Source organism: Myotis yumanensis, unplaced genomic scaffold (assembly GCF_028538775.1).
Source record: "Myotis yumanensis isolate MYYU_CA2020_CCGP unplaced genomic scaffold, mMyoYum1.0.hap1 SCAF_1, whole genome shotgun sequence".
Taxonomy (NCBI): Eukaryota; Metazoa; Chordata; class Mammalia; order Chiroptera; family Vespertilionidae; genus Myotis; species Myotis yumanensis.
The window spans coordinates 28,956,275-29,027,699 of NW_027223752.1; the positions used below are offsets into that span (position 1 = coordinate 28,956,275).

Genomic DNA, 71,425 nt, shown 5'->3' on the forward strand with positions numbered 1-71,425 from the left:
ACAGAGCAGGAGGGAGCTAAGGGGATGGCCTTGAATGCCACACCAGGGAAGGCCACCAGGAGCCCTGGCACTGGCATCTTCCCTTGCTATCTGGGTGACCATTATTGGCTCCCAGGTACAGCCTGGAGGGTTCCCCACCCTGACTCTCCATCCCAGTCATGCCCAGGAAACATTTCCAGTGAACGTGGTCCGCTCTCTCAGATCCACGTGGTCACACTCACAGCTCAGATGGTGCTTCTCAGTCATGCTCGAGCCTAGCCAAGCTGGGGGAGCGGGGTGCAGAGGGAGAGGAAAGAAGAGTTCTCCTTTCCTGGCAGTTGGGGACATCTGGACCCTGATGATCAGAGGCAACGTCTCCCGAGAGCTCAGCACACCCAGGCGCCCACCTGCTCCGCGGGCAGGGAGAGTTAGGGCGGAGCGTTTTGCTCATGCCTCTGCTGCAACAGGTATTCCGTCCTGCCTTCTCTGCTGCAGTTGGGAGGCAGCCCAGCCAGGAAAGAAGCCAGTCACGTGGGTCGAAGACCAGGATCTGAGTCCTGCCCCTGTCCCTGCCAAGTCCATCACGGTGGGCGAGCGATGTCAACCCTCTAGGCCTCAGTTTTTTTGCTTGCCAAGTGAAAAAGGATATAATTTACAAATTCTTGGATTGTTGAAAGACTTACATGAGATAAGCAGCACTCAGCACATCCACACTAGGATTATCATGACTCATATCAGTTGCTTTGTTTTCCTATCTCTTCCCCTGGACTGGAAGCTCCTTGGGCGGCCAGAATCATATCAGATCCAGCTTCCTGTGATAAGCAGTGTGCACAGCGGCCGGGCCCATGATACTTTCAGGAGACCATGAAAGTGTTTTAATTTCTTTTAGTATCAGAAGGAAAATATGGATATACCCCAGCTTTGGTTACCGTTGTCTATGCCCATGCGGTTGTAAAAATATGATTTATGTATATATTTTTTTAATGGAGGGAGGGGCGCACTTAGGTAAAGTGCCTTCAGCTCAGGAATGTCACCGTGTGACCTTGAGCGCAAGGGCATGGAGTGGCACAGATCAAGCTTGGATCCAGCTCTTCCACTCAGCTAAGAATGTGGCCTAGAGAAAGGCACTTAATATTTGGGGGCTCCAGTTTCTTCACCGGAAGAAATGGTCATCTGAAAAACCCTACCTGTGGGTTCATTGAATTCCACTCCTTTTTTTTTTTAAATCACTCATTACATCTCTAATTATATATTCAGTGTCCATCTTTCCCACTAAGCTGTAAGCTCCGTGAAGGGAGGATCTGTCTAACTTCATGATTCCAATGCATAATAGCTACAGGGCTCCCATTATGTGCTGTGCTCTGAATGAGTGACAGCAGATATGAAGGGTTTTAGCCCCATTCTACAGAAGAAACTAAGGCTGAGTGTTTAAGTGACTTGGCCAAAATCACCTGCTGGGAAGTGGCAGTGTGTGTGTGTGTGTGTGTGTGTGTGTGTGTGTTGGCACCTGGGACCTGTGCCCTTAGCTACAGCCTCTAGCCGTGAAGCTCAGCCCGGAGCCTGGCAGACCAAAGGGGGAAAGGAGCAGGTACCTGGGCTGCCTGGCCCAGAGAAAGCCACCACTCAACACGGTTCTGATAAACTGAAACAGAGCTTTGTTCCTGAGTAGGTGGCTGTGAAATCGAGAGGGTGGGGAGTCATCAGGGAGAAGTCTTCCTAGCAGACAGGTGTTTTCCATTCACCACGGGGAAGAGTCCAGGTAGAGAGAAAGATCTGACCACATCAAGCGCGATGGCGGTTCTCGCCGCAGGGGATGGAAGGCTCAGTCACCCTGGGAAGCCGGTCACCTGGGCTCTCCCTGAGGTTGGGGAACTAACAAGAGCAGAGGGGGCTCCCCAGAGTTCAAGCGTCATCCAGGCTCAAGCTGAATGAGCAGCACGTGCTGCTCAGCTGGTCCCTCCTTGCCTGCTCACTTTATGCAGCTCTCACACATATGGAGGAATCGGATTTTTTAAAAAAATATATTTTATTGATTTTTTTACAGCGGGAAGGGAGAGGGATAGAGAGTTAGAAACATCGATGAGAGAGAAACATCGATCAGCTGCCTCCTGCACATCTCCTACTGGGGATGTGCCTGCAACCAAGGTACATGCCCTTGACCGGAATCGAACCTGGGACCCTTCAGTCCACAGGCCGACGCTCTATCCACTGAGCTAAGTTCAAATGGCGAGGAATCGGATTTTTGTACTATTTTTGTAATTATTATCTTGATTTTTATAATAATATTTATTTATATAATAATTACCTTTTATCTGGTGACAAAGTAACACACAAATCTTCATCTCAGAAAAATTGGAAAATACAAATAGACAGGCACATAAAATAAGTAAAAGTCATTGAGATCATGTATAATACAGTTTAAACTGTTGACTTTGGGGATAATTTGTTACACAGGTTGGGGCACCCTGCTCTGAGGCAACCAATCGATGTGCCTCTCTCATATCAATGTTTCTCTCTGTCATTCCCTCTCCCTTTTACGCTCTCTAAAAATCAATGGAAAAATATCCTTGGGTGAGGGAAAAAACATGCCACCATAACCTACTACATACTCAAGCTTGACCATAAAAACTCCTGTCCACTCTCTTTCCACGTAGGCTGGCTGAGTGGAGAGAACTCAACCCTAGCGAAGAAGAGGCACAGTGTGGAAGGAGCCTGGCTCCCTGGGAGGGACGGCACTGGGGAGCCCACTCTGCAGCCATTTGAACTTTAGAAGATGGGAGTCAGGGTCTTCTAAGTTGAGCCATTGAGATTGGGAGTTTGTTACCGCACCGAAATCAGGACCTAAAGTAGATTTTTTTATTTCCTAGGCTTACACCTGTGGGTGTATGTCCTATCAGATCACAGTCCTCTTTAAAATAATAGACTTGCTCTAGAGAAATGATCCCTTTCTTTGTGCAGAGTCCTGACTCCAGAGAAGAGGAATCCCATTCCTTCCAGTTTGGAGGAAGAGGGTAAGAGAATCAAGACACAGAAAACGGGAGGCCAGTGGGTACTGCGCTGGTGCAGAGAGCTGGAAGGGAGGCACATTAGGGGAGGTGAGGGGAGAACATCCAGACCCTACCAGAATGTGCGTGTCTGAGCAGAGCAGTGCCTCACAGGGAGTCCCCATCCTCCTAAAACACAGGCAAAGAAGACACAAAAGACAGAGCAAGAAGAGCAAAAGGAGGAGAACTGGCCACATCTTCATTTGAGGGGTGTATGCCACGGAAACAACGTGTGAGAACCTGAAGGCATATATCTGCAGACGCTCGCAGTGGCCAGGTTTATAGCAGCAGGGCGGGGCGGGGGGGGGGGGGGGGTGGCGGGGGGTGGCGGGGCAGGAATAACCTAGTGGTTTAATAGAGATGGCTCTACAGCATGCCATGCTGTGAGGGTTGATTGCAGCGGGCCTGGGAGTGGCACCAGCCGATTTACTGAAATAAATGACACGTGTACAGCCCATAACGTAAGTGAAGTAAACAAGTTGCAGACTAGTATATAAAACATGATTTCTTCTTTTCTTTTTAAGAGAATTTGTTTGACTTTGCTTGAACCAAACTGACAATTGCCAGAAAACAAAATCTCAATAGTTTGAGAAAATGCTTCTCATCTCTATTTTTTTTAAATGTGTGATTGTGGAGAGCAGCTATAGCATTTGGACATGTTCAAGCCTGGGACTGATGAGAGGGCATGATCCTCTCGTAGCAAAGCCACGTGTAAGTCCCAGTACAATTATAGCCAAAGGCTATAGTTGTAAGCTTGATCTTATGGTCCAAACCTGTGGTCCCACATGGCTAAGTGATATAGGCTGCAGGAGGTGCAGCAAGTAAACAAAGTTTGATCAGGTGCATGTAATTGAGTAGATGCGATACCTGCGAGAACATTGTAAACATCTTGACCACACCCTTACTTTACCTCGTGGAATCTGGCTATAAAATAAAGACTTGGCTTGCAGGCTGTGGCACTGTCTCTCCATCAGAAAGGGCAGTGTCCCACCCAGACCCAGCTTTCTTCTCTTGTCTGTCTTTTCTTAAAGGCTCACCAAACCTGGCTGCACTGGTGTGGCCTATATGGCGCCCAATGTGGGGCTGAGTATGGGGAACAGGGGCCTGAGTTTGAGGAAACTGCAGGTTCACCCATGGCCATGCCAGCTCGGCACATGTGATGCCAGAGAGATAGATGATAGATAGATAGATAGATAGATAGATAGATAGATAGATTTGTAGAAACTAAGAAAAAAATCAGGAGACACACACATCAAATTATAAATAATGGCTATCGGGGATGTGTACCGTGGAAAATGAAATGGGCTGGAATGTTTACTTTTCACTTTATGTGATGTAAACAAAAGACAGTATTATAGATCTTTTTAAAAATGAACAGGTTTTATTGTTTAGAGCAATTTTAATCTTACAGAAAAATTTAGTCAGAAGTACAAACTTTCCATAAACTCCATCTTCTACCCCCTACATGCCCTCCTCAACACTTTCCCCCACTATTAATATTTTGCATGAGTGTGGTGCATTTGTTACAATTGATGAACCAATACTGATATTATTAACTAAAGTTCAGTTTACATTAAGGATCACTCTTTATGTTGTATAGTACTATGGGTTTTTTTTTAAAAAAAACAAACACATATTTTTATTGATTTTTAGAGAGGAAGGGAGAGGGAGAGATAGAAACATCAATGTTGAGAGAGAATCATTGATTGGCTGCTTCCTGCATGCCCCCTACTAGGGATCAAGCCCACAACCCAGGCCTGAGCCCTGACCAGGAATCAAACCGTGACCTCCTGGTTCATAGGTCAACACTCAACCACTGAACCACGTTGGCAGCACTATGGATTTTAACAAATGTATAATGTCACATATACACCACTACAGTATCACACAGAATAGTTATACCACCCTAACAATCCCCTGTGCCCCTCATGTATCTCTCCCTCCCACCTCCCTGAATCCTTGGCAGCCACTGATCTTTTTACTGTCTCTATAATTTTGCCTTTTCCATAAAGTCATATAATTGAAACCATATACACACTAGGAAGCCTCTTCACATTGGCTTCTTTCACTTGTTAAGGTTCCCCCATGTCTTTTCATGGGTTGATGGCTCATTTTTATTGCTAAACATGTCATTGTCTCAATGTACCACAGTCTGTTTATCTGTTTACCCGCTGAAGGACGTCTTGGTTATTTCCCATTTTTGGCAATTGTGAATAAAAGTGCTATCAACTTTTGGAGGACATAAGTTTTCAACTCGTTTGGGTAAAAACTAAGGAGTGTGATGGCTAGATTGTATAATATATGTTTAGCTTTGTAAGAAACTGCCAAACTGTTTTCCAAAGAGCTTGTACCATTTTGCATTCCCACCAGCAAAGAATGACCGTTCTTGTTGCTCCATATCCTCACCAGAATTTGATGTGGTCAGTGTTTTAGATTTGGCTGTTCTGATGGGTGTGTGCTATCTCATTATTGTTTCTTTTTTTAAAAAAATATGCTTTTATTGATTTCAGAGAGGAAGGCAGAGAGAGGGAGAGATAGAAACATCAATGATGAGAGAGAATCATTGATCGGCTGCCTCCTGCATGCTTCCTACTGGGGATGGAGCCCACAACCCGGGTACATGCCCTTGACTGGAATCGAACCTGGGACCCTTCAGTCTGCAGGCCGACGCTCTAGCCACTGAGCAAAACCAGCTGGGGCTCATTATTGTTTCAATTTGCCATTCCTTGATGACATATGCTGTTGAGCATTTTTTTTATATGTTTATCTCCCATCAGTATATCTTCCTTGATGAGGTGCCAGTTTAGATCTTTTGTTCATTTTTAATTGGGTTGTTTGTGATCTTATTGTTGAGTTTTTAGAGTTCCTTGTATATTTTGGCTATATGCCCTTTTTCAAATATTTGTTTGGCAAATATTTTCTCCCAATCTGTGGCTTATTCTTTTTGTTTGTTTGTTTGTTTGTTTGTTTGTTAATCCTCACCCAAGAATATTTTTTCCATTGATTTTTAGAGAGAGTGGGAGGGAGGGAGAGGAGAGAGAGAGAGAGAGAGATGAGAAAGACACATTGGTGTTGCCTCCCATACGCACCCCTGACCAGGCTGGGGATGGAACCCACACGTGCCCTTGACCAGAATCGAACCTGAGACCCCCTCAGTGTGAAGCCAGTGCTCCAACCACTGAGCCAAACAAGCCAGGACTTAGCCTCTTCATTATAGACTATTTTAATCACTTTTGTATTTTTCAAGTAAATGTTTATGTAAAGAAGATGAGGGTGAGCGGGAATGACTCAGTTTAGTCCTCCTGGCCGGGCTAGATTACTCCCAGAGAGGAGGAATTGTCAGCAAAGTGACATGCACACCTATGTGTTGTACTGGAAAACAGTTTTTGTATTTATGTAACTGATTTAGTAAATCCTATTGTTTACCTATAGTTTGTGATAAAAGAAGCCCCTTTTTTGCAAGACCGAATTAAAGAGGCACAGTCCAGTATGTGGCAGGAATAGAGACTGTGGACTCCAGGGGACCCCCGAGACTCATCTGCTCCTTGGTGGGGAGCCCGGTCGGGGTGGAGGCCAAGTGCCTGCACCCCCACCTCCCTGAAGCCGAATGGAGTACCGACCAGGCCCCGAAAATCAGTTCCCTGCGAAGCTGAATGCTTCTCATTTCATGAGACAGTTGTGACCTTGGACTCCCCTCTACTCTAATGAAGAAAGGGAAGCCTCGCAGCGGTTCTCAACCTGTAGGTCGCGACCCCTTTGGGGGCCGAACGACCCTTTCACAGGGGTCGCCTAAGACCATCGGAAAACACATATATAATTACATATTGTTATTGTGATTAATCACTATGCTTTAATTATGTTCAATTTGTAACAATGAAATTGGGGGTCACCACAACATGAGGAACTGTATTAAAGGGTCGCGGCATTAGGAAGGTTGAGAACCACTGCCCTAAAGTGTGAGCTGGAAGCTCCTTAGAAATGCAAAGGCTCGGCTACTTGAAGGGAATGCCTCTGAGGGAAGTCTCTTCTGGTTTCCCCTCTGCCTTCAAAGAGGAACAGAGCTTCCCCGAAACGAAACGCTGTACTGCACCCTAGGAAGGCAGGGGGTTCAGAGGCTCAGGTCCCTGGGCCCAGAGGAGGGTTCCTCCCAGGCAGTGTTATGCAAATCTGGCTTCATAGACTCAGCCTTCAATCCAAGCAAAGAAAGGCAGCGACGGAGAATACTAAACCCTTTCACATGTGGGCTGTACACACCACCGTAAGGAGGGCCGGCGAGAAAGCAGTTGGGGGCCTTGGGGAGCTTGCATCGGCAGTGAGGCCTGGGGCCGGTTGTCAGGGTTTCTTCTCACAGGAAGGATGAGACAAGCTGGGATGGAGGGACTGTGACGGGCACCAAGTAGGAAAGGCTCCCCAAGGACGCGGCCACCACCCAGGGAAGCCTCTTGGTCCCCTGAGACGGTCAAGGACAAGATGGCTGAGAAGAAAGCGGTGCATGCCCTGGCGACGGGCCGTCGGGGTGGGGCCACAACATTAGTAACAAAGAAACAGAATTTCCGGAGGATGAGGCCCAGAAATCAGGATTTTTAAAAGATTCCCAGGTGATTCTAATGTGCAGCCAAGGTTGAGAACCACTGCCTTAAAATAAGAGTATCCTGTAGTATCCAGGTGGGCCCAATATAATCACAAGGGTCCTTAAAAGATGCAAGGGGGAAGGCAGAAGGCTCACTGTCAGAGCCACATGAAGTGAGAAAGACACAACCAGCCATTGCTGGCTTGGAAGATGGAAGGAGCCACCAGCCAAGGAATGTGGGCAGCCCCCATAAGCTGGAAAAGGCAAGAAAATGGATTCTCGCCCTGGTTGGTTTGGCTCAGTGGATAGAACGTCAGCCTGCGGGACTGAAGGGGCCCAGGTTTAATTCTGGTCAAGGGCACATGCCTGGGTTGTGGGCTCGATCCTCAGTGGGGGGCGTACAGGAGGCAGCCGATCAATGATTCTCTCATCATTGATGTTTCTATCTCTCTCTTCCTCCCTCTCCCTTCCCCTCTGAAATCAATAATATATATATATATATATATGGAAATGGATTCTCTTTGAGAGCCTGCAAAAGGCACACAGGCTTGCTGACACCTTGATTTTAACCCAGTGACATCCATTTTAGACTCCTGACCTCCAGAACTCTACCCTATTCAAATTTGTGTTGTTTTAAACTGTTATATCTGTGGTAATGTGTTACAGCAGCAAGAGGACATGAATTTACCTGTGAAAACTTGATTCATGTCATTTAAACACTTCCCTTTTGCTTTGCTTTTAGCCTTAAATGTACAGTGGATTGCATTTTACATAGGGGTTGGGTTAAAAAGTCAGCATGTGAACGAAAAAAATGTAGATCGAAATTAGCCTCGAATATGCTTTCAATTGCTCAATATGTCGAGTGCACGGACCAGGATCCACTGAAATGAGCAGGTAACATTCCCCAAGGTGTCCTCATCCCGGGACCAGCTCAACAAGCCACACTCTTTGAATCCTCTCTCCCTCTAGGCATAGAATTAAATTTGCATCAGTTCAAAGACCCTCTGCTGCAACTCCCCCGTAATTTCAGATTTTGCGTTTTTCCCCTGAGCTGGCTAAGGAACGTGTGGAAAACCAAAACCTTCTATTTGTGCTGTGGCTTGTTCTCTTTTATTATGAAAAATACCGAACATTCAGAGAAGTCTGGAGAGACGATAACCCGTGTCTGTGAGCACGTCACCCACCTCTGACAAATTCTAACATTATTCTAATTTGGTTCAGATGAGACATGAATGGAATGAAACGTTGCACACGCAGTTGGACCCCAGTGTCCTCCTTACCTTCGCAGATGCCATCCCCACTTCCCCTTCTCCCACCCGCAGGAGCCTCTCCCATTTTGCTATTTAGAGCATTCCTGGGCAAGCTTTTCTACCTCTAGTACTCAGATCTGTTTGTACCCATCAACAGTAAAATACCAGTTTACATGTTTAGGAAGATTCCATAAATGGTACACTTGCCTCTGTCCCTCTTCAGTTTGCCCCCTTTACTCCAGCTCAGCATTGTTTCTGAGATTTGTCCACATTGATACCCGTAGCCCTGGTTCATTCTTTTTAACTGCTGAGTAATATTCGGTTTTATGAAAACACAATTTGTTTATCTGCTCTTCTGTTTCTAGCTATTTAGGTTGTTTCCAATTTCTCTTTATTACAAACAAAGCGCCAGCGAACATTCTTGTCCATTGCCTTGTGCCCCTATGCTCGAGTTCCTCCAAGGTATGTACTGAGAAGGGGAATTGCTAGGTCAAAGGATGCGCTTCGCTTTAGCATCACTGGTTATTGCCAAATTGCCTGACAGGGTAGTCACACCAGTTTCCCACTGGCACTGCATGTGCGGTCTCTTTAATCTGTATCCTGGCCAATATGTACTAGTGTCTGCCCATCTGATTGCCACTAAGCTTTATCCTTCTCACGTTGCACAGTTGATTTTCATGGCCACTCAGCACAGAGGACACCCGGCGGGAGGGTGTAGGGAGGCTCATGGAAAGAATGATGAGCCCAACAAAGCTAGTTGTGGCCAATCAGGAGTCTTGGATCCCAGGCACTCATCACCGTGGGAACTGGACTCATGGCCAGAACACACACTCTGTCTGCAGCCACCTTTAGAGAATAAAAGGTATTTAGAAAATAAAAGGTATTTGCATAATCTGTATTCTGTGGTAAATATCAAGAACTGTCCACACTAACAGAGGACAAGAAATTACCATCTTACGGGGTTTTGTATTTCACAAGGCAATATCCTATGCGTTTCTCACTTGAGCCTGACAACCCCATAAACAAGGCTTGGGTTACATCCCACCTTTCAGATAAAAGTGAGGCTCATGGCTAGTCAGCAGAATATTGGCTTTGAACCCATTTACCTTTAAAGTATGTCTTCTTATGTCCATTTGGAGATGAGTATCTGAGAGATGGGAATTCTCAATGTTTCCCCCCACAAGTTTCACCATAATGGAGGTCACACCACAAACACGGAGCTTTCCCCAAGGGGTGAGGCCCGGCTCTTGTGTTTGTATACCTGGAGTCAGACTGTAAGAACATCCAGGCTCTGCCACCCAGTAGGACTGTGACCTTGGGCAAGTGACTTCTTTTCTGTGCCTCTGTTGTCTCATCTGTAACATGGAGATGATGGCACCTACCTCCCAGCAAGGTCATATGGACCGGCTGCAGTAACACACCTAAAGGGACAGGCACAGCCCTGGCTGGCATGGCTCAGTTGGTTGGGCGTTGTCCCATGTACTGAAAGGTCACCAGTTCAATTCCCATTCAGGGCACATGCCTGGGTTGCTGACTTGATCCTCAGTAGGGGGCGTGAAGGAGGCAACCCACTGATGTTTGCTCTCTCATTGATGTTTCTCTCTCCCTCTAAAAAGCAATTCTATAAAATAAAAGAGAAACATGTAAATTGACTGTCCCTCCACTACACTCACCAGCCAATCAGGAGTGGGTATGCAAATTAACCCAACAAAGATGGTAGGTTAATTTGCATACACGGGCACCGGGCGGAAAGCAGAGCGGGAGAGCCGACAGAGTGGAGTGGCTTGGGGAACTTGGCTCCCCAAGCCGCCAGATGGAGAGCAGAGAGGGAAAGCTGGCAGCTTGGAGGACTTGGCAGAGTGGGAGGCCATGGAAGAGAGACAGAGCAGGAAGGGAAAACCAAGAGTGCAGGGAGCACCAGGAATGCTGGGAATCATAGTTCTGGTGGCAGACGGATCTCCTAAACCTAGACACTAGAGCAAAGTGAGCCTGGAGCATTTTGTTTTTCTCACAGCTTGAAAAATGTCAAAGGATTTATCATGTTGCAGTGGGGGATGGAGGGATAGCAGAGGTGAGAGACATAAGTAAAATCAGAGTGTCTAGGAAAAATTAAAGGGAAGATATCCTAAAACTTCCAGGAAATCTCCACCAATGAAGCAAAGGGAAAAAAAAGCTTCTATTATTCTGTGAGCAACAAACCAAACTGTGTTGGGGGTCTCAGACAATTTGCTCATATGATTGCAAAGACAGAAACTCCCAGATTGGAGAGGACTCCCCTGAGGGCTCCCAGATTGGAGAGGGTGCAGGTCGGGCTGAGGGACCCACCCCCAGTGCACGAATCTTCGTGCACCGGGCCACTAGTAATAATAATAAAATTTAAGTGCCAGGGACACAGAACACATGCAAACGTTAGCTCTTATGAGGAAGACTGTGATTGTGACTTCTGGCTACCCCCAGGGAGTGGCGGTCCTGGTGAGGTAGAAACACCAAGGGCAGGCCTCGGCCCAGCACAGCACTGATCCTGGCAGGCAGCCCATCTGCAGAGGCTAGGAGGGCCCTATCCTGGAGGTACAGGCTCGCAGCATCCAAGCATAGGACCAGGGGCAGGCGGCAGGAACTTCTACCAGGTCACTCGAGGGACCCTTGTAAGTCTACATTTTGTTTTTCTCACAGCTTGAAAAATGTCAAAGGATTTATCATCCTGAGGATTTACCGTGGCTGCCACAGCTGACAGTGAGCTGACCAGGCCCTGCTTCCAAGGCAGGGCTCAGGGAGCCCACACCTAACAAGTTGGGTGGAGAGAACTTGAGTTGAGTAAGGAACCAGACATATAATGACCTATTCTCATTTCCCATCCATCCCAGAAGGCCTCGCTCATGATTTGGGAAGCAACGCACAGTCATTGCTACTTGGAACCTCATCATCAGTCACTAGTTATCTAGCCCCAGTGATGGAGAAGAGCAAATATACCATAGAAAGGAGGGCAGTAGAGTTCAGCTCCTAGTTCTGCCTCTTTTCAGGTGGGTGACCTTTCATCTTTGTAAGCCTCAGTTTGCACAACTAGACAATGGAGCTAAGAACACCTACCCCACCTACCTCATAGGGCTGTGATTGGAAATGAGATAACACGCATGAAGTGCCTGGTGAACTGTTGTGTGCTGAGTTGAGGGCAATGATTGCCTACCACACCGAGCCATCCTCGCTTTTCGGAGACATGCACTCAGCTGCGGAGGTGAGGACCTGGCTGAGTTATCCACACCCTGTCTCCTGGGTCAGGCACGCGTTTCCCTGGGTCACTGGTTCACTCCGTGAACATGACATAGCCTGAAACTCTATCCAGCCCTTCCGGAAACTAAATCTGTAAAACCGTGGCCTCACAGGCTTCCTGTTCTAATCAGATGAGACATCCAGCCACGGGGAAAACCACACAGTCAGTTGGCGACAGGTGGAGAGTCATGGGATCTTGGAGGCAGAGTTCAGACACCAGCTCTGCCCCTCGCTCGCTGGGTGACCCTGGGTACGTCACTTGCCCTCTCGGTTCAGTCATTTGTAAAATGGGGCAGTGATGCCTATTTCATGCATTGGGAGAAGTAAATGAGACCATATATGTCACACTGTAAGTCAACAAATGGTGGCAGCAACTTCATCTCCCAGGGCCTCTAATTTGTCACCTGCGAATGGCGGCCATTGCTGCTCCCTGGCACGACTGTTGTGAAGATGAACTGAGACCATGTATGGAGCAAGCCCAGGATTTAGCTCAGGACTGGAAGCTCTACCGACGCTGGCCCTAGGTTTGTCTTATTCCCCAGTGACCGCCCTGTGCCTTGCAGGGTGCTTGGCAAACCCGTGGAGGCACTCAGTGAACATTTGTGGAGCGGATAAACGAAGTACTGCAGGTTTCATTAACTTCTCTGAGCCTCGACTTCCTCATCTGTAAAATGGGCACATCAACACTTACCTGGGAGGGCTGCTGTGAAAACCAAGGGGCCTACAGCAGATATTCCAAACATTCCGGTACACCACACGCCGGGAGGCCCACTGAGCATGCCCTGCACCCCATCCCCTAGGCAGACACCACAAGAGGCAGCTGGGTAAGTAAGAGTAATGTTTACTGAGCGATACAGGACTGAGTACTATGAAGGGTTTACCAGGATGGAAATGCACCCCACCCCCACCCCTGCCACCCCCAACACCCAGAGACTACAGTACTTAGGAGTTACACGCAACGGCCATAACTGCTGAATATCTGTTCGTAACAAACAAACCATAGCATATTTATACTGTATCACATCGAGTGATTATAGAAATCCATTTATATATTGCTTGTATAAAATCTTTTTTTTGTAAAAAATATTAAAAAAACAAAACAAAAGAAAGTATAAAAAAACATGTGCAGTTGAAAGCCCTGCCAGGACAGCCAGTCTGTAAACATTCAGTGAGTATGTGCTTTGGAAGGGCGCCCGCGCCTCGTGCCCACAGCAACTCCAGCAGGGCCGGCGAGGGTGCGCCCCGGCTGCCACTCCGGGCAGGACCGAGCTGGACCATGGTGGGTGGGTACAGCAGGGCCTGGCACTGTGCCCTTCTCCAGCCTTGCATCGGGATCAGGGTCAGGGTCAGGGCTGGGGGCAGGCAGATTGCAGTTTCACTCTGAGTTCCATCCTCAGCCGAATTTTGGTTGCAACTCATGGCTTTTCCTGGCTGCTCGGAGGTCCTTTGGGTGGGTGCCCTGGCGGAGAGGCCGGAGAAGTGCCCACAGCTGCCTGGTTGGGCGTCTCTCCGGCCCAGAGCCTCTGTCCTGCCTCCTGCAAGCCTGGCCCCAGGCAGAACAGGCCCCCCTCAGGACTACTTTGGTCTCAGCGCTTGGTCCTGGGTTTCATCAGCCTGGGTTTCTTCCCCTGGTGTGGCTGATCGGAGTTTCACAAAAAAGCCAGGCTGATGCTGGCTGTGCTGAGCCTCATTGAAGAGTTTTTCATGCAGCAAGGACAAGCCCTCTGGGACCTTCCTCCTCCTCCCTTTCCCCATCTCCTCCTCCTCCTCCTCTTCCTCCTCCCAGCCCATGGTCACTTCTTCTCCAGCTGCTCCAGCAGTGGGTTGCCTTCTGAGTCGGGGGTCTTAACACTGTCGGTCCTGACGATGCAGGTGGGGCGATGCCGGTTGAGCATCAGGATGAGCTGCTGCCGCTCCTGCTTCAGCTCCTCGATCTGGGTTTTCAGCTCCGCGTTCATGAGCTCCAGCCGCTCAGATTCCTGTGCGCAAACACAGAGACATGGCAGTCAGCTTTCACAGGCTGGGGACCGGCTCTGGGGACAGGCTCTGCCTTTGAGTAGGAGTAAGGCTAGCATCTCCCTGCTTTCTCTAATCCTCACCCGAGGATATTTTTCCATTGATTTTTAGGGAGAGTGGAAGAGAGAGAGAAAGACAGAGAGAAACATCAATGTGAGAGAAACACATCAATTGGTGGCCTCCTGCACGAGCCCCAACCAGAGCCCAGGCCGGGAAGGAGCCTGCAACCAAAGTTGCCCTTGACCAGAATCGAACCCGGGACCCTTTGGTCCGCAGGCCAACGCTCTATCCACTGAGCCAAACCAGCTAGGGCAACATTTCCCTGCTTTCTGTCCGCCAGGTTCCCACTGGAGGAAGCACAGAACCTGCTCCTGAGCCCCTGGAATAAGTGACTTTCTGCAAGCAGTGTCCGTCACGCTGTGACACTGCCCTGGGTCCCCAGGGAGATGAACCCAGGCAGAGCCAGCCTGGCTCATGTCCCACCTCTCTGCCCTCACTCAGTCCTCTCCAAACACAGTGGCTTCCCTACTGTTATTCAAATATGCCCAACACTCTCCTGCTTCGGGGCTTTTGCACAAGAAACAAAAGGTGGGAGAAGACTGGAGACCGAGTGGGCCTAGAACAGGTGCACAGAGGGTCCACAGAGGTGGCCCCTGGGTGGCAGGGAAACGGCCAAGTGCTTTGAGGGGTGACAGATGCATGCTGCGGAAATTCCGGCCTATGGAAAGAACAAGATGGTCGTGTAATTCCTTCTACAACACGTGCTTCCTGGTTATTAGCCTATAATTGTTTGAACGGCCTCTTCCTACCCTGTTATCTAGAAGCTTTGCCCATTGAGAGGCAATAACAGTCATTCTTCTTGACCCAAAGTGAGGTTCCCACTAGACCTCTGGAGAGATTTCCAATGACCTTCCAGCTCAGTTGGAGCGGCTCCGGGGAAAGGAAAGAATGTTGGTTTGATCTGGGGATTTGTATGTTTATCGTGTGGATAGTGAGGGGCATACCAATTAAAGCCTCGGGGAGCAAAACAATGAAACAGAAAAGCTCCTGAATGATTTTCCTTGGACTGAGTCTAAAAACTTATAACCAGTCTGGGAGCTGGAATTTATTCAACTTTGGCCGGCAAAGTTTTAGGCCAGCAGTTCTCAACCAGGAGCAATTTTGCCTCCCAGGAGACAACTGACAATGTTTTCGGTTGTCACAGCTGGCGAGGGGGCTGCTCCTGGCACCTCGTGCTGGGAGCCAAGAGCGCTCCTGAACGCCTGCCCTGCAGTGCCCAGGGTGGCCCCACAGAAAGAACTGTCTTGTCCCAAGTGTCAACAGTGCTGAGGTTGAGCAACCTGTATTAGACAGAGAACAAACTGCGGTTGCAACTGTGTGTGTGACAACAGGCCGTGTGGCCCTGGCTCGGGCCCATGACTGCCCTCCACCTGGGGGGAGGGGGGGGGCGCACACACCCCGGGCGCTGTCTTCCCCACACCAGCCGGTCTGACTAAGCTGTGCCTTGTGCTCGTCTCTGAGGGGGGCAGCGTCAGCGTCCAGGGACCTCGGGACTGCTGAGACGTGCGGTCCTCGTGACTAGATGCTGAGGGAGAATAGCTTCACAGAAAGGGGAAAAACTGCTCAGTGGGAAAATACTAAAACTCAGCTATGGTGGTTTTTAGTTCAACAGGATGAGGTGCCACAGGGGGGCTGGGCCACTGTTCTCGGAATCCCGAGAGAAGTCCACCTCTGAGGGCCAGGAGCGACCCCACGTGAAACCATGAGGCCCTGACCCGTCAGTCTGGGGCTGGAAGGTGCGCATCTTAGCCACTGGCTCCGAGTCTGAGGAGCTGCTGACCTTGGGAATCTCACAAACCCGCTCACCATCTGGCTCTCCCCAGCCCAGGCTCCGACTCTGGGTCATTCTGAGCCTCTGCCCCACCCACCCATGAGCATCTGCTGAGGACCTGTGAGCACAAGGAGGGCTCTGGAGAAACCCAGCCCGTGAGCTCCCAACACGGCTCTCGTATGGCTTCCACTCTGAGGGGAAGAAGAATCCACACAGTAGGGCAGAGCCCACTATGTGCCCGTCAGCCAGGCTGCATCTGGGAGACCTTCCGAGGGGGCTGAACGGCCAGGTCTGAGGCTGGGTTTGAAAAACCGGTGGACTCTCTGGTTGAGTAGAGAAGGTTGGTGGGAGTGAGGGATTGCAGGAAGGGAGCCTTGAGTGAATGAGGACACAGACATGGAAACGCTTATGAAGTGGTTAGGAGATAAAGTCACTCATCATGACCATAGGTCATTTTAGGACGGAGTGGGGTATGTAAGAAGCTGGGAAGGTGGCGTGGAGCCAGCCTGAAAAAAGCTTTAGGATTTCAAATAAGAGTCCACAGCAAGTTTCTTAACTTCTCCGAGCCCTGGTTATCTCATCGGTAAAAAGCCCTAACCGGTTTGGCTCAGTGGATACAGCGTCGGCCTGCGGACTGAAGGGTCCCAGGTTCAATTCCGGTCAAGGGCATGTACCTAGGTTGCAGGCACATCCCCGGTACGGGGTGTGCAGGAGGCAGGTGATCAATGTTCCTCTCTCATCGATGTTTCTGGCTCTCTATCCGTCTCCCTTCCTCTCTGTGAAAAATCAATAAAATATATATATATTTTTAAAAAGGTGATGATCCTGGACTCGCGTGGGAAAGGCACTTTGTAAACCGAAGGGTTAGGGAGGCTTAAGGAATTTTACTCTAAGCGGTGAGCAAGAGAACAGGAAGCAAGAGAAGGGGGAGAAGAGGAGGAGGATTTCCAGGAAAGCTTGGCAGGTCTTAGAGAATGAGAGACAGGGACGAGAGCTGCCTGTGAGCCTGGGGGAGGGGCTGTTCTGGAGAGTGGTGGGGAAGGACAGAGAAGGGAATAGGTTGTAGGTACAGTGAGTGGAAGTTACGCAACCCAGATGGTGTGGCTCAGCGTTTGAGCGTCAACCTATGAACAAGGAGGTCATGGTTCAATTCCCTGTCAGGGCACATGCCCAGGTTATAGGTTTAATCCCCAGTAGGGGGCGTGCAGGAGGCAACTAATCAATGATTCTCTCTCATTATTGATGTTTCTATCTCTCCTTCTCCCTTCTCCTCTGAAATCAATAAAAAATAAAATAAATTTTTAAAAATGGATACGTAAGGGTCAGGGTCCAACATGCAGCGTTCAGTACTGTGCACAGATCCACCTCCTTAAAATGAATGTATGTCAACCCAGCCTTATGTGTGAACATCTGTATCACATGGAAAGACCAAGCAGGTGTGTGGCGCCTTGCTTCACACATGCGTTTATCACAGGGACGCCGTGGCATTTTGTTGGCCAACCTGGCTTTCTCTCTGCAGCTCCCACAGGAAGGACCATGTCTGCTCCTGCATGTGTATCCCCCAGTATACATAGCACAGTGCTGGGCACCTGGTACATTCTTAAAAATACTTGTCCAGCCGGCATGGCTCAGTGGTTGAGCGTCGACCTATGAACCAGGAGGTCACAGTTCAATTCTCAGTCAGGGCAGATGCCCAGGGTTGCAGGCTGTGGGCTCGATCTCCAGTGGGCGGTGTGTAGGAGGCACCCAATCAATGATTCTCTCATCATTGATATTTCTATCTCTCATTCCCAATCCCTTCCTCTCTGAAATCAATAAAAATATATTTTTTTAAAAAGACTTGTCAACAAATCAGTGGATGAGTAAAAGAATAAACAAACAACTAAATGAATGCACAAATGAATGAAGGCACTAGAGCCAGTGCAGCAGAGTGTTAAGAACAAATACTCTGAAGTTAACCTTGGGCTCGAATCTCAGTTCTACCACTTAGTTGCTGAGGGACCTGGGCAAGTTTTTAACCTTTCCATGCCTTCGTTTCCCCATCTGCAGAAAGAGAATCATGAGGGCATGTATCTCATAGTTATTATGCCAATAAAATGAGATAATAGGCACACAGCAGTTAGCACAGTGCTCAACTTTACAAAAATTAGCAACTATTGTTCATTGTTGCATACTGTAGAACAGAGCCTGGCCCATGCTGTTATCATTATATATTGTTACCCTTATTATTTAATGAAGAAGGGCTTGGGGCCGGGGAGCTGGAGATCACTGGCCTGGACTCTCTGGTCACGTTCCTTCACTGCCATCTGCCATTTCTGAGAATCAGGAAAGGCTTCTCTGATGGGACTCAGCAGAGAAAGAACAATCGCCTGCTTGGTACGTTCCAGTGAAAGGGCAGGGGCCTGCTCGGAGGGCCGAGAGGAAAGGCAGCCCTCCTCTGGCCTTTGCATCAGAGCTGAACTCTGGTCCCCGGGGGCAGGAACAGAGGCCAGCCAGCTGGGGGCAGAGCTGGAAGAGCCTCCTGCAGCTAAGGGAGGAGCTTTTCTCTGCCCAGGTGCTGTGTCCACGGCCCATGTGCATGGCGTTATTACCTATTTCACCAGCACCCACCCTAGACAACTTTAGTAGCCACCAGGGTACCAAAATGGGTAGTACCAGTCCTGGGCCAACTGGGTCCATCAGCACCAGGGTCTAACCTCGGTGGAGGGAGCGTGGCTGCTCCCACCTTCTCTGGCCCCCCAGGGATCTGGGTGGGCTGGGCTGGAGCTGCTGCAGGCTGCCCTTGGCTGTCTTGATTCAGGATGGGGCAGCAGACGGGGGCCGGGGAGAGCAGGTACTCATCGATTCCCGCAGCGTTTGATGACGTCTTTTGATCCACACAGCCCCCTCCCTGCCCGGCCAGCTGCCCTGCTCACCCGCTGCAGAAACTCCGTCCGCTCCTTCTTCTTGTTCCGGCATCGGGCTGCCGCCACTTTGTTCTTTTCCCGGCGCCTTTTCCTCCGCTCCTCTTCCTCGTCTAGCTGTGAGGGCCGAGAGCCACTGATTAGACATTGAGACAGGCCTGGAGCAGAGCTTCCCTCCTGCCACACAGACAGATAGATGGACAATCCGCTTCCTAACTCACGTCTCAGCAGTGAGGGAGCCGTCCCTGTCTGCCAGCTCCCTGGCTTCTCAGCTGGTGACATGGAAATACTGCCCAGCCAGCCCAAGACCCTCTCAGAGCAGGTGGGCACCCCTGGGGGGAGTCAGGGTGCCAGGTGGGCAGGGCTGCCTGGGTTCTGCCAGAGTTCAGGAGGCCCGAACCTGGGAGTCTCCTCACACAGAGGTAGCACCCAATGGTGATGGTCTGCTCTCCTGCCCAGCCCAAGCCCTCTGGGCACTATTTTCCAGGCCAGCAGTTCTCAGGCATTTCCTTCAAAACCACCTTGGGCGTGGGCACAGCTTTTGCATTCTGCCCTCACCTCCCTGAGGTACCTTCTTCCTCCCTCTTGGTCCTTCCAAACACTTGGGTTTATCTCCTTGTCAACTGAACAGTCTCCCGGCCTCCTCACCTGGCTCTAACTCTCTTACCTGCATGTTCTCCCTCAGGCCCCGCCCTGTATCCCAGGGTCCCAATGCTCCCTAAAGTGCCCTGCACAGGACACAGGCAAAAGGGCCTCCCGAGCCTCTGGACTTACTTCCCCCCAGGACACGTTAGGAAACGCACCACGCGTGAAAGAGGGCCCAGGACATGGGAAGGAGGAAACCCTGCCCACCAACACTGGCTTTCAGTCGAAGCGGCAGCTCTTGTGTCATCTATATATAAAAGAAGCCAGTGTCCGTGATGACCAGGAGGACCAAACGACCGGTCACCATGCGGTGCATTGAGCACCTCTCGGTCCCTTCTCCCCACCACCACCACCACCGCGAGCAGCGGCTGGCATGGCGCTGGAGGGTAGGGGCGGCTGGCGGAGGCTGCGGCTCGCGCATGATTCCATGTGCTGGGCTTCTAGTTAATAATAATGAGAGCTGCTGCTTGCTGCCTACTTTGCTAAATGCTTTAAATATAGGCCACATAATTCTCAAAATGTCTGATGATGAAGGTCCTATTATTGTCCCATTGGACAGATGGAGATACTGAGGCTCAGCAGTTCAATATATCCAAGGCCATTTATCTAGGACCGTGGTCGGCAAACTGCGGCTCGAGAGCCACATGCGGCTCTTTGGCCCCTTGAGTGTGGCTCTTCCTAAGCCTTAGGAGTACCCTAATTAAGTTAATAACAATGTACCGCCGAAACCGGTTTGGCTCAGTGGATAGAGCGTCGGCCTGCGGACTCAAGGGTCCCAGGTTCGATTCCGGTCAAGGGCATGTACCTGGGTTGCGGGCACATCCCCAGTAGGAGATGTGCAGGAGGCAGCTGATCGATGTTTCTCTCTCATCGATGTTTCTAACTCTCTATCCCTCTCTCTTCCTCTCTGTAAAAAATCAATAAAATATATTTAAAAAAAAAAATAACAATGTACCTACCTATATAGTTTAAGTTTAAAAAATTTGGCTCTCAAAAGAAATTTCAATCGTTGTACTGTTGATATTTGGCGCTGTTGACTAATGAGTTTGCCGACCACTGATCTAGGAAATGGTGCAGTCGGCATTCCAACTCGGATTTCTGTGACTCCAACCTTCCTGCTCTTGCCCACTGGCTCAGCCCATCAGGATCACTTTGATGTGATGCCTCTCATGGTCCGTTACCTGCAGGAGAATCTGGAGGACACACACCCAGGTGGTGTGGGGACAGCCTAGGGTCAGAGGCCATTAGAGAGGTCATGGATTGCTCTGGGCTTGCCAACTGTCTCACTTCTCGAGCCAGTGGGGGTGATTCTGGCAGCCTGAGACCTGGAACAAGGTCTTAGCCGAAAGGGCTTTGGGCCAGGAAAATAAACAGCTTCTCTCCATGCACTCCCAGCATGCTCTGGGAGGTCAGGACCCAGGGCCTGGGCCGGAGACCAGCACCCAAGGCCATTATCACAGCCCCTGGCAGGGCAGCCCCTTCTCTTTCTCCACCACCTCTGAGCTCCTCTCTGCCCCACTCCCACTCCGCCTGGGAGGCTGACTGGAGAGGTGCCTTGTCAACACGGCCGCACCCACGCACCTCCCAGCCCCTCAGCCTCCTTTGAAACAGAACCAGAAGTGACAGCTCCTCTGGCTGACCCGCATCTGGGAAAATAGAAACCTGGACAAAATTGATTCCGCCCAACCTCAACCTCACCCCCAACAAAGCAGAGGTAACCGTGACGACAGGCAGAGGGAAGGAACTGGAGGAAGTGGCAGGCGGTGCAATCTCCCCTCGGCCAAGAGGGTTTGCCCACAAACTGCTAAGGTGATGTGTGCAACCTGAGCGCTGCTGGGCTCCGGGCCCCTCCCCCCTCTCCCAGAGCACCCTGGGTTCTGGCAGAGCAGCCCTTTCCTAGGAGACACAACCTCTGTCCTCCAAGACCCAGCTTCCTACCCCACCCCAGTGCAGGGCCTCATCCTACATCAAGTTGGGGGCGAACAGAAGCCGCTCTAGCAGCAGGCTCAACGAGGGCCGAACGCTGGAAGTTTAAGAAATCAACTGGGCCAGGCTGATGCCCAGACAGAGGGCTGCTCTACCCGCTCCTCCAGCCACAGTGATCCCGTCCTGCCATCACCCTCTGCCCCAAACCTCTCACCTTTCTGCAAGCTAGCCAGGCCCTCCTGAGATGGCCTTCCTTTCCCGTTTGGAAAACTCTTACTCAACCTTCAAGAGCAAATGTCACCTCCTCTAGGAAGGCTCCTTGGACTCCGGATAGAATTAACGGCCCTGGCTGTGCTGCAACAGCACTCTGAGTGCCCTGCTGTAGGAGTCTATCCCCTCCCACCATAATTCTCTGTTTACGTAGGACCTGGCTTCCTGCTGGGGACCTCGGCATCCCCAGCACCTGGCACAGAACATGGCACTTAGCAAGAGCTCAGCAAATGTTAGTCAAATGAATGAATGAACAAAGGATTATGGAGAAAAATGACACAGGCTTGGATTCTATCATATAAAAAGTCACTTATGGCCTGTTTTGGTATCTGCATAACCTTTTCCCCAGTGCTCATAGGAGCCTTCTCTGCTGGGATAGCCTCTCTGTCTGCAGGTGGCCAGCAAAGCTTGGGGATTGGGTCCTGTCTTCTCAGAAGCACATTGGCTGAAGGCAGAGCCTAGACTCAGGGTACAGGGCTCTGCTGGCTGTGGCAGGAATGCTCTAAGCCTGAGCAAGTCCTCAAGGTATCCAGGCTGTGCACCGAAGCCCAAAGCCTCCAGTTCCACAGCCACGTGGCACGAGCTTCCAAGGTCATCCCCAGGCCTTTCTGCATCCACGCCCACCTTGGCTGACATCTCCCAATGAGGCAAGAAATGACCCCAACGCTCCATCACCACACCTTCCCGATTGGCACTGCTGCATCTCCCCCCAAATCCTCCTGCTGCTGTTTAAGAGCCACCCAGAGGACTGGAGAAAACAGCTGCTGAGGCCCCACCAGATATTTGGCACTGGGCGGTGCCCCTCAGCCTTCTCCATCCCCACGGGCTGACTCTGGCTCCTTTTGCCTGGGCCTGTGTGGTCTTCACGCCCCAAATGGGACCGTTTGGAGACCCCCCAGCCCTCCTCAAGCCCTCTTTCATCCCCAGAGTCAAGGCTGCTGCCCCTCCTCCTGCCGCTCCCTGGATTAAAGCATTTGGGACGTGAGTGGGTGAGAGACAGCAGACTGTTCTCATCACACAGTTCAGACATCTAAAACTGGAACCCAGAACGGGAGGTGACAGTTTCTTCTGCAGATGCAGCTGGAAGAACCAGGCTGCCTGAGGAGGAGGCAACTTGGCATTCAATACATTTAAAGAACCAAGAGACGGGGGTTAGGGGATGGAGGGGAGCCTATCTTTTCTGTTCTCAAACTTAGTTCTGACTCTGTTTTTCCATAATTCCCAGGCAAACCTGGGGCAAAGCTGTGAGGGACTTGGGGATCCACGCCAAGAGGGCCTCCTGCTGAGCTGTCCCACCTCAGGGAGCCTGTTCTCAAGCGCCTGCTGAGGGCTGGGGGACCCCAGCCCCCGGCCACAGCTGACTGGACAAGGGGTGAGTGGCTGACCCGAGCTGGTCTGCATTTGCCTCCATGAAATTTAAAATTGAACTGCCGGACTGGGGAGCAAGCCACCTCAGCCACGTGCCCAGAGGAGCAGGAAGATCAAGATGCTGGAGCTGAGCAGAGACTAGAGACCATGTGACAAGAGAGACACACGCACTCAGCTCTAGGAGGGAGTCAGAGCGGCAAAGAGAAGGAGGGGTGACAGAGAAAAACGGGGCCTGGACCAGGACGAGGCAAGCAAGGTGCCAGGGACACACATTTAAGGAAGCACAACTCTGGGGCTCACGCAAGGACAGGGTCAGCAGCCAAGAGTGAGTGCCTCCTTAAATGCCATGCCCTGGGCATCTTACTTGCCTCACCCAAGCTACAGACTGAGAAAGGAAGACGGAGACAGAGAGGAAAGAAACACAGAAAACAGAGACAAAGAGAAAGACAAAGAGGCAGAGCCCCCGAGACACACACAGAGACACAGGCAGAGGCCAGTGGTACAGACAGACTGCGTGGACAGACAGGAAGCACACACAGACACAGAACCTCTCCTGGTCCTCCAATTCCACCCCTGGAGAGGCCTGGCTGAGCTTCCCGTCCGTGGGGTCCATGGTGCACACACACCCCTGACTCTACCCAGAAAACCTCTGCCTGGAGGGAGTCTGAGAAGGTGCCTGCCTCTTGCCACTGAAAGATGCCAGGACACCAGGGCCCCCCTGGTGAAGTCACGTGATGCCAGGTGAAAATGGAGGAGCAGAAGGCGGTCCCCAGTGAGCCAGGGGAGAACCACTGCTACCCAGCAGCCAGCTTCTGGAACAGCTGGAAAGCAGCAGCCTGGGTGCAGAAGGGCTTCTGGACAGGAGAGGACGGCACCTCAGCAGGAATCCAGTACCTGGGTTCGGAGTCCAGTGGGCTAACTGGCCCCAGTAAACCACCCAGGACAGTCTCCTCCCCACCTTCGCAGATGAGGAAACTACAGAAATCAAGGCTGCCTGAAAGGTGACAGCCTCCGGGCCCCAGGGCCTGAGGCCTCCTGCTCCTCGCAGGGCAGGTGGTCTGTGTGAGCCCCCACACCTGGTAGCAGCCCCCCCCCCCACCCTTTCAGCTCCACCTGAGGGCGATGACCATTTTGTGTTTTTCCCTATTTGGATCTTTTCAAATAAAAACTATTTACTGCACAACTAACAGTGAATGTGTAGCACCGAAGCGAAGTGATTTCAAGGAGGGGCCGCACCGCTCGCTCCTGCCTCACCCTCACCGGGGCCGTTTCCCGGGCCCATCTGCAGGCCACGTGACTGTCACACGGTGGCACCAGTTGTGCAGATGTGACTGTGAATTCTGACATTTCATAAGCCTTTCCAAAAATGTATCTTGTGGGACCCACAAATAGATGAGACGAGAAAAGGCAATGGTACTGTTTAACCTGAGGCACTGAACATACAGAAACTGTCATATGGACAAAGCAGCAGAGAAAAGAGCAATAAAGCTGGCGACAAGCAGAAACGGGGAGGGAGGATCAAAGCCCCAGCACTGACCAGAGCAGCGAAGGTCTGGAAGGCTTCTCTCGGACTGGAACTAGCACCCGCAGAGAGCCAGGCTCTCCTGAGACTCACGGCGTCACGGCTGGCAGCATGGGCGCTAGGGTCCAAGAGGCCTGCATCCCCCAGCCGCCCTGCTTCGGACTGGCTGTGTGCTCCTGGGCAAGTCTCTCAGCCTCTCCGAGCCTCCATTCCTCACCTGCGTGAGGAAGGCCCCGAGCGCTGCTGCACAGGTTTGCAAGGAGGCCTGCAGCCTGGGATACAGGAAGGGTTCAGCTTCCCTGCCTGCCTTCCCAGGTGAGACAGGGAGGCAGAGAGAGTGCTGCCTGGGGTACACCCAGCCTCCAGCTCCCTGGGCAGAATCTGGCATAAAAGGACACCTGAGCCAGGGGAAGCAGCTGGCGGTGGGTCAGGGCATGAGGGCTGTCGAGCAGACCTGGAGTAACAGCTCTGAGGCTTCTAAATCCAGCCCTGGCCAGGCCCACTGGGTCCCTCCCCCTGCACGAAGGAGACAGATTTCAACATCAGGGACCCATGAGCACCCTGGGAAGTAAACACCCAAATACCAAACATACCAGACATTCCCCCATATAAACAGGCTGCTCTGGGCAGTCCCTCCCCACTCCCCTGCACCGCCCCCCCCCACCACCACCACCACCAAAAAAGTAGGGCAGGCCAGGGACAAGACATTACTGGGCATGCCAGCCAGCCTGGGCCCTTGAATCCCTCTGCCTTCTCCCACCCCTGCAGGAGGAATGAGGAAACCCCAGGGCCCTTGTCCAATACCCCTGCTGACGCCCTGCAACCCACAGGGGCCAGGCCCTCCCAACCAGCATCTCCCCTGGGGCTGAGCTGTTGGAGACTCTGCTCTCCTCTCTCTCTCCCATCTTCTCTAGCCAGGCCCTGCTGCTCCTAAGGCCGAGGTCTTGACTTCAGCTGTGAAATATTGGACAGTTTCTGTGAACCCAAGACAGGGCCATAAGGGAAAAGTCAAGACAAATGGTCAGCTTAAGGCTGCAGTTGCAAACTCAAGCCACCTCCAAGGGCCAAGGAAGTAACCATTATCGAGGGAGTAGGGCTAGATGGGGCCATGGCCTCTCCACCAGCCCCAGGGCAATGCAGGCTGAGTGTTGTCAAATCTCTCAAGGTTTCAAGACTAGCTGAAAATGTGGATTTTTAAGTTAACTCCCAATTTTTAATGTTGGCAACAAATTCCATTTTGAAAGGGACACTGAGTGAGCCAAACAAAACACATCTGCGGGCTGCTAATTGATGACCCTTGGCAAGCGACCCCACAGGAGTTGGTCATCAGACACCTGGTTCTAGCCACCATGGTGCTCTATTCCTCATGACCTCGGGCCACTCAGCTCCTCTCTCCTGTCCTGAGGCTCATCGGTAACAAACACAGTGGCTTCCACTTCTCACTAACCTTCAAGCACCTCTGCAAGATGGGTAATAGGGATCTCATTTTACTCTCCATCCCCAAGGTGACGTGTCTGCCCTAGGTCACCCAGCTGGGAAACGACAGCGATTCCACTCCATTGCGTCATGCTTCCTTCCAATGGGTGGGCTGGACTGAAATCTCCGACCCAACTCTGACATCCCTGGGTTTTCATTCATTCGCTCTTCAGGGGCAGCGTTGGCTTAGCAACGCCTCCCCGCTTTTAAGAGGTTTCAGAAATAGTCACTTCAGAAACAGAGAGGGGCTCTTGGCAGGCCCCCAGGCCAACCTCTAGATTTTACAGATGAGGAGACTGAGGTCCAGGGAAGGGAGAGGATTATTCCACGGCTCACACTTGAGGACAGGACCTGAGTCCTCTTGACCAAGTCCCAAGGACAGTGCTGGTGCGACCCCCTGGGCTTCCTGGCTCCACCTGACCGCACATCACCCCCTCTTCCTGGAATTTTCTACTTCTCTGACCTCTCCTTTCTGTCTCTTGCCTGGGATCCTTTTCCAGAGTCCTCTCCTTGGCCTGCTGCTTCCCTCACGCACCACCTATGGATCATCGTTTCCATGTGGCTTCCATCGCCACCTACACATCAATGCCAACCAAATTTTATTTTCAGACCCATACATCCAACTGGCAGTTGGACATTCAACTTGGATGTCCCTCAGCCCCTCAAAGTCTGTATCTTCAGTTGGTGACTTTGTCTCTGTTCTCCAACCCACTGGTACCACTGCCCACCCATTCACTGGAGTTAGAAACTCGGGGCCTACTCCTCACCTGTCCCTCTCCTTATTTCCAATTCTGACCATACAGGCCATCCTACACCTTCCTCAGAACTGCTCCCCACTCTCCATCCCTATTACTACTTTCCAGGCCTCCTCTCTTTCCTGCATCACTGCCTGGGCGACCTCCTGACCTTGCAAGACCGTCCTCCATCAAAGGCATCCTGAGGGATCTTTCTAAAATGCAAATCTGATCCAGTTATTGGTCTTGGGGGGTGTGGGGGGGTCATTATCCTCAAGCCCAAGCTCCTCAATGAGTCAAGCAAGGTTCCTCATGACTTGTCCCTCCTGCTATGGTCTCACCTCCTGTCTACCGCTCCCCTACACTCCATGCAGTGCTAAGCCTCTTTTTGCCCTACACTCCCCTAGCTTCATGCCTTTGCCCCTGCTGTCTGCTTGCGTTACTCTAAGCCTGTACATTCAGCTCAAGCATCACCACCTACAGGAAGCCCTCCTTGATGCTCATCCCCTCCAGGGCGAGGGAGGTGTCCCTCTGCTCTGGGGGCTCCCATAGAACTTAGAGCTTACTGGCCCCTACTGTGCTGTATTCTAGACTCAACTCCTACCTCCCCCACTAAACTGGGAGTTCCATGTGGGCAAAGTCTGTGTCTTGCTACTTTTAGTGTGCCCAGAACCTTGCTAAGCTTGTGGCCATCAGTAACGCTCAATAAACTTTTGCTAAAGGGAGGCCTGATCCACAGAATTGGTGACCTGGATGAAACCCAGGACTCCTGCCTCCCAGTCTGGTGCCCTTTCCACTTCAACTGCCCCCGATGCCAGGCTCGAATCAAACACAGTCACCTACAAACAAACCCACACACTGGATGCCATGCTCACTCAAAGCCTCAAACCAGCCGAGCCAACCACCAGGTGAAGGCTCTGAACAAGAGCTGGCAGCCACAAGGGCTCCACCTGCCAAGATGATTCACTCAGCTCCCCTGGCTGGGGGCGCAGGTGGATAAGCAACTGCGCGGTGCAGTTGGCATCTGCAGGAAGCGGTGGGGAGCAGCGGGGCTGTCCGCTAAGCTCTATCCTGAGGTTCTGGGACCGAGAAGACCTAGAGATCCTAGGTCCCTGCTGCACCTGCAGCCCAGGGAACTCGAGTTCAGAGAAAGGGAGTGAGTCTGCCCAGGTCCCTGGGTCAGGCAGTGACGGTACCAACCAGAGCACACTGCTTTCTGCAGAGGCAGGGAACGCCTTCTTTATGAACAGAAAGCCTGACTCTGCTGTCATTGGGCATCAGAGCCCACAGGGGGATCCATCCGAAAGGCTTCTCTGTCTGCTCACATCTCAGCAGGATGCAGCATTGACCTTGGCCTTCTCAGCCCACCCCCCTCGGTGAAAACCTTCTCCAGGGTTCAGAGAACCCATAAGACAATAGGCCGCTGGGGTTCAGGGCTGGTTTACAGGAACAGAACAGGGAGAGGCCACGCTCTCAGAAAGCACTGGAGGACAGCTCGCTGGTCTCCACTGCTGAAAAAAGACGGCATTGTGTTTGGAACAAAGCCCCACAAAGCCGCTGGCAGGGTGACACCCATTGGCGGATGCTCCTGTTAAGGACAGAGCAAACACTGTTACTGCAAAAGTGAGGTAGAGGCCAGGAGACAAGGAAAAATCACCCTGACGCGGTCAGAAAAGCTAACATTGAAGAGAAAGGGGGACTGATTAACTGGAAGTTCTTTTGCTGGAGAAAAGCTATTTGGAGAACGATGGCTCTTTTTTGTTGAAATACGTCTATTTCAGGCCCATTTTGTACTTATGCCCTTCCCCCATCTCTGAACTTTGTGTGCGTCCACTTCATTACATACATCATTCATGATGAAATCCTTTTTCCATCCTCCAAGCCAGGCATCCCTGGTTGTGAATCGGTCTGGCCATGTCACCTGGGTGGGCTTTCTACTGGTTCGGTACCGGCAAAGTAGAGGTCGCTGTTCTGCTCAGTTCAGAGATGGGGGAAGGGTTTCGTTTCCCACTAGGCAATCAACCAATTTTCTTGCCCAGTTGACAATCGCTTCCAAAGATGAGAAAAGGAGAGAAACGGTGGTCTTGACAAGGCTCTCCCCACCTCCAAAAGCCTGGTACAAAGCAGGCTGTATCTGGCTTCAGGGAAAAATCTGCTTTCTTTTCAAAAAGAGTTAATAAGACAGTCGAAACTGGGTCTTTAACAATAACACAAACAAGCAGTGTAATGCACCTCGATTACACTGGGGCAAACACACACACAAAACAGTAATAAAACCACCTGAAAGACAGAGACAGGAGCTCCTGCAAAACGATCATTTATAATTCAATGAAAATGTGGTTGTTGCAAAGAATACCTGTGAACAGGGACGTTCTGAAAGCTCCGAGTTAGCCAACGTGGAAGAATATTTCAAGTCCCACCATCCTATTAAAGCCTGGGAAGTCATTTGTCTTTCAGCGTGAAGGTGAAAGCCAAGGTCCTTGGCGTAATTATTCTCCACCAACGCAGTTCCGTTTAATCTGTATGCAGGCTGTGCAGCTAACGGACGGAGTTCAGCCAACTTCTTTCAGGCACAAGGCACAGATAACAGACAAATCGCTGAGCAGAACAGCGACCTCTACTTTGCGGGTACCGAACCAGTAGAAAGCCCACCCAGGTGACGTGGCCAGACCAATTCACAACCAGGGATGCCTGGCTTGGAGGATGGAAAAAGGATTTCATCATGAATGATGTATGTAATGAAGTGGACGCACACAAAGTTCAGAGATGGGGGAAGGGCTTCTGAGCACCCAGGCAGACTGGGGAGGAGGAGGAGGCACAGAGCAGAAATCTCCCTCCCTCCGCCCCCCAGTTCTTAGACCAGAGCTGCTGAGAACTCCCAGCAAATGGGGGCTCCTTTGGCATCAGAATAGTCTGTCTGATTCTCCCTTCTTTAACAAAAGAGAAGCTGGCCTACTGATTAATGCGGCAGCTTAATTAATTAGGAAGTCCCTTAGGGTGTGAATGCTGGCAGCAGGGAGGATCTCTAACCTGGAAATAACCGCTTTGGAAATGCGTCAGTGTTTGCTGACTCGGAGCAACCGTACCTGACAAAGATCCAGGTACCACACACGTTAATGAATATCTGATGGTGTGAGGGTCCCTCCGGGAAGCTTGAGATATAGGTTTGGAGAAAAATGTGGTGCTGGATCCTTGCAGCCATGCTCAGAGGCGATCATTCACAGTCAGAGCTGGGACGTTCAGGTCATCTAAATGCTGTGTTGCCTGGAGGACTTGTTACATCACAGGTTTCTGGGCACACCCGCTGGAGAGTCTGCTTCAGGCCCAAGAATCTGCCCTTCTGACACACTCCCAGATGCTGGTGCCGCTGGCCTGCGGACCCCACTCTGAGTAGTGCTGATGTAAACCAGTGGATTTCAGATTGGTTTCAGCAGTAGAAGGTTCTTGTTGAAAAGATACCATAATATATTAAATAGATAAAGGCCGTATTTAATTAAGGGGCTCACAGTTGTATTATATACTTATAGTCCATCATCAACACAATGAGTTGTGGTTGATGCCTTTAACTCACAGGTTATGGGGGATGGTTGCAGATTTCTGACAGTCTCAGAATCCAAATTATTTGTCTTATGTTTTCCTTGCACACACAGATCAGTAGTTACAAACAGTGTGTGTGTGTGTGTATATATACATATATCTATGTGTATATATGTACATACACATACAGTCATGCGTTCCATAACGTTTTGGTCATTGATGAATCACATCTATGATGGTGGCCCAATAACATTATGTGGGAGTTGAAATATTCCTATTGCCTCGTGATGTCATAGCCGTCATAACATTGCAGCACAAAGCATTACTCAGGTGTTTGTGGTGATGCTGGTGTAAACAAACCTATTGTACTGCCAGTTGTATAAAAATATAGCACATACAATTATGCATAGTACACATTTGATAATGGCAATAAATGACTATGTTACTAGTGTATGCATTTACTATACTTTTTATCATTATTTTAGTGTGTATGTTTCTTATAAAGTTTGCTGTAAAAGAGTATGCCGTGTTATGCCGACAGCAGCCTCATACACCACGTGTTTACTGTGTCTGGATTGCCTCGTTTACTTTCGCGTTTGACCTACTCTTGTGTTGTTTTCTACAAAAACATGCTGTACAGGCTTGTAGCCTGGAAGCAATAGGCTATCCCACATGGCCTACGTGTGTAGTAGGCTGTACCATCCAGGCTTGTGTAAGTGCCCTCTATGATGTTCGCACAATGACGAGATGGCCTAACGACACATTTCTCAGAATGTATCCCCCGTCATTCCTTAAGCAGCGCTTGGCTATATATGTAAATATTGTTTTATCACCTGGCCTTGCACTCTCAGGATGCTCATCAGTTAAAGGGAAGTAGCAGGAAGAGCTTTGTTGAGAAGCCTGTGCCACATAGATCATCCTGGCACCAGAGGCCACCTTGGCGGTGCTCTCCAGGGTGTTAGGTTTGATAACTAATAGGTATGAGCATGTGTGTGGATTTTGCTTTCTTAAAAAAGCAAAAGCAAATAGATAAAATTATGCTTTAAAAATGAGACCCTAGCAACTTACTTCATCTCTCTGAGCCTTGATTCCCTAACAACTAATAACACCTACCCCGTAGAGTTATTGAACAGATCAGAGGAGGTCATTACTATAAAAGTAGTTTGCAAACCATAAAGTGCATTGCTCAAATGAGCCTTCTATCCTGAATACAGATATCCTCATTCCTTCAAACTTGGGCCAGTTTATACTATACCAGGGGTTTCAACCAATGGCTACAGGCTAGAGCCACCTGCCGGCCCCACCCAGACCAATTGAATCAGAATCTCTGGGCTCCACGTCAATATTTTTTTAACTGCTCTCCAGGGGACTTTAATGAGTAGCCAGGATTACTCCATATTTCCTCCTGAGTTTCATACAAAATCCTGCCAAATTGCTCTCATTGCTTCTAGATGGCCACTAGCAATAAAAAGAAAGAGGAGAAAATGCCCCTAACCAGAGGCTGACTTTTCCACTGCTGTTGGCCGGAAAGGGGGTTTTTTAATAACCTCAGCTACTAATTCTGGAGCACCCATAGATGCTGGGCGACTTACATACATTATCCCTTTTAATCCTCCCCACACCTCTGTGAGGTAGCTATCGTTCTTCCCTGTTTCTAAAATAGCTTTGTCCGGTCAGTGTGGCTCAGTGGTTGAGCGTTGACCTATGAACCAGGAAGTCACGGTTCGATTCCAGGTCAGGGCACATGCTTAGGTTGCGGGCTTGATCCCCAGAGTGGGGTGTACAGAAGGCAGTCGATCAATGATTCTTTCTCATCATTGATGTTTATATCTCTCCCTCTGTGAAATCAGTAAAAATATATTTTAAAAATAAAAAAAATAGCTTTATTGAGATACCACATACTATACAATTCACCCACTTAATCACTGTGGTTTTGATTTGCTTTGCTTTGCTTTGCTTTGCTGGCTAATGATGCCGTATCTTTGGAGAAAAGTGCTTTCAGACACTTTGCCTATAAAATTCAGCAGCTTTTAGTGCATTCACAAAGTTGTGACTATCACCGCAATCATTTTTAGAATATTTTCATCACCTCCAAAAACACCCCACACCCCTTAGCTGCACCCCACACACACACACAACTTCTCCCATCTCCCCCAGCCCTAGGCACCAGGGAACTGGCTTTCCTTTCTGTCCCTATGGGTTTGGGTATTCTGGACATCTCACATCAATGGAATCCTGCAATATGTGGTCCTCTGTGACTGGCTTCTTTCACGTAACGTAATGTCTTCAAGGTTCGTGCATGTTGTAGCGTGGATCGGTGCTTTATTCCTTTCTATGGTCAAATAATATCCCATTGTATGGACATATCATATTTTATCCATCCATTGGTCATTCGTTGAACATTTGGGTTGTTTCCACTTTGGAGAGATTATGAATAACACGGCTGTGAACATTCATGTACAAGTTTTTGTGTAAGCATGTTCTCCTTTCTATTGGCTGCATACCTGGGAGTGTAGCTGCTGTCATATGGTATGGGTCTATGTTTAGCCTGTTGGAGAGCTGCCAGACCCAAAGTGGTTGCACCATTCGACATTCCTGCTAGCAGTTTGAGGGTTACCGCTTCTCCCATCCTCACCAACACTTGTGATTATCTGTCCTTTCTTATTACAGCCACCCTCGTGGGTGTGACGTGGAATCTCGCTGTGGTTTTGATTTATTTGCTTTGATGGCTAATGATGCTGGGCATCGCTTCCTGTGCTTCTCAGCCATTCACATATCTTTGGAGAAATGTCCTTTCAGACACTTTGCCTATTTTCTAACTGGCCTATTTGTCTTTCTATTACTGAGCTGCAATAGTTCTTTACATATTCTAGATACTAGTTCCTTATCAGATCTATCATCTGCAAAAAATGTTCTCGCGCCCTGACAGGTTTGGCTCAGTGGGTAGAGCGTCGGCCTGCAGACTCAAGGGGTCCCAGGTTTGATTCCGGTCAAGGGCATGTACCTTGGTTGTGGGCACATCCCCAGTAGGGAGTGTGCAGGAGGCAGCTGATTGATGTTTCTCTCTCATTGATGTTTCTAACTCTCTATCCCTCTCCCTTCCTCTCTGTAAAAAAATCAATAAAAATATTTTTTTAAAATGTTCTTGCATTCTGTGGTCTTTTTGCGTTGTGTCCTTTAAAGCACAAAGTTTTTCATGTTGATGATGTCCGACGTATCTATCTTTTATTTTGTTGCTTGTGTTTTTGGTGTCATATCTAATACAAGGTCAAAGATTTATTGGGGTTTCCTTCTAAGGGTTTTGCAGTTTTAGCTCTTACATTAGGTCTTTGATCCATTTTGAGTTCATTTTTATATCTGTTGTCAGGTAGGGGTCTAGCTCCCCCCTCTCACTTTTATAATGGAGGAAATCGAAGCTCAAACGGCTAGTAACCTTTCCAGAGCTGAACTGTTCCGATGCAGCAGCCCTGCGTTGCTACACGGCTTCCAAAGAGCCACGGTTTGTTATTGGTGGTGGTTGGGAGAGGAGGCAGGGGAAGGGGCTATGGAGGCAGATCCCCCAGAGGAGCTTGTCACCCAGAACATGCACATGCACTGTTCTTAGTAAAGGGACCAGCCACTGAGCAGAGCACAATGAGCAACAGCACAGGGCAGGATGTGAGCAGCCTCAAGGGGTCGCTAAACCCAGAGGAGGCCTGTGACCTCACTCCCAGCACCTCTGCAGCCAGCCCTTATCTGCTCAAATGTCCTCCTAATCACTGAGCTCTAGCCTCAGGCCAGGTCATCTGTGTCTTTTATTTTTTTGTGTTTTGTTGTTGTTAATCCTCACCAGAGGATATGTTTTTATTGATTTTTTTCTTTTTAAGGGAGAGAAACATTGATGTGAGAGAGAAACATTGATCAGTTGCCTCGGCTGTGCACCCTGACCAAGGATCAAACACACAACCTAGGCATGTACCCTAATTAGAAATCGAACCGCAACCTTTTGGTGCACAGGACACGCTCCAACCAACTGAGCCACCCAGCCAGGGCTGTCTGATGTCTTTTGGACACAGAAGAAGGGAAAGAGACTTGGCCGGCTCCAGAGTTGTTCAGCCAGAGGAGGTCTCCTGTGAGAGGGCTCAGTTAGTTTCCCAACCCTGAGTCCTTGTTGACAGTGGATCCGGAGACACCAAGGTCAGGTGACCAGCATTGACAGGAAAGGCCACTTGGTAGTGCTGTTAAAAAACTGATGGTTCTTGCCCAGCCGGTGTGGCTCAGAGGTTGAGCATCGACCTATGAACCAGGAGATCATGGTTCAGTTCCCGGTTAGGGCACATGGCCGGGTTATGGGTTCAATCCCTAATGTGGGGCGTACAGGAGGCCACCGATCAATGATTCTCTCTCATCATTGATGTTTCTAGCTCTCTCTTCCCCTCCCTTCCTCTCTGAAATCAATAAAAATATATGTTTTTCAAAAACTGATGGTTCTGGAAATCCAGCAATGACCTTAAAACCATGGGAAGCAAGATAAGAGGTTATACGAGGCAGCTGAGGGGAAACCAGAGGGCTGAAGAGGAGCCTTCTCATTTACAGTTTGTGATGGAAACGACAACTGGGCTGCATCTAACCTGCATAAACAACCAGAAACAGGAAGGTCTGCTCACTTTCCTGAAACCCAGGTTACAGGCACAACACACTGGGAAGGCCAAGACGGTCACAGTTTGTCGTGTCATTCACTGCAAACGGACTCAGTCTTAATAAAGTAAGCTATAGACGCACTGCGCTGTCATCACTCATCCTCACACACAGATGAAAAAACAGATGCTCAGAAAGACCAGCTGACTTGTCCAAGGTCACACAGAGAGTGAGTGAAGGAGCCAGACTTTGAACCCAGAAGCTGGAACCAAGCCCAGAGCTCTTCCCAGGCCCCAGAAGCAGTCCCTCTGGGTAGAAGCCAGGATGGTGTCCTGCTCCCATGACACCTGGGCCCCTCCACACACTCAGGCCGCTCAGCACCTCCAAGGGCAAAGTGTCCTCAAGGAAATGAGAGCCCAAGTAACAGTGTTTGAATAAATTATAACACTAATTTGCATAATCAACACATTTGAAAAGTAAATCATAATCACATCTCACACTTCTTGTGCATCTCAGCAAGTGCCAGGCATTATGTGAAACCCTTTACCCGCCTGCGTTCATTTAATCATCACAGCAGCACTGAGAGGTCGGTACTAATGTTACTCCCATCTTAAAGACAGAGAATCTAAGAAGGCAGCCGAGGACTTTGAACTTTCCAGAGGTATTTGATTTCTGCTAAGAACATACATGTCCAGCCATATCCCCACCATCAGCTCTCCAAGGTGACCCCATGCGAGGATGACAGCAGGTGTGGCCAACCTGTGATGTTAAATAAGAGCTTCAGAACCCCTGAGGGTGCTCAGGGCATGGACTCAAATCAGACGCAATTCCACAGGGAGCAGTGTTAAACAGTCAGAGCTGCTCGGAGCTATCACTCATTCCCCCCGCCCCCCCCCCCCCCCCCCGCCGCCCCCAAATTAAACTATCAAAGGGGGGAAAAAGCTAACAGCTTCTTAAAATGTGCTAACACAGTGACAGAATTAAAGTGGAAATTCAGGATTTCAAAGACGAGTCAGGAGATTCTGTTCCAAGTGAGGGGCAGATGGCTCTCCCTGCCAAACAAGCAGGAGACAGAAAAAGCGTCTGAGTCAGGGGGAAGCAGGCCAGCGCCACTCCGAAGAGCCGCAAATTAAAAACCAATTATGCAAGGCTTGCTGCAAAATCTCAGCGGGCTGCCTTTATGTGTCAAATCACTAAAAACACAAGCATGCGCACGCCAGCATTTACCCAGCACATCAGCTGGTTGGGGGGCAACTCTTTCTGCTCAGGCTAAACATGCTGAACATTTTTGTCTTTTTGGCGGAATGAACTCCGGAGAACCACCTGTGGCTGAGAGTGAGCACACCTTCCAGGGCCACCCTACCGTCCCCAGATTCATGCAAAGGTGAAAACTTTCTAAATGTCCTCCAAGTCCCTGGGAGAAGTTGGAAAATGACCAGCGCGAAATCCACAGACAGCTAAGTCTCCTCTCGGGCTCTGAAGACGACGACGAGGACCTGGGGAACGAGGACCTGGAAGGGCAGTCGGCGATGGAATGCACAGAATCCTGAAGGTGAGGCCCTCGGAATGTGCCCTGACAAGGATCAGAAGAGCCCGAGGAGACGTATAATGAACAAGGTCATCCCTGAGCTTCCGAAACATACCGGTTCCCGGGACTGCCCTCAGACATCCTGAGTCCACGGGCCTGAGCGGGGTCTGACACTTTTATTTACGAGAAGTTCCCCAAGCGGTTTTGGTGATCAGCCAAGTTTGGGAATCGTTGGTTGGATCTTCATTGAGTTCTTTTTTTTCTGCCTGAAGTCGCTAAAGTTCAGAAACAGAAAAGCAAATGGACAATGCTTGGAGGTAAGAATGGAGAGTTATAGAAATCAAGGCAGAGGACATTTAAGTGGCTTGCCAAGCTGACACAGCTAATTCATGTTCAAAACAACAAGCCTGTATATAAAACTACAGTCTATGCAAGGCAGCGCACACAGGCTGGTAGAAATAAAAAGAAACGTCAGATCTAGTCCCGACCCTTGGGACCTACAAACAGGACTCAAACTCAGAAGCAGGCTGGTGACACAGTGTGAAGTGGGCTGGGTATAAGGCAACAGGGAGCAGTGAGGTCTGTGGTAAACTGAAGACTGCAGGCTGACACAGTGAGCATCTACTGCTCAGCGGTAGCTTTCATTGCATAGAAGGGTGTGGGCCTAGAGTGGCCAGATAGTCTGGTTTTTTAAAAGAAGCCAAAAAGTTCACATTTCCTGGCTTTTAAATATAGCAACTCATTCAATTTAAAAAAAAAGAACAAAAAAAGCAAAAAAAAAAAAAAGCACTGTGAGGGCCAACAAGATTCATCTGTAGGCTGACTCCTGCCCATGGAACGACAGTTTGCAGCCTCTTTCCTAAAAGGTCATCCAGTCCAACTTCCCTTGAACTTGAGACCCCGCTAGAGCCCTGCCGTGGCACAGAGAGGGAGGGGTCCCATCTAGCAGGTGGTTAAGTTAGTGCCTGGTTTGTATCTGTGTGTGGAAGGGTGGAACTTCTGGCCTTCCCATCTGCCCCCTGCCCCCACCAGCCACACTGAAAATGCATCCCAAGCCCAGAGGCAGGGTGTGGGCCCTGCAGCCACAGCAGCCCACGCATAGATGACCCAGGAAGGACCACAATTTTCAGGCCAATAGGGACTGGTTAAGTCCAGCTGAAACGGTAGAAAGAAAAGTGTGTAGAAAGAAAAGCTCTAGAGAAAGCCAGAGAGCAAAACTGTCTTGAGAAGGAATATTGGAAAGGAAAGAAGAACAAAAAGACAAGAAAGAAGAGGAAAAGGTGGGTGGAGGGAGGTAGAAGAGGGTAAAGAGGGGATAAACGGTGATGGAAGGAGACTTGATGGGGTGGTGAACATACAATACAATATACAGATGATGTGTTATAGAACTGTACATCTGAAACCTATATCATTAACCAATGTTACCCCAATAAATTCAATTTTTTAAAAAAGGCAAGAAAGAAGCATGCGCTCACTCTAAAAATCCCATAACCCAAAATATAGCATCCCCGGATCCTAGTCAGCCATCAAAACCAGCAGTCTGGCCACTCACCACCCACTTGGTCTGCTTAATTTTTCTTCACCATATTGACTACTACATGGCCTTTTATTTCTGGATGCCCCCACTACACTATACAGTTCCAAGAGAAAGGACGGGGGAGCTTGTCTACTTTGTTTATGGCTCAGTTCCCAGTGCCTGGCACATAGTAGGTGTGCTTAGCAAATATTTGTTGGACAAATGGACTGCAGGCAAGCAGTTGGCACCAAAACAGTTTAGCATTATGTGTCAACCACATTATAATAACATCAGCACAAAACACCTATCGTTAAACTTAATTCAGCCAGTTTTCTTTTACCAAACTGCTTCGTGGATTTGCACATGGCCCAAGAGACTACTGGTCTCTGAGGTGGACAGTCTAAGAGGGTTGCTCTGACAGGGCTGCCTGCACGGCCGCTCGGCCCACTCTCTCTCCAAGCCTGGGAGACAATGCGGCCACAGAACTGCCAGACTCAGCACTAATTGGGCCATGTCATCAAAATGATCCAATGTTCCGGGCCGGGTTCATTCCACCCCACCCGCTTCCTCAACCTGATAGAGGGGCAGCCACAGCATAAGGTTAAAAAGCTTTGGCTCTGAAGTTAGCTTTCCAGCTGCATGACCTTCGCCCTCTCCAAGCCTTGTTAACCTCATCCATCATGTGGGCATAACAATGATAATAGTAACAGTAATTACTTCCAAGGGCTCTTGTGCAAGTTCAATGAGATATTTCACAAAGAGCGCCCAGCACCGTGCCTGGTGCTTGGCTCAGTGCATCTGAGATGTGGCTATTGCAGCAGCAGCCTTGTCATCAGCCCAGACTCCAGTGTTGCCACTTTCCTGAGTGACTTGACTCCCTCCTCCTAGGACCTCATATTCCTCTTTTCTAACATGGGAAAAACCCAGTCACCAGGATGGATCAGGAAGGGAATAAACGAGATCACGCATGTTAAACAGCACAGGTCCTAGTATACAGTCAATGCTTAATAAATGTGAACTAGGATATTTTATAATTCAAGGAACTTTACTAATCTAAGATGCCTGTGTGAAAACCCACCGAAGGCAGTTTGCCATATGCAAAGAAGTATTTGGGGCATGAGGTTCTGCAACCACTTTATGTTTTAGTTGCTCTAAGAATCAGCACCAGCACCCCAAACACCCACCCACCTTGAGTCTAACCCAGGAAGCATTTGGAGGTCAGTTCCCAGTGCAGGGCTGGCCTTACTTCCTGCCAGCACAGTCTACTTCGCCCTCCCCGCCACCCCCCACCCCACCCCCACCCCCAGCGATGCTGCAGGGTGACGGGAGGGAGAGGCATGCAAATGCGCCCCAGCAATGGCTTGTTATCTTCACGGCCCGGATGGCACATGTTTGTGGGCACCTGTGAAGACAGCACATCACTGTCAGGTACAGAGCACATGTCACCAATTTGGGGGAGGCTGTGAAATGTAAAAATACGCAACCCAAATAAAGCCCCCCGCCCCCCACCCCCCGCCACCACCAAAAAAAGAAGGCTTCTCCAGCACCTTTTGTAGAGAGAAGAGGTGGTAACTCCACTTCCCAGGCAAGTCTCTGGTGGGCCAGCCCCTGACTAAGGCTTTCATAAGCACTGAAGCCTCAGCAGCCCAGTGATGCGCCTCGGGTACTGGTTTAAAGGGTGATTCTACTGTGGAACGATCCCAGAAACTGGTGCTTTCGAGATATGAGCCTGGGAAGGTGAATAGCAAAAGACCAAAGGCAAGCACCCTCGGAAAAGAAAACAGAAGTCCCCAGTGCAGGTGAGCATTAGTGCTGGGAACACCCCCAGCCCACTTTCCCAGGGCTTGCCATTTGGCCAAAGGCCTGAGGTCCCCATCTGACAGCATAGCTGCCCACCTGAAAGGGAGAAGGAGCCTGTGGTGGGAGAAGAATTCTAAGTAAGCCAAGAAGTGCTATGGACAGCACATTGATCTACAACGTTAATTCACAAGAATGTCATTACCATCAACTCTCATCTTGAAATCATTAGTGGGCATCTATCATGCATCTAATCTAGGTGTTTCAAGTGCAAATGTCTACAGTAGGGGCCAAGCAGTTAAGTAAATGAAGGCAGCTGGTGGTAACAAAAGCAAAACCAACAGTGGAAGAAAAATTAAGAATAATAGGGAGGTGTGGGGGCCTGTGGCAAACTGGAAAGAGGAAAGAAGTGAGGGGTCTCGGCGTTCCGTGTAGCTGCTGCCATACCAGAACGGGGCACCTGTGAGCAGATCTTCCACGGTTTTAATCAAAGATTAAAATCCAACTTTTTAAGTGACGTGTTGGTTCAAGTTTCTTTTAAAACATTGTGCAGGCCAAACAAAACACATCTGAGAGCCAGATCCAGGATGCAAATGGCCAGTTTGCCACCCCTGGCCAAGCCCCAGCAGCCCTTCTCTGCAGTTTTTATGGTATTCCTGGGGAGAGCAAGGGCCGAGCAGTAGCTGCATAACATACCCAACTCTCCCCTGCCAGTACCCAGACACCCTTTTCCACGCAAGAGCCCCTCTCTTTGGAATGTCCAGCCCTCCGAGCTCCATCCTAAAGCATGAGCCCCCTCCAGGGAACCTTTGCCTGTGAATGCTCCTCATCAGAACTGCTGAGCACCTGATACTCAGCTGCTTCCCCTGTCCTGTCCCCGACACCTGTCCGCAGCCACCTCTCCCCTCCCACCACTGGCTCCTTCTCCCTTCCAGGTGGGCAGCTATTCTCTCAAGCCTTTGGCCAAATGGCAAGCCCTGGGAAAGTGGGCTGGGGACGTTCCCAGCACTAATGCTCACCTGCACTGGGGACTTCTGCTTCTCACCAGCCCCCAGGGAAAAGCAGCTCTTCTGCAAGCGAGGCTCATGAGAGCTACAGCTGCAAGGGACCCAAGGAGGGAGTGCTCCGTGTGTGGGTCCCCTGCAAACATCTAAGGCAGACGACATGGGTGGCTGAGGCCAAGCCCAGCTCTGGCAGCTCCTTGAGAAGAAAGGCCTTACCATCCTTTCTCCAAGTTCCCATGTTCAGCTGCAGCCTGGGGCCAAGGGTATTAGAGCAATGACATGACTAATGATCATTTTAAAGATAACGCAATATTAGTGTTCTCTTGTATACTTTTCAAAGCATGTGCACAGTTCCATGATCTCCCTTGGTCTTCCCAACACCCCAGAGAGACTGCCAATATATTACCACTTGGGTTGCGGGTGAATTTCCCGCCAAAATATAAGATGGCGCGTTAAAATGCCTATATCTTTTGAAGTATGGGTTCGATTGAAATGAAATATTTGGTAACACGCAGTTACAATCGGCCCGAGTTTACACGTTTCCCGCACTCCACCGCAAATCTATATGAACCGAGTTTAAGACGGCTCCCGCGGAGTACGCGCAAGTCACGCGAGCCGACTTAACTCGTTTCCCGCAACCCAAGTGTTACTATTACCATTATTATTTTTAAAGACATTGCATTTTTTATTTTATTATTTTTTTCATCCTCACCCAAGGACATGCTTAGAGAGAGGGAGGGAGAAATATCAATGTGAGAGAGAAACATCAATAAGTTGCCTTCTGTATGCTCCCCGACTGAGCATCAAACCTACAACCCAGCCCTAACCAGTTTGGCTCAGTGGATAGAGCGTCGGTCTGCGAACTGAAGGGTCCCAGGTTTGATTCTGGTCAAGGGCATGTACCTTGGTTGCTGGCACATCCCCAGTAGGGGGTGTGCAAGAGGCAGCTGATTGATGTTTCTCTCTCATCAATGTTTCTCTCTATCCCTCTCCCTTCCTCTCTGTAAAAAATCAATAAAATATATTTAAAAAAACAAACAAACAAACAAAAAAAACCTACAACCCAGGTATGTGCCCTGAGCAGGAATTGAACCAGCAACCTTTTGGTGCACGGGACAACGTTCAAATAACTGAGTCACTCTAGCTGGGCCCAATATATTATTATTCATTATTGTTATTAATCACTCTTCCCTTGGCCCCTCAAAGAATCAGAGGTTCAACATCCTGTCCTCACCAGACCTCTCAAACTTTACCATGTCCATGAGTTCCCCAGGGGAATTACTAAAATGCAGACTCTATTTCAGAAGGTCTGGGGTGGAGCCTGAGGTTCTGCATCTTTCACAAGCCACCGGGTTGCACGGATGCTACTGGTCCTCAGGCCCCACGACGAACAGCAATGCCGAGGTCACTCAGCAGGTGTGGGGCTAGTCCTAGGACTCGAACCCGGGCGTCCTGCTCCTGGATTCTGCCTGGGAGAACCAGGCTCACTCACCTCACTTTTCACAGGTTGAGGCCTCTTGCCCAGTTTCACCTCCAGGAAGTGCAAGGGGGCGATCATGGCCCCGATGTTGCGGATGTCAGCGTATTTCAGCTCCTCTGCAGTCAGGGCCGAGCTGGGGAGTCCGGTCAGGGGGCCGAGCCCCGGCAGAGAGCCCGCAGTCACGGAAGGGTCCGGGATCTGCCCGGGCATCATAGCAGGAGGAGTGGCAGTCCAGCCTGGAGAAGAGGACGCGTGCTGTCAGCCAGAAGAAGTGCAATGAGGGGCTTAAGCCCCCATGTCTTGCCAGGACCTCATCCTGTCTTTCACGAATGGCCCCCTCACCCCTTCCCGTCCCAGTGTCTCTCTCTGCCCTTATTTTGTTACAGAGGGAATCTTAATCCATTAATTCATATCAAGGTTCCCTTGGCACTTAAGGTAATGCTTACTCCAACCATCGGCTCATTGATTCAGCATTCGCCATGTGCTTGGCACTGCATAGTCCGCCTATCAGCCCCATAGGACTGGGGCAGTGCCCATGACACAGAGGAAGCAGCCGGGGCTTAGGAAGATAACTCACTCAAGACTGTGCACAGTTGAAACTGTGAGAGCTGGGATTTAAACCACAACCTACTGCCTCCCAAGAGGGTGGTTTAAAACAGTGGAATCTCAAGCATCTTCACACCTGTTTAAGAGGGAGCTATTTTGGGCCTGGCACGGTGCCTCCCCTCAAATCACACATCCCGTTCTGCATACTTGTTAAGACACCCTGAATATGAAATGAAGCAAATCGAAGTTAAAGGTGAGTGTGTGCCTCTGGTCTCTATGAGGAGGAGATTGAGGCAGAGGAGATGCAATTAATTAGCCTCTGCTTTCCCCAGCGGAGCCCAGTACCAGCAAAGTCCTCCAGAGTCTCCTGTTTCTCAAAGCAAACACGTATTCCGGCTGTGCCAGACCCAAAAGGTTTGCAAGGGAAGACAGATTCAGGCATGAGAGAAAGACAGAAGTTAGACAGGTCAACAGCAAGAGAATAATTTCTTCCCTCTCTTTTCTGGGAGAAGCTCGTGGGTGAGAAGTGGTTACTCAAGGCACAGCTGACGGTGCAGCAAGCTTGTCTTCCAATAAAGCCAGACTTATCCGGTCCCTTTTAGGGCTCCTACCATTCATTCATTCATCCACTTAACCATCCATCCATCCAACTATGAGCAAGAAGGCACATCCTTTCTCCCCATCTGGAGCACCCAGTGTCCCCCAGGCCACCCCAGAAAAGGATCCGAGACTCATTCTCATTAACTTATAGTCTCAGAGCTGGAGGAGGCCCTGTGCTTATCTAAACCACATCCTCATTTTGCGCATGAGGAAGGCGAAGCTCAGAGAGAGTGAATGACTTGCCAAGGTCACACGGCTAGAACGGGAAAGAGCCAGAGCTGAACTCCTGGGCCCTGGATTTCAGACCCTGCCCTTTCCCTCCTCCTGGGTTCCCAGAGTTAATGCAGAAGGGATGACCTTCTAATAGATGTTCAGACACGAGCCCAAAGTGGAGGGTCATTCTCCTGCACAGAGGGCCCTCTACTCTGCCTCCCATTAAGATCCAGGTCTGGGAAGTTCCCTGAATAACCCCATGGCAGTTTGGGTGGGAGCCCAGACATAGAAATGGCCCCTAAGATGCCTCACATGCGATTGGTCAATGTGCTGTGACCCTCCCTAAACCTGAGCTGGACTTGAGTCCAGGATTAGGAAGACAGTCTCCCCTCCACTCCCTGGAGCCGGGCCTGCAATGCAGAGGCCCACAGGGTGCCACAGCAGGAGGCTGCTCCAGGGCATGGTGGGTGAGCTGCATGGCTCCCCAGCCTCCCTCCAGGGAAAACAAGAAAAGGGCCAGTGTAAGGACTCATTCCTGTGAGGCAGGGGAATGCCTGGCGGGCAGAAGGAGCTGGTTTTAGGCTACCTGAACCAAACTGACAGAGGAAACTCACCTTTCCTTCTCCGAAGAGGAGAAAACCCTACAAAACCCCCTTTTCTAGACCTGAACGGATGCCCCAAGGAGTCACTGACCCCCAAAAGATGCTTCATTGAGCTAGTCAACACAGACAGGAGATGTGAGGCTGCAAAATGCTCTGTGCCTGGTGCTTCAGTTGAATACAAACCCCTGAGAGGGGCCGGGGGTGCCACACTCCAGCAAAAACACAGAGCAAAATCCCCTCCGTGGCCAGAAGCCCCGGACCTCCCTGAACTGGAAGGACCCGTTCCTGCGTGGCAGAACGTGCCACGTGGGCACTGAGCAAGTGGAGGGGTGACTTCGGGGGGAAAGCAGCAGTCATGGCTGGTTGACCCACGTGACCCCAGCGCGTAGCATCATTTCTGGCATAAAAAGAATAATCGACAAAGACTTAGTGAATTGTAAATAAGTGAATGAAGGAAGGAACAAATGACAAACTCACGGTGGAACAAAATTCAGTGAGCGGGGTCAGGACCTATCTCTGGAAGTCTGGATGCTCGTCACCAACCTCCCGATGATTCGTTCCCACAGTGGACCCCAAGAAAAACACCCCCGAGGCTCCTCCTGTGTGCTTCCCTGCCTGAGCCATCTCTGAGAGATGGAAGCCAGACCCCACTCTGTTCCGGGAATGATAGGCTCTGCCTGCAGCTTCTGTTTATTTTCATACAGATGGTATAAATGAGACACTAACAAATGGTCCCAAAATATCTGCTACTGTGAAATCCCCCCTCCGAGAGGGGTAACCACGCTCTGGGAGCAGCAGCCTCATAAATTCTTGCCATTCCTGCTTCCCTGTGAACCCAGCCCAATGACAAGCCTCACTCAGGGGATCAGGCTCCAGGCTTTCCTTTGCAGAAGCAAAAAAAAAAAAAAAAAAAAAATGCCCCTCTCTTTCCTTCCCCCGAAAGGGCGCCCCTCACTGCTCAGATACAAACCACAAAGTCCTTAACACATGCCATTCCTAGGAGACAACCACAACAGCTGACATTCACCAGCGAGAAGTCATCCTAACGGCAGGAGATGGAGGCGGTGGAGCGGCTGTCTCTCATAAGTGGATCCTCATTAACTGGGAAGAGCTGGCTGATGATCCGAGGCTGCGAGGCCACTTTGGTGATATGAAAAATAAAACAATTTGATGTGATTTAGAGATCTATGGGGGGGGGGGCGGGGGGGAAGAGACAGTGGCGGGGAACCAATAACAGCCAGGAGGAATTCACCCACTTCAAGGAAGACATAGGAAAGATGACAAGAGGTGAAATCATCTCCCAACTGGTTGTTCCATACGGAAACAATTTAGTAGGAAAAGGAGAACTAGGCACTAAAAGCTTTAGGGGAAGAACCCAGAGTTTTTTTCCCCCCCTTCGGGGCCCAGGAGGTCCAAAAGGCAGATAAACACCCTCCATGTTTCCATTAGTAACTGGGATGCATAAATAAAGAGCAAGTGCTATACATTGGCAGAAGACCAGAATTGGCAAATGAAGCTTATGCCTCCGAAGACAGGCTTAGAATCCAAGAAGACTTTGGCAATTTGGGACACTGACCAGGAATAACTTGGAAACGAGCCCAGGAAGAAAAACTGGGCAATGGACAGATCAAGATGGGACCGACGAGCAAGGCATGAATAAGACAGAAAGCGTGCAGGAGGTCACCGTGAGAGCTGCCGCTGAGCCCCAAGAGCATGAGTGATTTGATGCAGGTCCCTAAAAACCAGCTTCAGAGAAACAGGGAGCGTGTGGATCGACGGGGAAAGAACCTGGAGACCTGGTATTGGTATCTCTCAATTCTGACTTCCTCAGGGATGGTAGGCACACAGTCAGGGGTGCTGCCTTGTATATGCAGAAAAGCCAGAAAACATTTCAAGTCCAGAAAATGGACCCTGCTGGGAGATATTAACATGAAACATCATTTTTTAGCTGAAAGAAAAAAAGATACAGATAATTTGAGTTTTCCTCCTCTTTTCTTCTCTGGTTTCACTGTATGTAAATCTATAAAATATCCTATTTTTTAAATGGGAGTATCTGCAAATAACAGTCTTGCTTGGATGGGTCAATTTTTACTAGAAAGTGCCAATAATTGGAATTTCATCTAGAATGGCAAAGATGGATTTAAAAAAAAAAAAAAAAAAAGACAGGTTAAGAGAAAGTTAGGATCTGCATCATGAAAGTTAGGATCTGTCCATAGAAACAAAAGTTTAAGGGAGGCTTTCAAGTCCCTGGGCCTCTTTGAGAAGGTCAGCTCCGCTCCAGGCAAACAGCTAGCTAGGCGGGCATAAGGGGCCAGGAATGAGTGTGCAAGTGAGTGCAGGGTTCGAAATAGCGGAGGTGAGTGAGGACAGACAAGGAGCAAGGGAGTTAGTTCACAGGATCAGGCCCCAGGAGCACTAGTGGAGTTGGAAGAGCAGGTAGCCAGTCCAGCTGGTGTGGCTCAGTGATTGAGTGTCAACCTATGAACCAGGAGATCACTGGTTCGATTCCAGGTCAGGGCACGTGCCCCAGTAGTGGGCTCGATCCCCAGTAGGGGGTGTGCAGGAGGCAACTGGTCGATGATGTTTCTCATCAATGTTTCTATCTCTCTCCCTCTAAAAAAATAAAATAAATTATATATATATATATGGAGAGAGAGAGAGAGAGAGAGAGAGAGAGAGAGAGCCAGTAGCTAGTACCTGGGAATCACCAATAGCAGATGGGTGGTCTTGGGAGCCAGAGCGTGGCAAGATTCCCAGGAGGACACTGTGTATGTGTTGGGGGGTGGGCGAGGGGTTAGGGGGGGAGGAACAGGGGAGACAGTACAGAAAGATGCCAGGCCAGTGATCACAGAACATAGTAATAACTATCATGAATCTTGGAGAATTAAACAGCAAACTTGTTCTTGGAGATAAGGAATTATCTGAGATGATCTCTCTCCTGGAGATGCAGAAGGCAAGGAGCAAATGGATGGAGAAATCCCCTGAGAACAAGGACGAGCTGAAAAGGGCCTCTCCAGATGGCTGTCCCAGCTCTACAGGCAGGAGAGTGAGACAGCTTATGGGAGGGAGCTTTGGAGCCAGGTCAGCTCCATGTGCAAACTAGCTCTGGCCCTCCCTCGCTGTGTGACTGGGGCAAGTTCCCTCACCTCTCCGAGCCTCACCTTCCTCAGCTGTAAAGTGGGAATCATAGTGTGATTGGCCCCGTAAGGATGAAAGTGGTGAAAACTTGGAAAGCACCTGGAACAGTGCCTGCCCCCGTGAGTATGAGTATGAAGTCAGTGTAACCACAGGGCCTTCCTTCCTGAAGGACACACGTGCTGGACGACCCCGCAAGGTCACTTCTAACACTGGTCTCCTTTTCCTACAGCCAAGAAGGGGATCCCCCCAGAGGACTCTCTGCTCCCCCACTTTCCAGCTCTAAACCCCCAGGGGCCAGGACCATCCTGTACCCAGTCGGTTCCTGCAGAATAGAAACAAAGGGGGCAGGTCGGGGCTGTGGACAAGGGTGTAAAACCGGGGCCCAGCACTTGACCTTTGCCCCAGTTTCTCCAAGGTCTCCTCCATCCTACATTCCAGAACACAGCTGCATAGATCGCTGGTACCACCAGCTGGCTGGGTCTCCACCCCTGCCTCCAGCAGCAGGGGGCCAGCATCCTCTGTGTCCTTCTACCTACTCTATCCTTGTCCTGCTTAGAAGGGGTGGCTCCTCAGATCTGCCTACGAAGAAAGAGAGGGGTGATCTCGGTCAGAAGCCGCTGCCAGGCATGGGCACGCTGGCATGCATGACCCCTGCACAGGCATCCCAGCTGCGGAAGAAACCGGAACCTCTCCCCAGGAAAGGCTCCTCCCAGGAGACCAGAGAAATGCTTTCAACAAGGCCCTGTCTGTCGGCAAGGTCTCCCCTGCCTGGTGTAGTAGGTGTTCAGCAAACACACAGGAAGTTACTTCCGCCAGGAATCCTTACCCCGAGCTGCAAGATGAAGCTGGGAAAGCACTGCCACCCGACAAGCGTCTATCCTCTCCTCCCTCTTCGCCCCATCTCTGTTCCTCGGCTAGAGGAGCTCAGAGCATGATACATTGCACAGTCATACACACGGAGTGTGATAAATCCGTTGGCCCTTTTTTTAAAAATGCCACTGGCCCTGCTAAAGCTTTGGAAACGAAGCTCCACGGCTGGAACCCCAAGGGCTGCAGCAAGAAAACAGACTTAAAAAAGCCCCAGAACGGTGGGCTCTGGCCGGGCCTCCCACAGCCAGCAAGGAGTGTAAAGAAACACAGGCCGAAATTCCAACCTGGGTCGCTAAGGCATTTGTCTCTGCTGAGCTCCGAGAGGCCAAACCACACACACGCACCAGAGTGCACACACACATACACACACAGGCACACGGAGCTTGGCAGCCCGTAAGTTCCAGAGCTGGTAACACAAGCCACGGAACCGACTGCCAAGACAAGCAACAGAAAGAGCCAGGCCCAGTTTCATTGGCCACCATACGCTGCATATGGCCCGGGACGCAGCCAAAACAGTGTTCTCACCCTCCTCAAAGGCATAGGAGACCCTCTGTTTTCAAACACACCTCCACAGAGCCTTAATTAAAGGAAAATGGAAAAATAATGTGTCTGCTGCTCTCCCCCTGCCTATATAGGTATACACACACACACACACACACACACACGCATATTCATACACACTCACTCTATGTTTCTCTTCCTCCCATTTCAGTTTCAAACATAATTCATTCGCATGGAAAAAAGCAAACTGCATCCTGCAGCAGAAAAGCAGAAAAGAATGTTGCCTGCCCTCAGCCCTGGCTCTGAGTGCTCCAGTTGAGCTGGGGCTGAATGAATACAGAGCAGGCCAGCCTAGAGTCTGCACTGACCCCTCTCTTCCAGAGCAGAGCTGGAAACAGAAACCCTGGTGAGAGAGACAGCCCATTGCAACACCGGCAGACCCACGACAAACAAGGCCTGGAGAGCCTGGCCCTTCTCATCCTGCCAAGGGTTCTGCAGGTTGGAAAAGATGCCCACACAGCCTGCAAACAGGTGGGGGAGACAGACGCTGGTGGCTGAAAAGCTAGGCAGTGAGTGAGGAGATCCTGGTCCAAACCCTTCCCTAGGGGACACCATTACCACGTATCAACACATCTCCTTAGAAATGGCTGCAAACAACATAGGAGAAAAGTCAGAGGCCTCCACACCCATGCCTGCCAGCAGCCTTTCAAATCTCACGGCACCCAGCTCTTCAGGAAGATTCTGGAGCTGCCTGCAGCTCTGAACCAAAGCCAAAGTGGAAGGGGAACAGAAGACTCTTTGAGAAATCCGTCCTCCCTGTTTCAAACAAGGCAAAACCTTCACCAGCCAGAGGCACGAGAATAGACCTTGCTTCTCTTCCCAGGTCCTCGGGTTAATCAGAGCCATGCTCACACCTGACACCGGGCTAAACTCTCCCCTAGAAACCTGCAAAGGAAGATCAGGCAGCATTCCAAGCTGCAGCCAGATTTGCTGGAAAGATGAAAGCAATGGGAGGTGTTTTTTAAAACCTTCAGGAAAGGGAGGTTGGGAGATGATATGTGAACACAATTCACAGCAAGGCCTTCCAGGACAAGCAGGCACCAGTCGTGGCTCAAAGCTGCTATTTCTGAGGCTCCTCAAACCTGAGGAGAGCCCACCAACTTGGCTGCACACACCCTCAGTCGGCAAGCCCTTTTTTTTGAGTGACAGGCCTGGGCTCATCTGCATTAAGCACATGTGGTCAGGACACAGCCTGATGCCCTCGATGCCAGTAGGGAGGTCTGCCCACCCGGCCAGGATCAGGCAACCTTGCAAGTGCAGCTGACCCAAAGGGTGAGTTAATTTCCTTCCACCAGGCTCTTCATTTCCAGCCTCATGCATGGCCCGGCCATCCCAGCAGAAGAACCAAGGCCTCCCCATTTTCCCGGTCTCCCAGGGTCTGGGGTCCTGGCCTTAAGACCCAATCCCTCAGCCTCCTTTGAAGGGAGGGGCATAAGAGAGCCTGCTAAACTGGGCTGATCAGGAGAGGAGGGGCTGGTTACCTAGAGGAGCCGGCTTGCCTCCTTATGTAACCTGGCTTGGGAGCCCCCCCCAAGGGAATGCAAAGGGGACCGGGGCCACCCCCTAGGCCTCCTCACATCCCAGAACCCGGGAGCAATGCCCCGAGAGAAGCACTCTTCATTGGATGGGGAGGCCCGGACCTTCTCCAGTCCTCAGGGAGGCACGCTTCCTCCCTTCGAGGGGGTGGGGGCGGCACACTTGCCAGCCGGTCACTGTCATCCTCCTCCTACCACCCCCCCAAGAACCCTGCACCTCCCTGGCCTTTCACCCTCCATCTGCACCCCCAGGCCCGTCTCCCCGAGGCAGTGTTCTCCCCACTCACCCGCCTTCCCCGCCGCCCGAGGCGAGCACCTCTCTGCAAACGCACGGGGGAGAAGAGCGCTGGAGGGAGGCGGAGAGAGAGCCCCGGCTGCCTGGGAGCAGACGGAACCTCCCGTCCCAGGGCGGGAACCCAAGGGACGCCACCGGCTTCCAGGCGCTTCTCGGGAATGGCCCGGGCTGCAGCGACCCGCGCCGGGGCTGCGGGAGCCTCCCCGCGGGGCGGCGGGTTCCGGAGCTCGGCGCGCTCCGCCCGCGCGGGGGCGGGCGTCCCAGGTGCCCGCGGCCGGCGCGCCCCACCCCGCCCGGCCCGGGCGCCCCCCACGCGCGCGCGCGCGCACCCACCGTGCAGAAGCCGCGGGCGGAGGCGGCGTCCCCGGGGCCGGGGCCCGGCTGCAGGCGCCGTGCCCGCTCAGCGCCGCTGCCGCCCGGCCGCCGAGCTCCGCCCGGTGCCCAGGCCCGTCCCGGCCCGGGAGCCGCCGCGGCGCCAGCCCCGCCGCCGCTGCAGAGTCCGCCGCCGCCAGCGCCTCCCGTCGCGGCCGCCGAGCGTCCCTCCCGCAGGCTGTGGCGGGCGGCGGGACGGGTTGCATCAGCCCCGGCTATATAGCGGCCCCTGGGCGGCGGGGAGGGGTCGGGAATGCGGAACCCGCCGAGCTGCCAGCTCCAGACGTCAGAGGGGGACGGAGAGGAAGGGAAGGAGGGGACAGGGGAGGAGGGGGTGTGGATCCGGCGCTTCACACCCACTGACCTTCACCTCCCCCGCCGCCTTTCGCGCCCTCCTCCCGCGGCTGCTCGCACTGCTCTCCCCGCCGGGGCGGCTGCGGCCCCGCGGCACCAGCTGGGGCTCCATCGCCGTCCCAGGCTCTCCCAGCGCGCGAGAAAGCAGGACGCGGCGAGCGGTTATGTAAGAGCATCCCCCCACCCACCCCGCGCACAGCGGCCCGTGGCCACCCGAGACAGAAGACAGAGAAATGAGAAGGCGGCAGCAGGACCAGCCGAAAGCCCCTTGAAGCCTACGCAGTCTGTGCTGAACCATCTTCCTAGATCCTAGCGCTTTTTGCCAGACAGAGAGAGAGAGAGAGAGAGCATTTCAGCACATTTTCATCCTTGGACACTTCACTACTGAGTCAGCGAGGAAGTGATCTCGCAAGCCGGCTTTATTTTCCCATGGAGAGGATGAGCAGAAGATGAAGGCATGTGGGGGCCTCTACCCCACCCACTAGCCCACCTGGCCACCATACGTGCCTTAAGCCCCGGGGCAGTTCGCTGCAGGAGGCCTGCCCTCCACTGCTTTCTCTTTCTGGGTGGCCAGCACTGTTTGACCTGGGCTTTTTGTCCTACTCCATCAGCTTCTCCTTTCCTCTCATGGCCAGAGCACGCCCAGCCCTCCTCCCACCGCGAATGGCCTTCTTCCCCATTACAACTTCCATTGCCAGCTCGACTCCCACCTTTCATCTTCCCAGAGTGGTAGACGGTTCAGGGAGAGTCCAGAGGACATGTGTGTTCCATGGTGCCCTCCAGTATATAAAGCCCGGCGACCTCCAGCACACGTGTGGCACCTGAGACCTTGGCACCATGGTTGGCATCTCCTACCTCCAGAAGCCCTGGCGGCTCAGCCAACCCCTTACCTTTCTGTGGAAGCCAGAAAGGGCTGACTGTTTATATTCAGTGACTGTCGGCCTCCTTCTCAAGAGTGAGGTCAGGTCATCACCCAAAGAAGAAAGGAAGTGAAAGAAAAAGTTCATGCCTTCTTGGAGTGCAGATGTTCAGAGTGAAAGAAACAACAGTACTTGAGACAGATGGGAGCAGTAAGCAAAACCAAGTGAGCATGTCTCTGCAAGGCAAGTGTAGTGAGGTTTTCTTTTCCTTCTCTCCCCCGTGCAGTGAACTCCCTCCCGGGAAGAGGACTGGAAAGGCAGATCACATCCCCGAGGACGTTGCCTGGCCGTTTTCACCTTCACGGTCAGATCTCTCACTCAAAGCATTGAAGTTAGTAAGTAAAAAGAAAGTAAGGCCCTGAAAGACTCTACAATGCAAGATGAGTAGTAATTTGCTAGTTTTGTGGACGAGCATGGCTCTCGGCGTCCGAAGGGCCAACGACACCTTTACGGCAGCATAAAGATCAAAGCTGGGTCCTATGAAACTGCCTTATGATGTTTCCCCCATGAGACGGAGGTCTGGACATTTCTGTGGAAGAAAACACTGAATAGGGACAGTGTTGCTTTATGCATCTTTGTCTAGGACTTTGAAAAAACTAACCGGATCTATGTGTGGGGACTAATAATTAGTGTATGTGGTTAGAGCAAGTCCTTTCCAGGGATTGTTTTGCATGTAACTGGGCCACTGGTAGTCCTCCTAGGCCCTTGCTTCCCCCACAAATTAAATATGCTACAAGGAAGGCACCAAGGGGTGACTTGGGGATCACTAGCCCCCTCCATTTCCCTGTTCTATCCATCAGGTCTCCTCCATTATTTGATGTGGATGGTTTTCACTTTTATATAGCATGCTATAGAAACATCGCTTCAGAACCTCCCTTCTCCCACAGTGCCCCCACTCGGCCCCTCTACATGGTCATTGCCTCTGGAAGTGGCTGGAGGGCGAGGCCGTAAGTGGGCCCATTTATGTAGACATCGGCCTGCTTCTCCCTGCTCTGCTTGGATGGAGCTCCTCTACCATTGGCTCTTAGGGGTGGACAAGTGACCCAGCCTAAGGCTGTTTGAATTTAGGTTTCCTATCACTTGCAACTAGAAAAGCCTTGATTAATACACCCAGCCCTGGCCAATGGTCTGGTCAGAGATTGCCAAGTATCCCAAATTAGTCCAGTGAGACTAGGAATTTTGTGGATCTGCCAGGAAGAGAAGCAGCCAGAAACTAGACCTGAAATTGCCGGAAGCTACCACATGGAGGGAGTCTACTGAGGCTGAAGCTAATGCAAGGAAGCGTAGAGCCAAGCAATGGAGGGAACAAGAGCTCCAGTTCGGATAGCATTGTCTGAGCTCCGGAACCTGCCATGCCTGGCATTCTCCCCACCTCTGGAGGTTTTAGTTCTAGGAATCAGTAAATTAGATCTTACCTAAGGCAGTTTGAATTTAGGTTTCCTATTACTTGCAACTAGAGAAGACCTGGTTAATACATTGGTTTTTGCATTTCTGGCTTATTTAGACAATTACATTTTTTTAAGTTGAAACTTTATTATTTTTTATTATTTTCTTTAACCCTCACCCAAAGATATTTTTCCATTGATATTTAGAGAAAGTGGAAGAGAGAGGGAAAGACAGAAACATTGATGTGAGAGAAATACATCGATTGGTTGCCTCCTGCACGCCCCGACCAGGGCCTTGGCTGGGGAGGAGCCTACAACCCAGGTACATGCCCTTAACCCGAATCGAATCCAGGACCCTTCAGTCTGCAGGCCAACGTTCTACCTACTGGGCCAAACTGGCTACGGTGACAATTACATTTTGAAGCTTAATAGACAGTGATGAATCCCAAGCTCTTTGCAAACAGGAAAATATGCACAGGCAAGACAAAATAATTAATTCCTTAGAGGTGTTCCTCTATTATCAAAGGAGCAGTTGATAGTTCTGAGTAATCAACAAGTCTTTATGTTAATTTTTTGGAGCTCTATTATGTGCCTGGGAGGTACATAAAGTTTAAGACATGATCCCTCACCTGTCCCCACCTCCTACCTAGTTAGAAAGAATGACCTGAACACTAATGAACAGCAAGACAAGGATTAACTAAGAACTAGTATGTGACATAGACTATAAAAACTGTAGGAGTTGCCCTCATCGGTTTGGCTCAGTGGCTAGAGTGTCGACCTGCAGACTGAAGGGTCCCAGGTTCAATTCCAGTCAAGGGCATGTACCTTGGTTGCGGGCACATCCCCAGTAGGGGCTGTGCAGGAGGCAGCTGATCGATGTTTCTCTCTCATCAATGTTTCTAACTCTCTATCCCTTTCCCTTCCTCTCTGTAAAAAAATCAATAAAATATATATATATTTTTTAAAACTGTAGGAGTTTAGGTAGGATTGCTGCACATAGAAAAATCATTCATTAATTGATCCATTCTCTACTCAAACTGGGCAGACACAAAACTGCAGACTAGTAGTTGGCAGGCTGAATTTGGCTTTGTTGGTTCAACCTTAAATTCTTTTTCATATATATCAAAGATTTCTCACAAAAATCTGAATTTCTAATTTCTCTTGAAAACAATCAGTCAGTTTGACGCAATCTCCACCCGGCCTTCCAGGTCATTTCCATGGCCTGCCTACTCCTCGGGGCACTTGATTTTACAGCTTCTGATACAGATAAAGCCAATGTGGTCGTTATCAGTCTTTCAGGTGTCCCTGGTGCTCCCCGGCATTAAAACATTTGCTTTGATTTGCTAATTTAAAAATAATACTATAGAGAATTCATAGGTGAAGGGCAGATGGTATCATAAGATCCAACAATAAGTTGAGGCTAGCTGTTATGTTTTCTGCAAATTGCACAGACCTGTTTACAATGGTTTTTTCCTCCTGCTCTTCCCTTGCTCAATCAAACACCTACCAGGAGAAACCAGGATAAATGAGCCTCTTGAAAAAAAATCAGTCAGGCAACATGAGAGGAGAAGTGGCATGGTAGAGATTTGGGGGGTGTGTGTGGTGGGGGGCGGGGGGGGGGAGCGTCTAGTTTAAAGTTGAATATATTTGAAATATTTGAGAAGAAAATATGTAAGTTGGGAATGAGATGACTTCTCTTTCAATTACCACCAATGAGAATTTTATTAAACAACAGGCAACATGTCTAAAGGTTTAGTAATAAATCAGCACCCATAGAAATGCAGCCATCTCTGAGGAAAGCCCAGTATCTTTAATCTCCTTACACAATAAGTCTTTGGAAGGTGAAGAGATAGTAAATTCTCCGGTAAAATGCTGGCCAGGTGGGGTTAGGGAGAGGAGGACTGTGGTGGATGTATGTTCTCCTCAGTATTTCTTTCTGGGTTTTTTTGTTTGTTGTTGTTTATTTGTTTTTGGTGTTTTTTATTTTTGTTTTTGAGCATTCCTTTCTTTGGAGAACATTACTCTCCCTCTCCCTGTGTCTCTGGAGAGGTGCCAATCCTGGTGTCCCATCATCCCCAACCAAGTGTGGGTGTATGGCCTAAGCTGGCCAATTAGAGTAGTTAGTCCATTTCCAAAGCTACAGTGATTGGTTCAGGGATTGGCTCAAGACCCAAACAGGGCCAATCACACTCTTCCTTAAGATTTGATATGTGAATATTAAGGAAGAGGGGAGCAAGCTTCCTTTTTAGAAAAAAAAAATTTTTTTTTAATTGATTTCAGAGAGGGAGAGAGAGAGATAGAAACATCAATGATGAGAGAGTATCATTGATCGGCTGCTTCCTCCACACCCCACACTGGGGATCGAGCCTGCAACCCCGGAATGGAACCATGACCTCCTGGTCTACGCTCAAACACTGAGCCACACCCACTGGGTAGCAACCTTCCTTTAAAACACCTGTGCAAGAATGTAGTTTGTGTCTGTCCGCCGCCATTTTTCCTGCCGTGTGACAGAGCCTGACTGAGAATGTAACTAATACACAGAGGAATAGAGATCTAAGACATGTAAAGAGAGAAGCAGCTATGAGACAATCATCTGAGTCTCTGAACCTAATATACATGTTCAATTGGTCTTCAGACTTCCTCTTTCTCTTTCTGCTAAGATGGGTTACGTTTTCTGACACTTGCCACCAAAAGAAGGCCGAAGAACACATGAATAAAATGGCCCGAAGTCCATCTTGTACAGGGCTGCCGAACTGGCACCGTGGAATTTTATCTGCTTGCTATTCTTGCCTCATCCATCAAATGCCACTCAACCATCTGAAACTAAATACAGAACTGCACTGAGTTGCCTTCTCGAAGCTCAAGGCTCAGTTAGTCATTTAAATAATTTAGTCAGGCAGCCTTGTTTAAATGTTTTCTATGAGCCATGTACCAGGTGCCCCCCTATTGGAGAAGGCAAAGCAAAAAAGTCATCATCCTGCCCATAAAGGGTGACAGACAAGAGGCCCAGGAAGATAGATGATATTCATAAAAATGGGGAATGAGGACTTGAGTGATCTAGGGAAAACCTAATGCATTCTGCTTCCAGAATATTATGCTTCCAAAATTAATCCTGAAAACACCTGGGGAGGAGATGAAAGACCCACGTTGGGGATCTCACTGTGTAAGTCATCCACACGTGGGTGCTCCCTGAAGCTGACACCAGGAGTGCAGGTAGAATCACCAAACTCCTTCCCATCAAAGATGATTCTTAGATATATTAAATTTCAAATAATGGGTAATTAACAAATACATTTGGAGTTAATGAATGAGTGAACGGAAGCTGGTCTAGGACTCAGTCTTAGGAGATGCTGACAATGAATAAGCTGGAGAAATCAGAGAAGACAAAGAAGGTAGCAGACAAAGGGTGCCCCCGAAGACAGAAGAAAGGACTCAGAGAACCTCAAGGCTCTTCAAATCCCCTTGCCCTGAACAAGGGAGTGAGCTTGCCCACGGCCATGGAAGCCAAAGTAGGTTGTCAATATGGTCAAATATAACAGGGAACTAAGATCTGAGATGAGTCCATTGCGTTTATTCAGATCTGGAAGGTACATTGTAACTTTAGGGATGTATATTCGAGAGGCCTGAGATTATTATATTAAAAGAGGAAATTTAGCCCTAGCTGGTTTGGCTCAGTAGATAGAGTGTTGGCCCGTGGAGTGAACGGTCCTAGGTTCAATTCCGGTCAAGGCACGTACCATGGTTGCAGGTTCCCCAGCCCTGGTCGAGGTGCGTGCAGGAGGCAACCAATCAATGTGTCTCTCTCACATCGATGTTTCTCTCTGTCTCTCCCTCTCCCTTCCACACTCTCTAAAAATCAATGGAAAAATATCCTCAGATGAGGATTAACAAAACAAAACAAAACAGAAGAAGAAGGAATTAATCTGAAAATGTAGACATTATGCTACAAAGATGTTTACTTATTCAGATCTGGAAGGTACATTGTAACCTTAGGGGTGTATATGCAAGAGGCCTGAATATATTAAAAGAGGGAATTTAACCTGACAATGTAGACATTATGCTACAAAGATGGTTCCGCCTAGCACCTCCACAGTGTTGATTCTGGAGGGACCCTTCTCCACTCTTTCCTTTCTTCTTAATCCCTGTCCCTTCACTCCCAGAAGGTGTTACTTTGGAATGGTCAGATTCTTAGGTAAAACATTTGGACCTCAGTTTCCTCATCTGTTAAATGGGAATAATAATAGTGCCTACATTAGAGAGTTGATGTGAGGATTGAATGGGATACTTATAGGCCCTGGCCAGGTAACTGGGTAACTCAGTTGGTTAGAGCATCATCCCCATATGCCAAGGTTGTGGGTTCAATCACTAGTCAGGGCATACACAAGAATCAACCAATGGCCGAAACCGGTTTGGCTCAGTGGATAGAGCGTCGGCCTGCGGAATGAAGGGTCCCAGGTTCGATTCCGGTCAAGGGCATGTACCTGGGTTGCGGGCACATCCCCAGTGGGGGGTGTGCAGGAGGCAGCTGATCAATGTTTCTCTCTCATCGATGTTTCTAACTCTCTATCTCTCTCCCTTCCTCTCTGTAAAAAATCAATAAAATATATTTAAAAAAAAAAAGAATCAACCAATGAATGCATAAACAATTGGAGCAACAAATTGATGTTCTCTCTCTCTCTCTCTCTCTCTCTCTCTTCACTCTCTCTCCCCCCTCTCAAATCAATAAATAAAATATTATAAGTAAATAAATGTGATACTTATAAAGCGCCATATGAATACCTACCACATGCTAAGAGTTCAATAAATGTGGCTGTATTCATCATCACCATCAACATTACATTTTAGCCAACTCAAGCCCTACTGTTACGTGGCCTTCTTAGATCTGTCAAACCCTCGGTGATTTCTCCCTCTTCTAACCTTACACACGTAGCACTTCCCTGCCCGCCTAACATTAATTGTATGCTATTTTAAACTGTTCTGTTTATGCATATATGTCATTCTGGTGTGCTTGAAGTTACCTGAGAGATTAGGGACAATGTCTTACATTTTTTAAAATATGTCTTATTGATTTTTTACAGAGAGGAAGGGAGAGGAATAGAGAGTTAGAAACATTGATGAGAGAGAAACATCGATCAGCTGCCTCCTGCACAGCCCCTACTGGGGACATGCCCGCAACCAAGGTACATGCCCTTGATGGGAATCGAACCTGGGACCCTTCAGTCCGCAGGCCAACACTCTATCCACTGAGCCAAACCCATTAGGGCTGTCTTACATTTTTAAAATTCCTATAGCACCTACCATGAGCTATGGTTGGCACTCAATAGGTACTTAAATAAATGATGGTCAGGGGCCAGGATTTTTTTTTAATCTTCAATAATGTCAAAAGCAGTCTGGGCTCTTGGAACGGAAAGAATATTGGTTGAACAGATGCTGAGCAGAAGGCAATACTCAGCCGCCCATTGTGCAGCGCACGCTGGTAGAATACCAACATTAGAAAGGGGCCGTGTTTTATAGGTGAGGAAATTGAAGTCCACATTGATGACACAGATCTAGCCGAACAAAAGTTATGATGGGATTAATTCTCAGGACTCTTTTTATGCTATGTGTTTTAAAACAACCACCAATAAAAAGTTATTTCAGCAAATGTTTATTGAAGGGAGGAAAAAACGTCCCTTAGGTTTTCTGCGGGAGGTGGCGTTTCCTCTTACACTCAGCAATCTTGGTGGTGTGGTAGAGAGAGGTGTGGGAAGGAGCCAAGGGGCCCTATGACTGGGCTGTTGTGTGGCCTGGGTGGATGGGGGAGGGCTGGAATGTTCACTTCTAGGGAAGCTCTTCCAGGCCCAGACAATCTGGGCCAGGTTTTGACACCTGCTTTTGTAAGCACTCTGACAGGTTGGCTCCTCAGTGCCTTCCAGACAGCCCCACTGTCCCAGCTCAGTACCTGAAGGGGGGGGGGGGGGGGGGGGGGGGGGGGGAAGCCCCAGGCCCAGCTCACAGACACTCATGCCAGGGGCCAGGAAAGTTTCCTACCCTCAGAACCTGCTGTCCTTGGGCCATGAGAATAAAATGTTTACAATTAGAACTCATCTCGGGGAGCCTCAGGAAATCTAAGGAAGGCCAGTGCCCTGCCCAGCGAGGCCTCGGACAAGGGCTTCTTTGGTAGCCTGGCCAGGCTCACAGGCTCCCTTTCAGGTTTTATGCCCACATTTCCCTCCCCTCGCCTCCCACTAGTGTTTCTCTATCTCTTAAATACAGCTCCCTAATCCTCTCCTTCCTCCTTTTTAAAGCTTGCCCTTCCTTTCAAATACTTCCTCAAATGCCAACTTGTTATTTGTGCGCCCTCCCCTTCAAGAGCCCTCCCCAAGAGCTCTGGCTGAAAGTATACTTTAGACCTCAGGGCCGGACTTTCACTCATACGTTCACTCAACAAATATTTGCTTAACTGTATGTGCAGGGCCGTGGCGATACAATCCTGGACCAGGCTGGCCCGGTTCTTTAAACAATGACAAGGGTGCAAAGAGAATGAAAGGGTGCTATGAGACAGGGAGAGAAACCATCAGAACCAACCTTTGTCTACTTGTCAGAAACCATATTCAAGTCAGCTTGGTGTCCAAGACCTGACCTTACACGGGCACAGGGCAGGTGTCCTTCATAAAGCCTTTCTGGAACTTTATGCTCCTTCCTCCCATCAGGCAAAGTTCCCGTGTGGCAGGGGGTCTCCTCAGACCCCACTGTCCAGCCTTAACTCTCCCAGACCTGTTCTCCATGTTGGGGGTCTCAGGTGGTCATCCACCATCATATACACAGCTTCCACCTAGTTACCTGCTCTTTTAAGGTTAACACCTCAAGCCGGGCAATCGAGCATAGCAATAAAAAGTGTGGACTCTGGAACCAGATGTTCCCTGTTTACATCCTGTTTCTGATGCATACTAGCTGTGTGGCCTTGTGAACTCTCCATGCTCAAGTTCATCATCATTAAAACGGAGTGAATGTGATAATGCCCAACCCATAGAAATATTCTAACCATTTAGATACATAGATATACAAGCAGTTACTGCCTGAAAAGCACTTAGAACCATGGTCAGCACGAGTAAGGGCTCGGGGAGGGAGCTATTGGACGTTATAGTTTGGATTTCCCCCGACAAGGTGTCCAGCCTTGGCTCCTGGAACCCAGCCTGGGTCAGAGTCTCAGGCTGCTGCTTGCTTGGGAGGAGAGGCTGGAACTTTTAAAAAGAGACAAGGTACTGGCAGCACTGAAGACTGCCCGAAGCTAAGTAGACAAGGGCACTGAAGCCAACTGGCTGTGCAACATGTTGATCTCAATTCCCTAATGCCGGGAGCCATTCCAATTGTCCATTGCTCGGGCAATGAGAAGGGAGCCCAGAGGCCTGGCTTTGAGCAGGGTTCACCTACCTCTAGTCTCTTATGTGGCCCCAGACAATGATCATTTCCGTGCTTCAACCCCATCTTTTAATGGCAGAGGATAATATTCATAGAGTCATAGAGTTTGAACTAGAATTGACCTTAGAGAGTCCATCTTGCAACCCTCTTATTTTCCATCTAAGGAAATTGAGACCCAGAAATATCATGTGACGTGGGCACAGGGGCTAGATTCCAATCCCAGCCCCACAACTTAGTCTCTTCTCTGAGATTCATTACACGCTTAGAAAAGTGAAGATAGGGCCCGGCTGGTGTGGCTCAGTGGTTGAACATTGACCTATGAACCAGGACATCATGGTTTGGAGGTCATAGTTCGATTCCCAATCAGGGCACATGCCTGGATTGTAGGCTCAATCACCAGTGTGGGGCATGCAAGAGGTATCTGATCAATGATTCTCTCTCATCATTGATGTTTCTATCTCTCTCTCCCTATCCTTTCCTCTCTGAAATCAATAAAAAAAAAATTTTTTTTTAAGTGAAGATAGGAATTCCTACAGCATAGGTCATGATGAGGACTAAATGAGACCACATATGATGCACCTCACCCAGGGTCTGGGTAGGGTTGAGTAGGTATTAGGGCATTTTCCAGTGTCACATGACCATCCCTTTCTTACCTTCTTCACTGGGTTGACAAAAGAGTAAAGCAAAGCAATAGAAGATTCACTCTGAAAATAGAAATGTTATGTAATCGTTACCCTTCCCATTAAGATTTACTGAATCCATTTGGGGAGCTGGCCAGGGTACCAAGAACTTAGGGGTTAAAGTCCATGTGTGAAACTTACTTTCTGGTTCTTGGAGGTTTCTCATTAGGGATTGGGCCTCTCAAAGAAGAAACACCTTTTCCCAGCCTGAGTGCTTAGTAACCATGGTCTCATGAAGAAAGCTCACTGCTATTAATGTAGCATGAGGTCTGGGGCTTGGCTTTCGTCCTTCTCCGAGAGCAACTGGGGGGCCTGAGTCCACAAATGTTGCCATTGGGCCAGCCACTTTGGGCACAACCAACTGGGACAGCTGCTCCCGCTCCATGAGCAGAGCTCCCTGCTGTGTGGAAGGGCAGCCAAGTGCCATCAAACTGCAGACCCAGCCTTGGTGCCGTCAGAGATGAGCCAAAGCTCACAGGCCCAGAGTCAAAGGCCATTAGCCAGGTGCTCTTTAAAAGAGGACCAGGAGCAGTAAAGTAAGAATCAAAATAAAATGAGTTGGATAGAAATACAAAGTCCTCACTTAACATGGGTAGGTTCTGCAACTTGGAGCGAAATTATGACTAACAAAACCAATTTTACCATAGGCTGATCAATATAAACAAGAGGTAAGTTCCTATGGCATCTCATCAACAATATGGTAAAATGATGTTGAATGAAAAGTTATTCCAGGACCTGAGCTCTGCCCATCAGTGGAAGAAGACAGTTTCTTCCATATTCATTGGCCAGACTCAGTCACATGTCCATCTCCAAGCCAATCCCTGGCCACGGTGCTGAGGTACCATTGTGATTGGATTAGTCACTTAGAATCCACATAGGTACCTGAACTAAATGAATTGAGGCCCTGTCTGCAGGAAAGGGGGAGGTGGGCTGTGAGAGGCACAAGCAGTGATAACCCACTCCAGCGACCAGGTCACAGCCACAGGAGAAAGAGTTAAAATGTAAAGGATTGAATATGGCTTTGAAGCCAAAGAGCTGAGTCCAAATTATGCCTCTTACCAACGGGAAAGCCTTGAGTGGGACTTTGGCCTCTGAGAGCCTCAGATTGATCTAACAAGTAGGTCAGATGAGGTAATTTAATGTTCATGCAAGCCTGTGGCGGACTTTAGCCTCCCACACTATAGGATGTCCTCTATCTCACAGTTGTCATTAGCAATGAAAGTGGGGTGACACAAATAGATCTTCTATGGAAGGGAAAGTGTTTGTCATTGCCTATTGGGGGCACTCACTCCTTGGTCTTTACAGGCTGTGGCTCAGTGACCCTTTTTTGGCCACCATCAACTGTAGTACTTGTTCTTACTTATGCTAATAGTTCTTTTTTTAAAATATATTTTTATTGATTTCACAGAGAAGAAGGGAAAGGGATAGAGTTAGAAACATTGATGAGAGAGAAACATCGATCAGCTGCCTCCTGCACACCCCCTTCTGGGGATAGAGCCAGCACCAAGGAACATGCCCTTGACCAGAATCGAATCTGGGACCCTTCATTCCAAAGGCCGATGCTCTATCCACTGAGTCAAACCAGTTAGGGCTATGTTAATAATTCTTTATCTGAAAGCAATATATACCATAGAATGTACAGCACCAAAAGTAAATCCTAATAAAAGGGTCTTTTATTAGAGTCTTAAGACCTAAAAAATATGTGTCCTTTTTAAAAAATCCTGAATTGCAATGTAAACTACTTGTATTAATATGTATATGTATAAATTCCAAACACAATTATGCCATTAGAGCTGTTTGGAAGAATTCCAATAAATATTAAATGCATTTAAGTACAAAAAAAATGTCGAAGTTCATCAGTGGATCTCAACTAATCTCTCAGAGGCCATGATACTCAAGGCTGGTTGCTAGGATCAAAAGATGTTAAGATCACCTTAACCTTGAACACCAATCTCAGTTTAATCCAGCACAGAGCTTTCTTTCCCAGAGTGACATCAGAAACAAACAATGCTGGTGAAGGAAAGAATGGGGACTGGAGAATCTGCCAAGTCACTCAGGAAAATGAGACATGGATAGAGCACTGTTTTCCCTGCCTGATCCACTGGCATGGTCCATTAAGAGGCACTTCCTCTAGGCCTTGGAACATGTGTGGGATTGAAAGCTCTGGCTCTGCAAAGATCTCCCCAGCGCAGAGTGAAAGGAAGTCATCCCATCAGGCATCTGATTGTCTATCCGAGTGCAAGGGATTGCTGTGGCCAAAGGGTAGTGACAGCCAATCGATTGGAATCAGCTCTTTAAAAGGTTCACTCCATGAATAGCTAATATTGATTGAGCACTTACTATATGCCAAGCACTGTGCTAAATGCTTTGTATTTATTAATTTACTTAATCCTCACAAAACCCCATGAAGCAGGCATTATTATTATCCCCATTTTACAGATGAGGACACTGAGGCAATTTATTTGTTATTCTTTTCTTTTTTTAATAGACTTAATTTTTTTTAGAACAGTTTTAGACTCACGGCAAAATTGAGGAGAAAATACAAAGGTTTCCTATATATCCTTGCCCCACCCCCACCCCTACTTTCTCTACTACCAACATCCCTACCAAGGTGAACATTTGTTACAGTTGATGAATCTACATTGACACATCATTATCATGCGAAGTCCAGCTTTCTTAGAGCTTACTTTTCGTGTTGTACGTTCTATGGGTTTGGACAAATGTATAACAACAGGTATCCCCATTGTAGTATCACACAGAATAGTTTCACTGCCCTAAGACTTCTCTGTGCTCCACAGATTCTTCCCTCCCTCCTCACCCCTGGAAACCACTGCTCTTTTGACTGCCTCCATAATTTTGCCTTTTCAAGAATATCATAGAGTTGAAATCATACAGTATGTAACATTGAATAATAGTCCGTTGTCTGGATGTACCACAGTTTATTTACCCATTCACCTACTGAAGGACATCTTGGTTACTTCCAAGTTTTGGAATAAAGCTGCTACAAACATTCTCATGCAGGCTTTTGCGTGGACACAAGTTTTCAACTCATTTGGGTAAATGCCAGGGAGCACAATTGCTGTGTTGTTTGGTAAGACTATGTTTACCTTGTAAGAAACTGTCTTCCAAAGTGGCTCAGTGACCCTTTCTTGGCCAAGGTCAACTGTAGTACTTGCATTCCCACCAGAAGTGAGTGAGTTCCTGTTCTTCCGTGTCCTCATCAGCATTTGGTGTCACCAGTGTTCTGGATTCGGGCCCTTCTAATAGGTGTGTAGTGGTATCTCATTGTTGCTTTAATTTGCAATTCCCTAATGCCACAGGATGTGGAGCATCTTTTCCTATGCTTATTTGTCATCTGCATATCTTCTTTGGTGAGATGTCTGTCCAGGTCTTTTGCCCCTTTTTTAATAGGGTTGTTCCTTTTCTTATTGTTGAGTTTTACAATACAATGTTTTTAAGGGTGCACTTATGGATTCATAGAATGTCAGGGATGGGAGCACCTCAGAAACCATGCAGTCGACCCCCCTTATTTTAGAAAAATCAGGCCCAGAGAAACTCCGATGGGGCTAAGCTGGGCCAAGCTGAAACCGGATCGCAAGAGTTCAGTGCTCCTTCGCCGAGTGCATGCCATCGGGCAATTTTCTTTGAGAAATTTCCCCAGGGCCAGGAGTCACACCTGGCCACCTGTCTGTCCCTCCCCCACACCATCCTGGCACACATTTAGCAAATGTGTGTGGGAGGGAGAGAAGAGAATGAACGTTCTAGATATTCTATGGTGCAACAGTGAGGGCAGAGGCCAGTTCAGAGTGTAATTCTGAACCTTGGCTGTGTGTCAGCATCCCCTATGGAGCTTGGATGCCTAGCCCTAGCCGGTTTGGCTCAGTGGATAGAGCGTTGGCCTGTGAACTGAAAGGTCCCAGATTCCATTCCGGTCAAGGGCACATGCCGGGGTTGTGGGCACTCAATCCCCAGTTAGGGACTTGTGGGAGGCAGCCAATCTATGATTCTCTCTCATCATGGATGTTTCTCTCTCCCCCCCCCCCTTCCTTCCTATCTGAAATCAATAAAAAATATATATATTTTAAAATGAATGCCTAAGCCCCAGGCATTCTGATTCCATACGTTGCTTTCGTGTTTACTATGTACTGTGTGGGAGAAGCCCTTCACACACGTTATCCTATGTAATCCTTCCTTATGCAGTTCCATGATGTGGACCGTATTAGCTTTCTCACCCTGTGAATGAGGAAACTGTGGATCCGAAGGACTAAGGGACTCACCCAGGGTCACACAGCTAGCACGTGTTGGAGCTGCGTGCAAATAAAAACAAGCCAGAATTGTCGGCCAGCCTCTGTCCCTCACACGTGAGCGCGCACACAGGCACTGAGGTCTTCACACGCCACCTTGTGCGAACCCTACATTGTGAGCCTCTGAAGCTACAAGGCACGTACACAAGACCCCCAGGAGCTGCCACGAGGAAGCTGCTCACAGGGGTAGGAGAGCTACCTGTGAGGTCGAGAATTAGAGCCCATCAGCTCCACCAAAAACAGACATGGTGACCCCCCGACCCTTCGTTCTCATAGGCACACTGCTCAGCCGGCTCTCACTCCTTTACTTTTCTCATACTTCAGTGAATTTTTCATTGAACAGTGACATGCAAACAAAAAGTGCACACATCTTAAGTGTTCAGCTGGACATGTATTCACAAAGTGGATACATCTAGTAACCTACTCCACTAATTTCAGGTAATATCTTAAGACATCTCTGGTTACCTTAAGGGGTCTCAATGAAGACTTCGAAGCAAACATGTTTTAATTGAAACAGATACATATCACAGATATCATACCACAGATACATAGCACAGATACATATCCTTTTACAAAAGGGATATTTACAAAAACAAAAGAAACCACCACCAAAACAACAGAGAATTGCAAACCCAAAAAGACTGGAAATCACTGTGTTGCTATTCTGAACCAAATTTGAACTTTAAAAAGGGGGAGGCTGATATTTATTCCAGATAATTTAATCCTGACAAGGGTGCCTCTTGCTCAGGGCATGCCACTCAGAATGGCAGTGTGGGGCGGAACCCTCTCTCCTGGCTGCATTTGTATGTCCTCTGGCTACATTTCTACATCTCACCCTGTACCCTGCTTCTCCGCGGTCTGCTCACAGGACCCAGACCTAGAGGCAGTGTGCTAGCGGTTCCAGCTCCACACTCAGACAACTGGGCTCCAGTCCAGTTCTGCCACAGCTGGCTCCGTGACCCTGGGCCAGCCACTGACCCGCCCAGGCTATCAGTGCCCTCGCGTGTAAAATGAGCCCTCCTCTGTGCCTGATGGGGCTGCACTGAGGGTAAATGAGGCGTGGAACGTGCTTATCACAATGCCTGGCACGCTGATGACCTACTCCTTAGTCCCTGTTCGGAAACCTGCATCCCATGTCCTGGGAAATATTCAGGAATGAGAGCAGTCAATGCAGATCCAGTACCAAAGTGGGGGGAAAGGAGATGGTGAAGGGCAGTCCATGGAATATTCCTTCTATATTCATGGGACATTTGTCACCTGCCTTCAGGCCCCGACTCAGAATGTCAAAGGGCCGTTTCATTCCTGCAGTTCAGCAAAGAGACTTCCGCCCTGAGACAGAAATAAAAATATTGATTCTTGAGGTTGAGTGCAGGAAGCCTAAGGTGTCAAGCCAGAAATGCAACGGTCCCTATTCTAGAGGGGCTCACAGCTCAGCTTAAACGGAGGCTGTCAGCCAGGAAGTTATCAGCCTGCCTTCAGAAACACCCAGATCACCATGAGATTGGCTCAAGGAGAGGTTACCATGACACCCCGCCCAACCCCACCCTACATGAGCACACACCACAGGGTCAGACCCGCCTTGGAAGGACCCGGGTCTCTAAGCCTCAGAAGTTGTGTCCAGTGATTAAGAGAGAGCATGTGGCCCTGGCGCTCCGCCTCTCCACTCAGCACTGCAAGCTCAGGGCTCCTGGAAGCCTTATGAGTCTGTATTTGTGAGGAGGGTTGGGGGTGAAGATACTCTGAGGATAATTGCCCTCCCAAAGTAGCTGCTGGAAATGATCAGCCTTAGGGCCCCTGGGAAATCAGGTAGGGAGCTAACCTTGGACTGATCAAGGCCCCAGGGAAAGAGGCAGTGGGCCAATTAAACACTTTCAATCTGCCCTCTCCTCCCTGTCCTGAGGCCCTCCCTTCTGCCCCCCCCCCCCCCCACCACCACCACAGGACTGTTCCATTAAACCCCCCTACTCTTAGGCTATAAGATAAAGGTTTAGGGGATTAATACTTCCCAGAGGCTTTTGCATTTTAATGGAGACTCTTAAAAATCAAAATGCTTTCAGTCTCAAGGAATAAATCTCTTAATAGGGAATATTTGGGTTCCTTGAGGGGGGGGAGCTGGGAGGAAAATATTTGGTTGAGAAACACCCTAACCAAAACTATAATTCAGGCTTAAAGTCCACCAGATTTGGGTGAGTCCTTCCTGCCTGACCTTGGGTAGAAGCCTCAGTTTCCATGTCTATAAAATGGGGTCATAATGCTTAACTGAAATGTCTGTGTAATGACCGAATAACTCTACTTGGATACATTGTGAGTTAAATGTCATGAATATAAAGCAACAACCAGGAACATATAGGTGCTCAACAAATGTTAACTTCCTTCTTTGACAAGCTAAGTAAACTCTCCCCACGATTTTCTCCTTCACCCTACACCTCTGCTGGCATGCTATCTGCTACGAATAATAGAAAACCATCTAACAATGGACTAAACAGGCATCCATTTCCTCAACTGAGGAGAATAAGAGATAAGGAGCCACTGGCTCTGATCCTGTGGCTCGGCAATGACAAGACTGTTGTCTCTGATTCTGTTGGTCTTTCCCTTGTGGTTGAAACATGGCTACTATCTCTCGCTCTCTCCCAATTTTTTTAGGGGGAGACAACCAAAATTTTTGGTGGCCTTAAAAGAACAACAACAACAAAAACAAAAACATGTAGCTACTGCAGCTCCAAGCATCACAGCTCAATTCCAGGCAGGAAGAAGAAGAGAAAGGAGCAGAACCAACTGTGAGGTCTCCTTTTATAAAAAAGGAAAAAAGAGAGAAACCAAGATGGCAGCATAGGTAAACACCTGAAATTGCTGCCTCGCACAACCACTTCAAAACTACAACTAAAAGACAAAACGGCCACCATCCACAGTGGTTCTCAACCTCTGGCCCTTTAAATACAGTTCCTCATGTTGTGGCCCAACCATAAAATTATTTTCGTTGCTACTTCATAACTGTAATGTTGCTACTGTTATGAATCGTAATGTAAATATCTGATATGCAGGATGGTCTTAGGCGACCCCTGTGAAAGGGTCGTTCGACCGCCAAAGGGGTCGCGACCCACAGGTTGAGAGCCGCTGATCCAGAACCACAGGAAGGCTGGCTGAGTGGAAATTCTACAACTAAAAGGAAAGAGAAAAGCACACTGAGACTCAGAGGAGGTGCGGAAGTAAAGTGCAGCGGTACGGAGGCGCACTCGGAAAGGGCTGGCAACTGAGGACACGGTTGTCTTTTTCAATCCGGAGGGAGACACAAGCTCCCGACTGCTCTGAACTCCAGTTCCTGGCGAGTCTCTGGGGACCCAGACTCATACAGGGAGAAACTGGACTGTCTGGCATCAGGTGGAACTCGAGGGCGGCTTTTTCTCAGAGGTGCTTGCAGTGATTACCATGGGACACTGAGACCCAGGGCCTCTTAGGACAGGGCTGAAGATCAGCCATAGCAGTTTGCTCCGCCCTGTTGATTTCCTGAGACCCAGCCCCACCCAAGCTGTGTGCAGAGGCTTTTGCGTATGAACAGTCTGGCCCTTTGCAATCTAAAATTACCTAACGAACTGCAGCTGGGTCAGAGAGACCCAGAACATCCAAAAGAAGGCCCAAGGCCCCACAGCAGCTTGCATTGCTTCACAGCTGGGCCTCATCTGGGCACCTCCAAACCCCAAACAAAGAAGAGGAATCTGCAGATCTCTCCATAGCTCCTGCTGGGTAGCCTCAGGCAGAGGCGAAATTAGCACCTCCTTAGAGATCCAAGAGTCAGTGCACCCAGTGGTCAGAGTGGGACCATCCAGATTACAATTCCTCAGATCCATAAGGGACACACTCAGGGGGTAGACTCAGTGAGCACCAAAGCCCCATTAAAGCAAGTCTTGCCCCATAAGGGTGTCTTCAGCACAGAAGTTTTCCCACCATAGACACAGCTGATTTTCACAGCCGATTGGCCTGGAGGTCAGTTCCTCCCAATGATACCAACAACAATCAAGGCTTAACTACAACAAGACTGTGCACAAAGCCCACAAAGGGGTGAACCAAGAGTGTCCACCTCAGGCAATTGGGGTGGTTGAGCCACTGGGCCCTATAGGACACCTAGCACAGAAAGCCACTCTATCAACACAGGGAAGCAGCCAAAATGCAGAGACAAAGAAACAGGTCACAAATGATAGAAATGGAGGAAAGCAAACTACTGGATACAGACTTCAAAACCACGATGATAAGGTTTTTCAAGAATTTTCTAGAAACCACCGATAAATTCAGTGAGACCCTCGATAAATCTAGTGAGACCCTCGGGGATATGAAAAAGGACCAACTAGAAATTAAGCATACACTGACTGAAATAAAGAATAATATACAGAGATCCAACAGCAGACTAGAGGATCACAAGAATCAAGTCAAAGATTTGAAATACGAAGAAGCAAAAAACACGAAACCCGAAAAGCAAAAAGAAAAAAGAATCCAAAAATATGAAGATAGTGTAAGGAGCCTCTGGGACAACTTCAAGTGTACCAACATCCGAATTATGGGGGTGCCAGAAGAAGAGAGAGAACAAGATATTGAAAACCTATTTGAAGAAATAATGACAGAAAACTTCCCCTACCTGGTGAAAGAAATAGACTTACAAGTCCAGGAAGCACAGAGAACCCCAAACAAAAGGAATCTAAAGAGGACCACACCAAGACACATCATAATTAAAATGCCAAGAGCAAAAGACAAGGAGAGAATCTTAAAAGCAGCAAGAGAAAAACAGTGAGTTACCTACAAGGGAGTACCCATACTATTGTCAGCTGATTTCTCAACAGAAACTATGCAGGCCAGAAGGGAGTGGCAAGAAATATTCAAAGTGATGAATAGTAAGAACCTACAACCAAGATTATTTTACCCAGCAAAGCTACCATTCAGAATTAATGGTCAGATAAAGAGCTTCACAGATAAGAAAAAGCTAAAGGAGTTCATCATCACCAAACCAGTATTATATGAAATGCTGAAAGGTATTTTTTAAGAAGAGGAAGAAGAAGAAAAAGGTAAAGATAAAAATTATGAACAACAAAGTGACAACAAATACATATCTATCAATAAGTGAATCTAAAAATCAAGTGAATAAAAAATTTGAGGAACAGAATAAACTAGTGAATAGACTAGAATCAGGGGCATAGAAAGGGAGTGGACTGACAATTCTCGGGGGGAAAGGGGTGTGGGGGGTGCAGGAAGAGACTGGACAAAAATCGTACACCTATGGATGAGGACAGTGGGGGGTGGGGGTAAGGGCAGAGGGTCGGGTGGGAATCCAGTGGAGGGGAGCTATGGGGGGGGGGGAAAAGAGGAATAATTGTAATAATCTG

General features: G+C 49.3%; 1 protein-coding gene across 5 annotated transcripts; it reads right to left on the reverse strand.

Moving 5' to 3' along the window:
- Window positions 1-12,931: 12,931 nt before the first annotated feature.
- JDP2 (Jun dimerization protein 2) lies at window positions 12,932-52,175 on the reverse strand. Of its 5 annotated transcripts, none has more exons than XM_070416378.1 (4): window positions 52,077-52,175; window positions 42,293-42,516; window positions 18,873-18,977; window positions 12,932-14,089 (listed from the first exon to the last, which is right to left on the reverse strand). In XM_070416378.1, the coding sequence occupies exons 1-4, from the start codon at window positions 52,081-52,083 to the stop codon at window positions 13,904-13,906; spliced, it is 522 nt and encodes a 173-aa protein (XP_070272479.1). In that variant the 5' UTR covers window positions 52,084-52,175; the 3' UTR covers window positions 12,932-13,903. The 5 variants fall into 5 exon arrangements, with proteins under 5 accessions (XP_070272479.1, XP_070272517.1, XP_070272507.1 ...); XM_070416416.1 differs by lacking the exon at window positions 52,077-52,175 and adding an exon at window positions 51,377-51,504; XM_070416406.1 differs by lacking the exon at window positions 52,077-52,175 and adding an exon at window positions 50,974-51,091.
- Window positions 52,176-71,425: the final 19,250 nt, after the last annotated feature.

Excerpts from the sequence above, each read along its gene's own strand:
- JDP2 (XM_070416378.1), bottom strand. Across the intron at positions 18,978-42,292 it reads CTCAACCTGTGAAAAGTGAG|CTAGACGAGGAAGAGGAGCG; the intron begins GTGAGTGAGCCT and ends CGGCCCTCACAG. Across the intron at positions 14,090-18,872 it reads GGACGGAGTTTCTGCAGCGG|GAATCTGAGCGGCTGGAGCT; the intron begins GTGAGCAGGGCA and ends GTTTGCGCACAG.